This window comes from Leptosomus discolor, chromosome 5 (assembly GCF_034619465.1).
Source record: "Leptosomus discolor isolate bLepDis1 chromosome 5, bLepDis1.hap2, whole genome shotgun sequence".
NCBI classification, from domain to species: domain Eukaryota; kingdom Metazoa; phylum Chordata; class Aves; order Leptosomiformes; family Leptosomidae; genus Leptosomus; species Leptosomus discolor.
This window is the reverse complement of record NC_141395.1, coordinates 18298177-18359124: the sequence shown is the minus strand read 5'-3', so window position 1 is coordinate 18359124 and position 60948 is coordinate 18298177. Positions and strand designations below refer to the sequence as shown.

The 60948-nt window shown below is 66.1% G+C and overlaps 4 protein-coding genes across 7 annotated transcripts; 1 reads left to right on the top strand and 3 right to left on the bottom strand.

Moving 5' to 3' along the window:
- The first annotated feature begins 831 nt into the window (after window positions 1–831).
- LOC104343173 (rac GTPase-activating protein 1) lies at window positions 832–5565 on the top strand. 2 transcript variants are annotated; one of them, XM_086465762.1, is made up of 16 exons: window positions 832–916; window positions 1032–1234; window positions 1327–1463; window positions 1690–1768; window positions 1981–2034; window positions 2663–2740; window positions 3093–3213; window positions 3499–3659; window positions 3877–4038; window positions 4187–4282; window positions 4355–4556; window positions 4633–4738; window positions 4896–5028; window positions 5104–5206; window positions 5321–5438; window positions 5514–5565. In XM_086465762.1, exons 1-16 carry the CDS (start codon window positions 832–834, stop codon window positions 5563–5565), a joined length of 1890 nt encoding a protein of 629 aa, XP_086321888.1. The 2 variants fall into 2 exon arrangements, with proteins under 2 accessions (XP_086321888.1, XP_086321887.1); XM_086465761.1 differs by having other exon boundaries at window positions 3448–3659.
- A 933-nt stretch (window positions 5566–6498) lies between these two features.
- On the bottom strand, window positions 6499–11354 carry GMPPA (GDP-mannose pyrophosphorylase A). 2 transcript variants are annotated; one of them, XM_086465160.1, is made up of 13 exons: window positions 11297–11354; window positions 11076–11173; window positions 10892–10995; window positions 10323–10515; window positions 10096–10155; window positions 9823–9953; window positions 9672–9686; window positions 8923–9057; window positions 8647–8744; window positions 8476–8522; window positions 8286–8378; window positions 8026–8194; window positions 6499–7935 (listed from the first exon to the last, which is right to left on the bottom strand). In XM_086465160.1, exons 1-13 carry the CDS (start codon window positions 11337–11339, stop codon window positions 7835–7837), a joined length of 1287 nt encoding a protein of 428 aa, XP_086321286.1. In that variant the 5' UTR covers window positions 11340–11354; the 3' UTR covers window positions 6499–7834. The 2 variants fall into 2 exon arrangements, with proteins under 2 accessions (XP_086321286.1, XP_086321285.1); XM_086465159.1 differs by lacking the exon at window positions 9672–9686.
- Window positions 11355–13656: 2302 nt separating this feature from the next.
- On the bottom strand, window positions 13657–51848 carry SPEG (striated muscle enriched protein kinase). 2 transcript variants are annotated; one of them, XM_086466204.1, is made up of 43 exons: window positions 51440–51848; window positions 40314–40353; window positions 38968–39002; window positions 38443–38532; window positions 37795–38176; window positions 35150–36681; window positions 34000–34143; window positions 33095–33277; window positions 31144–31355; window positions 30781–30869; window positions 30399–30580; window positions 28061–28321; window positions 26602–26760; window positions 26264–26453; window positions 25904–26133; window positions 25606–25725; window positions 25262–25366; window positions 24933–25139; window positions 24682–24805; window positions 24106–24278; window positions 23174–23286; window positions 22793–22961; window positions 22616–22709; window positions 22125–22325; window positions 21905–21965; window positions 21627–21704; window positions 21326–21498; window positions 21194–21220; window positions 20808–20960; window positions 20551–20593; window positions 20387–20455; window positions 18073–20254; window positions 17809–17961; window positions 17620–17736; window positions 17370–17537; window positions 16969–17091; window positions 16622–16786; window positions 15752–16445; window positions 15419–15658; window positions 15123–15346; window positions 14569–14644; window positions 14165–14314; window positions 13657–13864 (listed from the first exon to the last, which is right to left on the bottom strand). In XM_086466204.1, exons 1-43 carry the CDS (start codon window positions 51846–51848, stop codon window positions 13657–13659), a joined length of 10548 nt encoding a protein of 3515 aa, XP_086322330.1. The 2 variants fall into 2 exon arrangements, with proteins under 2 accessions (XP_086322330.1, XP_086322331.1); XM_086466205.1 differs by lacking the exon at window positions 51440–51848 and adding an exon at window positions 43707–43739 and having other exon boundaries at window positions 38968–38997.
- Window positions 51849–55215: 3367 nt separating this feature from the next.
- On the bottom strand, window positions 55216–59931 carry DES (desmin). Its single transcript, XM_086466063.1, has 7 exons — window positions 59378–59931; window positions 57553–57613; window positions 57284–57379; window positions 55903–55979; window positions 55719–55768; window positions 55376–55458; window positions 55216–55257 (listed from the first exon to the last, which is right to left on the bottom strand). The coding sequence occupies exons 1-7, from the start codon at window positions 59929–59931 to the stop codon at window positions 55216–55218; spliced, it is 963 nt and encodes a 320-aa protein (XP_086322189.1).
- Between the last annotated feature and the right edge of the window lie 1017 nt (window positions 59932–60948).

The following is a 60948-nucleotide window of genomic DNA, read 5'->3' as shown; positions in this document are numbered from 1 at the left end:
GACCCCGGGGGTTACAGCACACCCCCCGCAGCGCCGGGCAGCGACTGGGCTTTGAGGCGGGGAGGTGGCTCCACCTGCAGGACACGGCCCCGGCCGGGAGCCCCGGTGCTGGGGTCCCCACCGCCCCAGGCAGCCGGCGGCTCCGCGCCGCCAGCCGCTTTGCGTGGGGTCACAGCGGCGGGGGACAGCGGATAAGGACACCGGCTCCTCCGGCTCCCGCCCACGCCGCTCCCGGGAAGCGGGGCTGGGGGAAGCGCTGCCGGGAGCCAACCCCCTCCCGCACCCCTGCACACACCCCCCAGGGCACCCCACGCTCGGTGCTCCCGCCCGACGCCCCAGCACCCCCACAGCACCCCGCACCCACTGGGCCTGCACCCCTCAAGTGCTCCCATCAGGTACCCCCGGTGCCTGGGCACCCCACTCCCAAAGGCGACCCCCACCCAGCACCTTCACCCTGCCTGCCCCGGGCTCTTGCCCTGCACCCTGCAGCCAGCGCTGCCGCCCCGCACCCCGGGGCACCCCACGCCCACGCCCTCCCGGGAGGGCTCCCCCGCGCCGGCAGCCGTCGGGGCGGCGGGTCGGGCCCCGGTGGCGGCGGGAGGCGGAGGCGGAGCCGGGACGGGCTCCACCCCGGCCCCCGGCCCACATAGGCCGGCCGGGAGGGCCCCTCGCCCCCGGAGTCTGCGCCGTCCCGGGGGCTGTACGGCGGACCCCGGGGGAGGGCGTGGGGCAGGAGCTGCGGGGGTGAGGGTCCCCGGGAGGGGTGGGAAAGGGGGTACGTGCTGCCTGGCTGCGGGAGGGGGGGTTCCCGCACCGTCCCACGGCGGCGGGATGCTGCGGCTTCGCTGCGGGCGGCTCCTGGCCCGGCTGGAGCGGGCGGCGCAGCTGCTGGAGCTGGGCGGCAGCGTGGAGGAAGGTGGGTGCGCGGAGCCCCTCGGCCCGGGGCACCCCGGGACCCCCCCGGCTTTGCGGGCTGGGGGCTGCGTCCCTCCCGTCCATCCCGGCTGGCCACCCGCTTGTGTTGCCCCCAGACTACATCCAGATCGCTCGGTGCTTCGAGGCGACGCGCCAGAGATGCTGCCGCCTGGAGCAGGACGGGCGACGGGCCCGTGAGCAGCTGGCACGCGTGGAGGCCGAGCGGGCGGCGCTGGAGGTGAAGCTCAAGCATGCCCGCAACCAGGTGGAGGTGGAGATGAAGAAGCGGCACCGGGCAGAAGCTGAGCTGGAAAAGCAGGTCTTGGGTTGGAGGCACTGACCGCAGGGGTACCCCGTGGGTCTGGCTGCGGGCATCCCAGCCCACTCGCCACCGCCTCGTTTCGCTTGCAGGAGCGCAAACTTCAGCTGGTCTTCGAGTCCCTGATGCGGGAGCCGTGGGGCAGCAAGGTGCTGAGTGGGGAGCAGTGCTCCGTCCTCAGTGCCCTGGCCGGCCGGCGCCTCGGGGCAGCCCTGGCGCCGGGCAGGAGGTGAGCAGGGCTGGTGGTCCTCACCCCAGCCCTTCAGGCAGCCCTGGGCTCGGCTGTGCCCATCTCCCTCCTCCCCTCTGCTGGGCTCGAGGGGTTGGCCCCAGAGTGTGCTGGGGCCCCAGAGGCATCAGCTGTGGGCTCCCAGGAGTGGCTGTATGAGCAGGTGCTGTTTGGGTGAGGGGGATCGGTTTGGCCTGGCCAGGCTGACCCCCAGCTCACTCCACAGGTCATCTGCAGTGGACGAGTCGTGCCAGTCCCTCCTGTCCCACTCAGACATCAGCTACGACCGCACCGAGGACGATGTGGTAAGGAGCAACCTGCTGCGAGTCCCAGGGTTCAGCTTCTCCCCAGCAGTGAGGGGGTGGTTTTGCCCCACTCCTGCAGCGCGGCATCCCCTTTGCATGGCTATGGTTAGGAGTGGGTGCCCTGGGCTACCATCGGAGCTGGGGACGGATGCTGGGGGTGCCCCTGGCCCCGTGCAGCCCTGCCAGCCCCCAGCCTCCCCACTGCCTTTCAGGATGTTGATACGACAGTGGTGCGGACCCTGAAGCGCAAAGCCCAGGAGAGGCAGGTATGAGGGAAATGCTGGGATGCGGCAGCCCACGGGGGCTGGTGCTGAGGTGGGTTCTGTGCCTCTGAGTGGGTAAGGATCCCCTGGGTCTGCCCTGCTCTCCTGCACCGTGCCCCTGGGACCCTCTGCCCACACAGGTCAGCAGCCCAGGCTGGGGTGTTGGTCCTGGGCCGTGTAGGGTTAGGGCACCCAGGTACTTCTCCATCCCAGCACAGGAGGCTGCAAGGAGCCTGGCAGGGGGTTTAATTTATTGATGCTGGGCTGGGAGCGTCGTCTCTCAGCAGGCCTCCCACGATCAATAGAAACTCCATTACCCTGCACCGTGGCCCAGATGGGCTCCTCAATAATTCATCCCCATGTGCAGGCATCCCGCATCCTGCTCCACTCACACCTCTGCATTGCAGGCCTGGCCTGGTCTCCCCCAGTCCCAGGGCTGGCTCCAAGTCAGGTGGGGGGCCTGGGTCCCCATGGGTCACTACGGTCCCTGGTGTGGGGCAGGCAAGGCTGGGGGCAGGGTGAGACTGGGACCTTTTGTGGGGCTGAGATCACCTGGTTCGGGTGCTCTGGAGTGGGGGGTAGAGACAGGGAGGGGGTCCCTGCTTACCCTTTAACCCATCTTTGTCCCCAGCGTGTGTCCCTAGCCCCTCAGATTGGCCCCGTGGTGGTGGCGAAGCGGCACCGTTCTTCTGTGGCACCCTACAATGCCGTGAGTAGGGGCCCCAGCATGCCCTGGTAGGGATGGGGTGTGTGGGCTGCCCTGGTGCCAGAAGGCAATGCTGCAGCCTTCAGTCCTGCAGGCCTGGGGGTGCTGTGGGGTCTGGGGGTGCTCGGTTGTCCCTTCTGGGTGCCTGTGCTACCCTGGTCCCAATGGGGACAGCATCTGTTGCTGTGCCGGACCAGTGGCCTGCAGCCTGTATCGCCCTGTACTCAGGGTGACAGTATCTCTGGCTGTGCAGGACCGCAGGGATGGGGAGCAGGCGGAGCAGAGCTCATTGGGAGATGTTGGAGCACCATGGGGCTGCAGCCAGGCACGTTCTCACTGCCCTCCATCTTGGCAGGCGAGTGTCTCCCCTGTGGCCCCTCCTGCCGAGGTCCCAGGCCCTGCTGGCAACCTCCTGCCCCCTGCTCTGGTGCCACGCCGCCGCTCTCGCCAGGGACATCGTGTCTCCACATGTGCAGGTCACGGGAAGGGCTGAGGAGGGGGCTCGGGAAGGGCTGAGGAGGGGGCTCATGGGTGGTGTGGGACCAGCCGCAGGGTACTGGTGTCACAGGGGAGGGAGCGGATCTGCTGGGGGATGCTTGTCTCCACCATGGGGGTCCTCTGAATGTACCAAATGCCACTGTCCGAGGGCAGCTGGGATGTTGCAAGGGCTCCCTGTGCGGTGGGAAGCCTCCTTCCATCCCAGCCGGGAGCTGGGACGGTTTGCCTTTTTGGGCCCCCTCCTCTACCTTCTCTCTCTGCAGAGCTGACCACGGTGTGTGGCACCAGTGAGGATGTGGGCTGCCCTGCCCCAGGGCAGGAGAGTCACACCGAGGGCGGCTCCGTGGGGCACCCAGCACCAGCCCCCTTCCCCTCGCCTCCACGGGGCCTTCCACCACTCCAGCACCAGTTCACCTCCAAAACGGTGTGTGTCCCAGCCTCTTTCCCTCCTCTTAGCTGCTATGGACAAGGGAGCCAGGCAGGGGCAGCAGATCTGGGAGGCTCTTCTCTCTTCCCCCCAACCCCAGCTCTGCCTGCACGGGGGATGGATGGAGGCAGTGGGGGCTGGTTTGGGGGAGGTGGAGTGGTACTGGGTATCCGCAAGAAGGCAGGGGGACCCTGACCCTGCTCCCCCTCTCCAGGTGATCCGCCCTGAGCCGTGTGGTGTCTGCAGCTCCCGCATCCGCTTCGGGAAGGCTGCCGTCAAGTGCCGCCAGTGCCAGCTGCTGCTGCACCCCAAGTGCCGGCAGCAGTGCCCCGGCTCCTGCGCGCCCCGGCCTCGCCACCATGCCTGGCCCCGTGAGGTGAGGGGGCCACGGCGGTGTTTGGGGGCAGCTCCGTGTCCCGGTGGGGCTGCTGGGCTATCAGCCCTGGGATGCTGGGGCTCTGCTCACCCTGGCCACAGGGTTGGGGGGTGGGCGCAGAGCAGTTTGGCGTTGTCCTCCTCCCCAGGGTGTGCTGGCTGACTTCGCCCCTGCCACGCCGCCCCTGGTGCCCGCGCTGGTGGTGCAGTGTGTGACTGAGGTGGAAAGACGAGGCTTGACAGAGGTAGGAGCCGCGGCGGTGGGGGTGGTGATGCCATGGACCCCACTGGGCTGAGCCCCTCTCCCTACACCCCAGACAGGGCTGTACCGGGTGCCAGGCACAGAGCAGCTGGTGCGGGAGTGGAAGCGGAGGCTGCTGCGGGCTGGGGGCACGCTGCCCGCCCTCGGTACCGTGGCTGACATCCATGTGGTGTGCGGGGTGCTCAAGGACTTCTTACGGGGGCTCAAGGAGCCGCTGGTCACCTTCAGCCTCCACCCTGCCTTCCTGCAGGCTGCTGGTGAGTAGGGGCCCTGAGCCAGAGGGGTGGGAAGGGGCTGCTCCTCCTCTAACACCCCTCCCCGGTGCTGCCGCAGACATCCCGGACGATGCTGCCTGTGGCACGGCCCTGCGCCACGTGGTGAGCAAGCTGCCCCCGGCCAACAGGGACACCCTGGCCTTCCTCATGCTGCACCTGCTCAGGTGAGGGGCTCATCCCAGCACAGGCTCCCGTGGGTCTGTCCCCATGTCCCGGCTCTCTGCCCCTCACTAAGGCTCCATGCCCCAGCGAGGGGAAGCCGGGCTGAGGATGAGGGTCCCCTTGGTGGGGGCAGCATGCTCACACCATCCCACCTCACAGGGTGTCGTGCAGCCCCGACTGCAAGATGGATGTCTTCAACCTGTCCCGTGTGTTTGGTCCCACGCTGGTGGGACACGGCTCGGCCAACCCCACGCCGCTCGCCATCATGGAGGACACACCACGGCAGTGCAAGGTGAGGGGGTCCCCGAGGCATGGGCCGTCCCTTGGGTGCTGCCAGCAGCCCCATCCTCCATCCCTCCCTGCCCAGGTGGTGGCTCGGCTCCTCTCACTGCCACCTGACTTCTGGAGAGGCTTCGTGGAGACAGAGCAGGAGAACCTGGTGCCGACACCAGCCCCGGGGGGCCAACATGGTGAGGCACAGGAGCCCCAGCCCCCTCCCTGCCCTTGCCCTGTGGCTGCTGAAGGGTCCTGGGTGCCCAGGGCTGGGCTGGGGTGCTGTAGCCATCCCCATGTCTGTCCTGCAGAGCCGTTCTTCCACCCCGTCGCCTCCCCGGAGCCCAAGGTGGGCCAGCTGAGCCCAGCCGGCGCCTGCTGCCTCCCCAGCACCCTGCGGAGCTGCGTGGGCATGGCTGCCCGGCCCCCGTGAGTGCTGCCAGGGGTGGGTGGGTGGCCCAGGGGAGCTCGCTTTGCACCCCTGACTCATCTCTCCCCACGCAGGCAGGGGCCAGCCCCGAAGAAGGTGGGCCGGTTCTTCCCTTCTCCGGTGTAGCCTGCAGCAGCAGCAGCTCCCTGGGAGCACGGAGCTGGCACCGGAGGAGGAGCGAAGCCTGCGGGACCAGGCAGCTGCCTGTGGGCTGGTGGTACCGAGCTCCAAGCCCTGCTCTGCTGCCCTGGGGCTGGGGGAGCAGGGCTGGCTCTGCCCAGCCGCGGTGGCGGGGACACTGCCCCAGCGCTATACTGAGGGACCTGGTTTGTATTAAATGTTTGCAGCAAAACAAACCTGGCTGTGGCTGCCGTCTGTCTCTCCCTGCTGATGCCAGGTGCCAAGTTTGGGGCTCACTGGCATGACGAAGCCTGGCTGGGCAGGAGACAAGAGCTGTGCTGACAGCAAGGGCTTTTGCTGGGCAGGGAGGGCAGGCACAGCCCCCTCCCGCTCCAGCTCAAGAAGCCCTCCTCTCCCAGCCCTGGAGCCCAGGATGCGGGAGGCCCCTCTTTCAGCCCAGATGTTGGCCTCAAGTAATCAGAGCTGTTGTTGCTCAGGGCAGGACAACCTTAAAGCGTTTCCAGACTTGCTGGCACCTCAGCAGAGGCCCCTTTAACTCCTTCCTCCCCTCCAGCCCCGGCGCTGGAGCTGCAAAGCTCAAGCAAGGCTGGGATGCACAGCTCTCCCCCTCCAAGAGGGGGAAAGCTGGATGAGGCTCTAATGGAGCAAGGGCTGAGTAAGGATTTGTCCCGCCAGATAACTCTGCACAAGGGACAGCCAGGACAAGGGGAGCGTAGGGAAAAGGGGCATTACACAACAGGGCTCAGAACCACCCTAGGGCCACATCCAGCAGCTGGGAAACCTTTGTCCCTACTAAAAGCCAGGTCAGATGTGGGACACAGGAGAAAATTCATGTACAGTCCTGAAGCAAGTATTTTGGCTCACTTTCCCCCAGTGCACGGGTGTTCACTAGCAGGCAAGGAAATTAGCACATCCAAGGCAGAGGCAAAACTGAAGGAGTTTAATGTGCTTAAAGCCAGGGAACAGCTAATCCCCTCCCAGGACCACAGGAGAACTGGCACAGGAAGGCACAGGGCTGGGAGCAAGGATTTACTGCAAATCCATCGAGCTGGGGTGGTACTGGATGGATGGAGAATCCTTAATGCGGTGCCTCGCTGAAGGTGAGAGGCGTGATGGGGCCCTCGCTGGAGTGCGGGGCTTTAGCAGAGTGCCAAAAACAGAGGCAAAGGCAGGGAGGTAAGTGGATAAAGGGCAGCGTTTGTCACCGTAGGCAGACTGTACCAGGGCAGACAATAAATAAGTTTTTTGCCTTCAATAAAAAGTTTGGGTTTTTTGAGACAGAGTGAGGCAGTGGATCTCTGACACCTGCATGCATGGAAATTTGACTGCATGTGGATGTGGCTGGTGCAAGGGCAGACATGCAGCGAGTTCCCCCAAGCGACACCCATGCTGGTGGGGAGGAGGCTGTCAGCCCACCAGGGTGGCAGGGGGCCTGCTGCCGTCACCCTGAGCCCTGCCTAGGCAGCCTGCGCAGGTCTCGGCCTGACGGGAGCAGGCTCGGCAGGGCTGGCAGCTCTCTTGGCTCATCCTGAGCCCTTGGGGGCGGAGGTGGTGCTGTGGAATGGGGTGCTTTTGCAGCTCCCTCCAGGGCCAGCAGTCTGCCTGTCCAACCCAGCCCTCATGTGCCAGGGCCCTTGGGACAGCCTGGTGCTGCTCCGTTTGCCCAGCGGTGGGCAGGAGCCCAGCTTGGGCTGTTGCAATCCTACTGCTGAAACAGGGGTCCTCACAAGGGGCTCCTGCAGCGTGAGCCGCCTATGCAGGGCAGGCAGATTCAAAGCTTCCCCAGGCTCTGAGATGGGCCACAAGACCTTCCAGGGAGTTGCAGACAGCAACTGATGGAGGGGAGCCTGGTGAGAGGGGGTGGAGGCGAGACAGTGCTGGTGGAGAAACACCCAAAGCTGGACCCAAGATGCTGCAGGCAGCAAGGGCTCCCTCAACAGCCTCAGCCCAAGGCTCCCTGCACAGGCATGCAACCTGGTGCCAGGACCACCTGCTGTCCCTGAAGCCTTCATGCTGCCCTACAGCTGGTCCCTGGGCTGCAAGAGAAGCAGCAGTATGCGAGGCTGATGCTCACCAGCTTTAATATCTGTCTGGAGTAGGAGTCAGGCACTTGTAGGGCTCCTGGCCTGCACCTACCCCTCTCGTGGTGCTGGGAACCTCCCAGGAGGTGAAGCTTCAGTACAGGCTCTTGCTGTGGGGCACAGCAGGGCGCGGGTGGCTGGTGCTGGCCCCCCCAACCCAGCGAGCCGCTGACTCACAGGATAATCTGGTTTTTGTAGCTGCGGCTCAGCTCCTTGTGAGGAAGGACGATGGAATTGAGAATAACGACCTCAGCAGGGATGGTGACACTGCAGCCTGCGGGGAGAGTGCGAGGGGCTTAGCAGGAGGGGAGAGACTCTGCCCCACTGCGTGGGGCCGGGACAGCTGGGTGTGGGTGGGACATACCCAGGATTGTGATGGACGGTGTGAGGCGCCCGTCCCGGAAAAGGGTCTCGCTGTCAATCTTGGCATAGGGGTCATTGGGGTTGGGGTCACTAGGTGTTCCTTCAACCCGGGCCCAGCGCCCGATGGTGCTGTCCCAGCCCACAATGGTATTGAGGACACAGGTGTGGTCCTGGGGCAAAAGAGAGGGGGATGAAGCGTACTGCTGTCTCCCTGCAAAGGGTGGGGGTGGACACCCACACCCTCAGTCAAACCCTACTTACGTGGAGCGAGGCACCGTGCAGGACAATGGACTCTCGCACGCGCACACCAGCTCCCACCGTCACCCCCTCCCCAATGGAGACATTAGGGCCCAGCTGTGAGGACAGAGGGAGGCGGTCAGGTCAAGGACTACGGCACCTCCAGCACCCCTGAGCATCGCCCTGCCGCAGGGCCCCCCAGGCCCGCACTCACCACTGCAGTGCTGTCAATGGAGGCCGTCGGGTGGATGTAAACACTCCCTGCAAGACAAGGCAGCTGCGTCAGGGGAGGCAGCGTGCAGGAGCGCCCGCCTCTCCGATCAGGGGAAGTCCTGCCCGTGGGTCCCACTGCCTCCCCAGGCAATGGGGGGTGTCGGAGTAGTACCTCGGATGATAGGGCCTCCAGGTTTGTTCTGGGCCAGCCTCTCTGGGTGGCTTTTGCTGTACTGGTTTAAGTAAAGGCGGCTGGCATAGATAGCAGAGCTGGGGGAGGAAAAGCAAAAGATTTTTATAAGCCTCTCCATCACTACCAGGGCAGAGAAGGGTCTGAATCCGGTACCCCCTACCCAGCCCCAGCGCGCAGCTTGAGCACCCTCCTCTCCCATCCCTGGTTCACAGCACTTGATGCTCCCCCTGCACCAGGTCCAGCCCCAGCCCTTACCCAGCTGACTTGATCTGGCTCCAGAAGCCATCAGTTTTGTAGACATAGAGTTTGCCGCTCCCAGCCAGCGCTGTGAAAACGTCCTGCTCTAGCCGGATCACTTCTGCACGCTGCCAGCCATTGGAGCTTTCCTCTCTGCAAGCGAGAGGCCCGTTAAGACACCCACCCCAGTCACGGCCTCTGCCAGGGACCTCAGCAGGTACCCTCCCCAAATCCGGGGGCTCTGGTGATCCTAAGCTCCTGCCTAGCCATGCACTTCTCCCCAAAGGTGGGGACAGTCCCTGATGCCAGACTAGGCCTGCCTAGCCCCACTGAGCCCCAGAGCAGCAGAGGGACAGGGCTCTGCCAGCTGAAATAAGCTCTGGACCAGAAGATGATGTTGCAAGAGCCCCACCCAGTCCAGGTGGGTGTATGAGTGACAGATCCTGCCCCTGCTCCAGAGCCCTGCACAGCTGGGTTTTTGCTTGGGTGCTGGCAGAGATGTCGGGTGATGGGCTGGCTGGTGCAAAGAGCTGGAGTGGGGAGCAGAGCATTCCCAGGTGAACAGCTTGCTCAGCCCCTTGTCCAGAGCTGAATGAGGATGGAGTAGGAGGAAAGGAAGGGAGAGGGGGAGTCTCAAGCTGGCCAGGAGGGGAGCAGAGGAAAGAGCAGCCTTGCAGAGCAGCTTGCAGCAGGAATGAAAGCATGTGTTACCGCTAGGGGTGATCCAGCCCGGAGAGCAGCCAGTGCAGACACAGAGGGAGACTTACCCAAGGTAAGGACAGCTGGTGCAGGACCAGGAAACAAGTGAGTGATGGCAGAGAAGGAGAGAAGATAGAGAAAGAATGGAGGATGAGTGTGCCGCTACAGCCCCGGGAAGCAGTGGGGTGGGAGGGACGTGGGACAGAGAGAGGCACTCACAGCACTAGCTCCTGCTGGTTCCTTTGGAAGACCTCACCGATGTGCTGGAAGATGGCAGGTGTGAACAAGTAGATGCCACAGTTAATGATCTCACTGACAAATGTGCTGGGCTTCTCCACATAGTGCTGGACCTGGAGGCGAGGGAAGAGTCCCGGGGCGCAGCCCCCGCGCCTGGCATCACGCCCTCTGTGGCACGCTGGGAACGTGCGCCCACGCGGACAGCGCAGCACCCGCTGTCCGGGCCATGCCCGGCTCCCCGAGGCCCTCCAGTACCTCCTGCGTGTCCGCGTTCGCCACAATGCAGCCGTAATTCAGCGCCTGCGTCCTGTTGGCCTGCGGAGCGAGGACACGTTAGCGATGGCGGAGCAGATGAGACCTGGAGGTCGCACCCAGGGACCCACCCCCCCTCCCCCCCCTTGCCCCTGCAGCAGCCGCTGGCTTCTCAACAAGCCCCATGGCAGAGCACCGCTGCTCCTCTGCTCCCCAGCACTGCCACTCACTGTGGTGCCCAGAATGACAAAGCTATGCACGTCCCCGTGGCGCTGCCAAAACTCCAGCATCTCCTGCAAGGGGAACTCTGAGCACACGTCCGCGTTGAGGACAAAGAAGGCCTCAGTACCACCTGACAGGATCTGGTCTCGGAAGTGGTAGATGCCACCACCCGTGCCCAGTGCCGCGTACTCCTGGAGATACCTGTGAGCCAAGCAGGGAAAAGCGAGGGCTTAGGGAAGTGGGTGTCGAGTGACACCAACGGGCAGCAGGGCAGGGAATGGCTGGCAGGGGCTGGAAGGACACAATCCTGCCACGCAGTGATGAAACTTATGTGGACGTGGGCTTGGAGCTGTGCTGGAGAGGCACCTTTGGAGCAGGAACCAGCCAGGGCAGGGCCCAGGGCGAGAGAAATTTGGCGGAACTAACAGGGAGGCCAGCTGTGCCCATCTGAGGTGGGGCAGGGCCCACCTGCCCAATGCCCAGGCACTGGCTGGGGGCTGCCAGTCTGGGGGTGGCGGGTGAGGGGTAGTGCCAGTGCCACCGTGGGTACTCCCCGGGTGGGAGGGCTCCTGCCCACCTGATGGGGATCTTGAACTCCTGCTGCGCCGACACCAGGAAGCGGCTGAGGGCCTCGTGGGGCTGGTAGAAGCCCATCAGCAGGATCTCCTTCATGCCGGGCACCTGGGGAGGGAGGGAGGGAGCAGAGTGTGGAGGGTGGCCCTGCCCCCAGCCCTAGCCCCCCCTCCCCCGGCCCCCCGTACCTTGGCGCAGGCCTCGATGTGGTGCTGCACCATGGGCACCCCGGCCACGGGAAAGAGCGGCTTGGGCACCTCGAAGGACAGCGGCCGGAACCGGGTCCCTGTGGAGCAAAGGCGGTGGGGGCCGGGGGAGTGGGTCGGCGGGGCCCGACGCCACGGGGGGGGGGGCGGGGTTCGGCGGGGCCCGGCGCCGGGGGGACGCCCCGCGGGGCCGGCGCACTTACCTTTCTGCGGGCCCCCGATGAGGATCACCGCCTTCAGCGGCATCGCGGCTCCGCTCCGCTCCGGCGGACTCTGCCCCGCCGCTGCCGCCGCTTCCGCACACGTGGCTGCGACACGTCAGCGCGCGGGGCTCTCGCCCCGTCATCGCGTCACCGCGCTGGGAAGGGGCGAAGGAAAGCGCCCGCCTACCGCCAGGGGGCGCCGCAGCCGGCAGAAGGCGGGGAATGCGCCTGCGCGTGCCCGCCCGCGCCTGCGAGTGGGCGGGGGGCTGGTGTCGAGCCTGGGGGCGTGCAAGGGGGCGCCGCGCGCGTGCGCGGGAGCGGCGGTGCGTGTGCGAGGGGCCGGCGCTGCGCGTGCCGGGGGGGGGGGGGGGGGCCGCTGCGCGCGCGCGGCGGGCGTGCAGAGGCGCCGCCGTGGGACGTGTGTGTGCGCGCGCTCGTGCAAGGGAGCGGCTCTCTGTGGGCACGCGTCAGCGTGAGCGTGCGAGGGAGCCGCCGCCGCCGCGCGCGCGCGCGCGTGTGTGTGTAGCCCCCGGGCGAGCGCGAGTGTGCGTCGGTGTGCAGGGCAGGGGCGCCACGGGCGGTCCTGCGGGCTCGGGCACACGGGCGTGTGACGTCAGGCTGCCCCGGCGTGCAACAACCGGCCGTGCCGGCGTGCAAGAGGCTGCCCCGCGCTGGGGGCCTGTGTGCGCCCCCGGGGGCCGGTGGGTGCAGCCGAGGGGGCTGCGGGGGGGCGGTAACCGGACCCCCGCCCCCCCCCCCCCCGGCCGGCGCGGCCTCCTGCGGGCAGCGGGTATTTATAGGTCCCTGCCGCGGGCACCCGTCACCCGCGCCCGCCGCCTCCCCAGCGGGGGCCGTGCTCCGGTTGCCCCGCTGCCCCGGGCCCTCCCGCTGCCCCCGGGCCCTCCCGCACCCGGTCTTCTCTCTCCATGACGCCAGCCCCCCCCCCCCCCGCCGTGAGCTAGCCCACCCTCCCCTCCCCGGGCGCTTCTTCGCAGCTTCCCTGTTTTCCTCCACAAGTTTCGGACACCCTTGCCAGCCCAGCCCCACCTGGAAGCCTTCCTGGCTTTGAGTCCCTGGATTTTGGGGACAGCACGCTGCTGAGACGCCCAGCCCTCGGTGACAGGTCTGCCCACCCAGCCACCCCCCGTCCCCTCCCGGCAAGGCGCAGAGGTGGGACCGGCTGCTCAGGGTCTTTATTGCTGCTCTGGCACGTCGCTTGCTCCAAACCGCGGGGACACTGGCAACTCCGGAGCCCGGCAGAGGGGATGGGGATGGGGATGGGGACAGGGATGGGCAGAGGCCCTCTCCCCAAAGTCAATAAATAAAGCCCTATCGCTACAGCAGCATCTGGAAGGCGGGTGCCCAACCGCTGCCCCCTGTCCCCTGCTTCAGGGCACCCCGGCCATGCTGGAGCATCCTACCGCCAGCCAGGGAGAGGGCGAGGAGGGGGCACAGGGCTCGGTAAAGCGCCTGCGGGGCTGTGCCCGGGCACCGGGGGGCTTGGGTGAGAGGTGGCGTGGGGTGGGCGCATGGGGGGTCTGGGGACAGGCGGGTGGGCCGGCGGCAGGGCGAGGGCTGGAGCAGGGCGGGCAGAGCACGAGCAGAGCAGTGTGGGCCTGAGCAGGCGCAGGAGGTGTGCGTGGCACGTGGGTGCCCCCCCCGTGAAGAGGGGGTGCTGGCCAGACCCCCACCCCGGCGCAGGGCGCAGCCAACAGCCCCAGGGAAGGCACCGGCATCGGTCCTGGGGCCGCAAACCCGCTCACCAGGACCGGGGCTGGGAGGAGCGGAAGGCAGGGGGCTGGCGGCCCCTGTTCCCAGCCGTAAGGACCGGGGCTGTGCCGGCTGGCGGGGGGCTGCGAGCGGGCCCCTCTGTGTGGGAACTACTGGAGCAGCCTCAGTCCTCGGGCGCTGGCATACAAACTGGGGGGAGCGCAGGGACCCCCGTGCTGCGGCCGGGGGCAGCTGCAGGCTGTGGCGTAAGGCACACGGCTGATGGGACCCGCGTGGCCAGGGCTGGCCGGCGTGCTGGTGGCTCTCCTACTCCCGCCTGGGGCTTTCCTTGTTCCCCCATTCCCATTCCATGCTTGTCCCGACCCTTTGCCCCATTCTCAGTTCCTCACAGCAAGGCTTCCCACTGCTCGCCCGCTGCCGGACCTCACTGCCAGGCCGGCTGGGGCAGCACCTCCCCTTTCTCTTGGCACCGCCAAAATGATGCCAGCCGCCAGCATCCCTGGCGGCAGCACGTGAGGTCCATGGGTTCATCCCGGTGTGTCCCGGCTCCTCCTCAACCACTCTGTCCCATGGCCCCTGGAATGTTCCTCTGGCTCCTCGGCCCCTCACGGCCATGGCCAAGGCACTGGCTACTGCGGCCCCGGCGGCTGGCCGCCCTGGTAGGAGCGGAGTAAGACCTTGTGCTTGGTGACGGCCTCGCCGCGGCGCCGCTGGTGCTCCACCAGGAACTCCTTGAGGCGGTTGGTGGTGAAGGTCAGGGTCTGGCGGCGCAGCTTCATCAGGTAGGCGTCCTGGAGCCAGGCGTTGGCAAAGCAGTCCTTCACCGTGGGGCGGCTCCTGGGGCAGGGGTGACTCCATGTCAGAGGCCACGGAGTGCCCACCATGGCCGCACCCCCCCAAACGCAGCCACCATCCCTGCCCTGTAAGAACAGGGGGTCCCAGCCCTCTCCAAGAGCAGGGATGGATCCCAGAGTCCTGGGCTCAGGAGATCCCAGTCCTCACCAGGAACAGGGATGGACCCTGGGATCCAACTGATGACGTCTGGAGGGGCCCCGTGGGGCAGGGAGCTGCCCGCCTGGCCCAGTTGGAGGTGCGGTCTGGGGCCACGTGTCCTCCCTGGCTGGGCCAGGCACTCACCAGGGGTGGACAGCGAGGACCTTGCGGATGAAGAGGGCGGCACTCTGCGAAACGTTGGGGTACAGCTTGAAGGCATCAAAGCGCCCTGCCAGGATGCGGTTCTCCGTCTCGATGGGGTCCAATTCGAAGAACGGCGACCGCCCGCTGAGCCTGCAAGTGTGGAGGGGGTGGCATGGGCTGGGGGGCAGTGGTGGGAGGGTAGCTGGCACCCTCTACCTGCCCATCCCTGTTTTAGGACAGCCACAGCTGCCCAGGGTGTCTCGATGCCCATGTCCAGCTGGGAAGGCTGTGCAGGGCTACAGCAGCCCCCAGCCCACCACCAGCCTGATGTTCCCCATGGCACCAAGCCCTGGGTGGGGCTGGCTGCACCTCAGGGTGCTTGTTCTCCCGGCCGCTTCTCTTACATGATGTAGGTGAGAACGCCAACGCCCCAGACATCTGCTGCAGAGCCCACCGGGTCCCCCTTCACCACCTCTGGTGCTGCAGGCAGGGGAGCAGGTCTGTCATATGCACTGGGGGACCCAGCCCCAGCACCCCCAGCATCTCCAGCACCCTCAGCACTCCCAGCACCTCCAGAACCCACAGTATCCCCAGCACCCACAGCATGCAGAGCATCCCCAGAACCCGCAGCAGCCACATCACCCCACCATTGCACCCTCCAGCACCCGTCCCTGTCACCCCAATACCATGATAGAGCCCAGCACCTCCAAGGATACCCCAATTGCCCCGCAGCACCCAAACTCTCCTACTGAGCCCGGCAACACTACAGAAACCATCAGCAGACACCCCAAGCACACCAAAGGTCCCCCAGCTTCCCCAAGGACACCTCAACTCCTCCCCATTCCCAAGCCCCCCAGTACATGGGCACACATGCACATCTCGAGCAGAAGCATGCCCCAGATCTGTCCCTGTCCCTGTCCCTGTGTCCATGCCACTGCACCCCTGGTGCCCCACTCACACATGTACTCCAGGGTGCCAACGCGCCGCCCCAGCTGCCGCAGCACAAGGGGGTTGTAGGTCTGGGCACTGCCGAAATCAATGATCTTGAGGGCGTTCATGCCTGAGATGATGACGTTGTCCGGCTTGATGTCGAGGTGCACGATGCGGCGGCTATGCAGGTACTCAAGGCCCTGCAGGAGCTGCAGCACGTAGCTCACCACGTCATCCTCTGAGTAGCGAAACCTGGGGGCAAGCGGCATCAGCAGGTGGCCCTGTGCTGGCAGCTGTCCCCCTCAGCCCTGCGCTCACCCGTACCTGTCCACGATGCTGTAGAGGATCTCCTTGCCAGTGCAGTTCTCGCAGATGAGCACCAGGTAGCGAGGGGTGATGTACGCCTCGTGCAGGGCCATGATGCGCTCGTGGTGCAGGGCCTTGAGGATCTCGTACTCCTGCAGCACGCTCTGCTTCCGCTCCGCCTCGTAGGGCACGATCTTGGCCATGAAGAGCTTCCCCGTGGCGTTCTCCTTGCACAGACGGATCACCCCAAAACGGCCCCTGCAGCACAGGGAGGTGCTCAGCATCCCCAGCATGGGCTGCTGGAGGGGGGAACACCACCCCGGCAGAGCATCCTGTCCCACCACTACTCACCTCGCCTTCTCGTCCAGGAAGGTGTAGGGCTTCTGGGGGACCCCTTGCCGCAGCGCCGTGCTGTCTTTTGCTCCTGGGACCCCGCTCTTGACTGGGGGCTCCTTGGAGGATGAGTCGGTGTCGAGGGGCTCCTGCGCAGAGGGCGATGTGGGGGGCAAGGAGACGAAGGAGGTGACCATGTAGGGGGGCATTTTTCGCGTGGGTGTGGCGTTGGGGGCAGGAGACAGCGTGGGGACTGAGCTGGGGGTGGTTGACACTGGGGTGGAGAACTTGGAAGAAGATGGAGCGCGGGGTGGGGGGGACGTGTCCGTGGGGGGTGTGGGAGAGCCCTGGGTGGGAGTGTCTGTGTGGGGTGAGGTGACAGTCCGAGGCGGGGTGAACATCAGCTCGGGGGGCACGCAGACGGTGATGTCAGGAGGGAGCTCAGGGGCTGGCCGCGGGAGCTCGGGGTCTGGCCGCGGCCTCTCCTCGTGGGGCGCAGGGGGCTGAAGGGTGCCTGGGGGGACATCTGCCTGCACTGCCCCATCTGCCTTCTGCATTGCTCCCTTGTGCTTGCGGGGTGGTGTGGTGGGGGGGGGCCCTGCGGCTGGCGGCTCCAGCTGCCCCACAGGCGTCTGGGTTGACCGGCTGGAAGCCACCTTCTCGGGGATGGGGATGGGGACAGTGATGTCCTTGGCTGGGGCAGCTCGGGCACCTGTGGGGAGCAAAGGGAGGGGTAAGCCAGGAGCAGGATGCAAGCGGTGCCCTGTTCCCCAAAGCCTTGGGGGGAAGATCCCCCAGGACTCAAGAACCTCCAGAGCACCCCAGAGGCTGCAGGTCCACAGGTGGCCCCACGGCTGCCCCACGCCCCGCGGGACAGGGCTCGCTCACCCGTCGCCTCGAGGTGCACCTTCCCTGACGGGGTGCTGTAGGGCCCCTGCCCGGCCTTGTTGACACAGGCCACCCGAAACTTGGCGATGCTCCCGGGGGGCAGCTCCGTCACATTGAAGTAGCAGTCGGTGATGCCGGTGGTGACGATCTTCCACTCGTGCTCCCCTGACAGCGCGGGGGCAAGGTGAGGTGAGGGCAGACCAGGGGCAGCCCCCTGCCCCTCACCCCTGACCCTACCAAGCCCCAGGGAACAGCAAGGATATTGGGCACTTTTTTCGTGGCTTGGTGTCCCTGGTGAGCCCATCTTTCTGGCTGAGGGTCCCGGGGAACAGGAGGCACCCACTTACCGTCCAGCCTGCGCTCCAGTGTGTAGGTGCAGGGGGCTTTGCTCTCTGCGGGCTTCCACAGCACCAGCACCGTGTTCTTGTACTTCTGGGGGATCTCCGGGGTGCCCGGCCGTCCAGGGAGCCCTGTGAAGGGACACACAGCGTGGGCTGGGTGCCTGGCCAACGGCAGAGCAGAGCTTCTGGAGCTCAAGGGCAGCACAGTATGGGCTCAGAGGTGCTGGAAGTGCCTGTGCAAAACCAGCCTGTCCCCCCTCACAAGTCTCAGCCTCTTGCAGATGTGGAAAGCAGAGCGCAGGTGACCTACTCTGACCTGCCCTGAGCCCCGGGGTGTATGTCTGGCACGTCCTCTTTCCCCATGGGGCAGTACCTCTGTCCCCTGAGGTCCCCCACTGCCTCCTTACGTGCCACAGCCAGCGTGCAGGAGCTGATGGCCGTGCCCAGGGTGTTGGCAGCTGCACACTCATACAGCCCTGCATCCTTCCTGGAGACCTTGGTGATGGTGAGCATCTGCCGGCCATCCTTGCAGGAGACTACATTCAGTGCATTGTCTGGCTGCAGGGACCTCTTGTCTGTGGGGGAGAGCAGAGGAGATGGATGCTACAGTGCCCTCCCCGGCACCCACCCACCGAGGCAGTGCAGGCAGCCCCCCACCTTTCATCCAGAGGATCCTGGGGGTCGGGCTGCCAGCAGGCAGGCAGCAGAGGGTCAGCGCCTCGCCCTCCAGCAGCACCTGGTCCTTCAGCTTAATGTGGAAAATGGGGGGAAAATCTGGAAAGCAGAGAGGGGGTCAGGCTGGGGCAGCAATGGGCACCCACCATCCCATCCTGGGGCTGCACCTACCTGACTCACTGGGAACGTGCGGCCGGCCGGCAGAGGGTCCCTCCTCCCGCAGCAGGCTGGAGGGGATGCTGGGCTGCGAGGCCATCTTCTCCTTCTTGCCCCGTGAGAGCCCCCAGCGCTCCCAGCGGGACCGCTTCTGAGACTCACCCCCACCTGTGGGCACCCAGCGCGGCTGAGAGTGGGGCCAAGCCGGGGCGGCCATGCCCACCGCACCCAGGGCAGCTGGGCCACGGGGTGCCAGCGGGCCCCTGCCTCGTCACTCACCTTTGGCAGAGGCAGAGGAGCGGGTGCTGCCCTCTGAGCGCAGGGACTCAGAGGAGGGCGCGGGTGCCGGGGGGGGCCCTGACCGCAGGCTCTCCCCCTCGGAGCTGGCACGGCGCAGCTCCCCTCGCCCCTCATCCTCTGGCCGCTCGTCCGACAGGCTGCGCAGCCGTGCAGAGACCCGCTCCATCGTGGCGCTGATCTTCCTCCGCACAGCCACCGCCGGCGACTCGCTCTCCCCTACGCCCCCCGGCTCCGACTTGAGGCTCTCCGAGTCCCTCCGCTCCTTGGAGCTGCCCAAGGCCAGGCTCCAGGAGGAGCGGCGTCCACCGGATGGGGTCTCGCTGCCTCCATCCTCCCCCCTGCTCTTCTTCCTCTCAGCAGGCGGGGTCCGCTTGAGGAGCACAGACATCCTCCGGAGGAAGCCCCTGTCTTTCTCTACCTCGTGCAGGTCCTGCACTGACTTGGACTTGGCCGCCAGCCCGGTGGGACGGTCCCTGCGCAGCTCCAGGGGCACGCCGGCCGGTGTGGGACGGTAGATGCCCTCGTCAGGGGCCGGGGGGCCGGCCAGGTGCCGGTCCTCAGAGCGGGAGCGGGTGAGGAGCTTCAGCCCCCGGCTGAGCGATGACTCCCGGCTCCGCTTGAACTTGGCCTCGAAGACCTCCTCCGAGTCAATGTCCTGGATGAGCAGGGAACTGGAGGAGCCAGCGGGCTTCACCTCCCTCCTCAATGCTGCTGCTGGTGCTGGCGGAGGGGGCTCAGTGGGGGTTGCTAGTGCAGGCCGGGGGGGTTCCTCAGTGGCTGGCTCCCCACCTTGCACAGCTCCCATGGCTTGCATGACCTTGGCATAAGAAGAAATTTTGGGGGCTTGGGTGCCAGGGGCCGGGGGCTGTGGTGGGGTGGGTGCTCCTGTCCTGGTAGCCCCTTCCCCGCTGGCTCCAGCAGCCTTGGTGGGCATCTTCTCCTCCTGCCCCCTGGCCATGGGCTTCTTTCCCACGGTGGTCGTGGCGGCTGTGCTGGCCCCGGGCTGGCCACGCTCCTCAGGCATGCGCCTCCTCCCCAAGGCAGCCTTGGCAGCAGGGGCCCGGGGGACAGTGATCTCCAGCGCAGGGGGTGTCAGCAGGCCAGGGGTGTCCGGCAGTGCCGGGGGCCGGGCATCGGAGAGGGCCGAGAGTGAGGGGGACTCCTTGAGCCGCTGAGCCTCCAGGTGGGCCACTGGGATCTCCAGGGGCGCACCGGAGCGGCGGTGCCGGACGACAGGCTCAGCGTCTCCATGGCTGAAGGAGCTGCTCTTCTGCAGCTGGCGCTCGGCGGGGAGGAGGCGCGGGGAGGTGGCCTCGCTGGAGGCCGCCCGCACCAGCCGCGGCACCGCTGGCGGCTCCAACCGCGTCGGTCGCGGGACCTTCTTGTCGGGGCTGACCCCCAGGGTCTCCAGGAGGGGACCCCGCAGGCCACTGACCTTGCCATCTCCAGGGCCGCCCCGCAGCAGCCGCTGGCGCATCAGCTCCAGGCGCTGGGCGTGATCGTCCTCCCCCCAGGCCCCTTTACGCCGTGGCAGCTCCATGGAGGCCGCCTTGGCCAGGACCCGGCGGGGGTCCCGGCTCACCTCGGCCCCCTCCTCAGTCCCTGGGGGCTGGTGGACCAGCAGGGCACTGTCGGCCGATCCACCCCTCTTCAGCTCTCCCCGCCGGCTGCTCCCTGGGGACTCCAGGCTGGAGCCCTTCCTCATGGCTTTGCGGGGGTACTCCGGCCGCTTCTGGGCTTCAGGGGCTTCTTCATCGGAGGAGCCAGGTGCCTCTGCCTCTGCACACGGCCGCCGCGGCCCAGAGGCCCTTGGCCGCTTCCCCAGGGCCACTCCAGGCTTCCCCATGCCCTGGCTCTGCCACTCCATGGCAGAGACATCCCCTGGCGCGACCCCCTCCAGCCGTGGCCCCTCGGATGGCCCAAGGGCCTCATCGTCCGTGGGAATCTCGTTGAGCGACATGCGGGAGCCAGAGAACTCCACCTGGTGTGGCATAGGGATGAAGGGCAGCTCGTCCAAGTCGTCCGAGTCCGAGGAGGATGACAGCGCTGGTGACTCCTTGAGGTGCCGGGGCACGGCGATGGAGAGGTGGTTGGACGTGTCCTCCAGCAGCTCCGGGATTGGGCGCAGCACCATGTTGCACTTGTAGCTGATCTGCGAGCGCTGCAGCCGGCGGAGAGGGCTGGATCAGGCCCGGGTGGGTGGCATGGCGTCATCCTGCCCAGTGCGCATCACCCCATCCTGCCCAGCACACAGCCCTGCCTTCCCTGCTCCCTCCCCAGCTCCTGCCTTCACCTGCCATTTCCGACGGGAGAGGAAGAGCTTTAGGTGGTCGGTGCTGATGACCTTCCCCTTGGCCAGTGTCTGTGGGGCGAGGGGACAGCAGTGTCCCACGGAGCCTGTAGCAGGCTCAGGGGAACCCTGCTGCTGCCGGGTGCCGGGTCCTTGCCCAGGCTCACCTTGAACCAGGGATGCTCCAGGGTCTGCTCCGCATTGGGTCTCCTGTGAACCAACACGGCCGGCTGAGAAGTGCCCGAGCTGGGGGGATTTGGCCAGCCAGGGGAAGGGCAGAAGGGTCTGGCTGCCCATGTTGCACCCCAGCAGGGCTGTGCAGCCAGCCTCCCCTTGGGCACCCCAATGCATTGGGGTCCCCACCCTCCCTGGAGCACAAGGCTTATGCTGGAGGGGTGGGGGCCGGAGACCCTGCAGCACTCACAGCCTGTCGTTCACCAGCACTTTGATGACGAAGCCCTTGGCTTCCCGGGTGAGCCCCTGGAACATCCTCTCCTCAAAGGCCACGTTGTAGTTGCGGATGTTCATCAGCGTCGTCTTGTCATTCTCCCCCACGAAGGGGGAGATCCCTGTCAGGCTGCCGAGGAGGGGACACTGTCATCGGTCCGTGGGGACATGGGGAACAGCATGGCAAGTATGGGGAACCAAGGATGGGACTCCAGACCCCAGCCCCAATGCCATGGGGAGGACAGAGGCGGGAGCAACTGGGGAGGAGGCTGAGCCTGCAAGGAGCGATGTGCATGGCCGCAGCCCCAGCATTGCAACTGGCACAGGGGTGTCCCTCCAGTGGGGGCCCACTGGGGCACTTACCAGAGGTAGGCGATGACCCCCACGGGCCTGTGGAGAGGACAGCGTGGTTACTGCACAGCACAAGCCCTCCAGGGCGCCTGGTCCCTCCTGGCATAGTGGGGAGCCCAGCTTCCACCCCAGGGCCACCCTTACCAGATGTCGGTGACGCTGGAGACGGGGCTCTGGTTGACGATCTCAGGGCCCACGAACTCGGGGGTGCCATACTTGCAGTACTGCGGCTCCCCGGGCATCAGCTCCTGTGCGTTGCCGAAGTCGCAGATCCGGACCTGCTCGCTGCTCGAATCCGCCATCAGGAGGTTTTCTGGCTACAAGACAGTGCGGAGCAGAGGGCAGCTTGGCAGGAGGCACAGAGGCTCCTTTCAGGGAAGGGATGTCCCCTGTCCCTGCAGGCACGGGGTGGGAGTGGGCCGGAGATGTCTGGAGATGCGCTCACTTTGATGTCCAGGTGCAGGATGCTGTGCTGGTGCAGGTAGCAGATGCCCTCCAGGACCTGCCGCATGTAGGACCGGACCTGCAAGAGATGGGGTGTGAAAGGTGGGCACCCTGAGCGTGGGCTGGCCCCACGCTGGCCCTGTGCAGAGGGTGGTGCAGGCTGTAGCCCCTTTTGTAGCCTGAGACAGTGAGCATTGCACGTCCCTGGGCCGGGACAGACCCCGGTGTCCCCAGGCCCCCTCCCTCCCCCATCACTTTGCCACCCCAGAGTTCACCTACCTCAGACTCACACACTGAGGGCTTCCTCGCCATCCTGTCCAGCAGCTCTTCCTCAGCACAGCTGGTCCCCAGTCAAAGAACACAGATGCTCTATGCCCCACCGTGCTTTGCAACCCCTGGGCACCCAGCTCCTCCACACCTGCTCTGCCCACCCATCCCCCTCAAAATCTTCCCTTCATCCCCCATGCTGTGCACTCCCAGAGCAGAACCCAGAGGATACAGCTCCATGACCATGATGACGGCGTTCTTCTTCTCGAAGGCATCGTGGAAGAAGACGATGCGCTCGTGGTCCAGCTGCGAGAGGATGTTCAGCTCCCGCCGCGCTGACTGCTTGGCCTTGGTCCTCCCAGGGATGAACTTGGCGGCAAAGTCCAGCCGGCTGCTCTTCTCCGTCACCCTCCGCAGGTAGGAGAAAGCCCCCCTGCAATGCAGCGATGGGAGCAAGGGCGGATAAGAGGGTGGGTGAGCAGGAGACCTCTTCTTCCCTGAGCAGCCCTCCAGGACCATTCACAGAGAGACCCCAGGCTTGGCTTTGCTCCAGACACCCTGGATCCCCACCGTGAGCTGGCACCAGAGCACCCAGCAGCTTACCATGGAGCTCAGTCCCCCGGATCAGAGCCCCACAATGCAGCCTGGCTCCAGCACCCCTGTCCCTGAGGTGCCCGGGGTGCCCGGGGTCCCCCACTGCCCACCATGCTGGTGGCTCCATACCTCCCGATCTCCTCGTGCACATCATAGTAGTCGGTCAGGCGTCGTGCCTTGTGCAGTGCCTCCTCCTCCATGGCGGCATCAGCAGAGGGCTGGGCTGGGGGAAGGAAAGGCGCTGGCGGGGGGCAAGCTGGGCACCCAGGCTCTGCCCCTCGGGCCTGGGGGGCCATCCGGCCGTACCTGCCCGCACCACCAGCTCTGCCTTGCAGGAGACCTCCCCGGCCAGGTTCTTGGCTGTGCAGGTGTAGACGCCACTGTCAGGCTCGGCAGCCCCCAGCACCACCAGCGAGCACTCGTTGTCCTCATACACGAAGCTCAGGTGGCTGCTCTCCTCCAGCAACTCCCCATCCTGGGGGTGGCAGGGGAGTCAGGGGGGTACCATCCCATCCCTGACCAGCTCCCACCACCCTTTCCCCGTGGATGGGACATGAGGTGCATCATGCATCACTGGGGGTGAACACAACCCCAAAGCCCCAATGCAGCGACCCAGGTGAGGCAGTGGAGGGTGTGGGTCTGGGGGGGCCTGTGGGTCAGGAAGAGGGTGTGGGGGTCCCAGCCCACCTTGTACCACATGATGTCCGGCAGCGGTTTCCCCTCTACCACCACGACGAAGCGTGGTGTCTCCCCTTCCTGGGCATCAATGTCCTCCATGATGGACTCAAAGCGCGGTGCCTCTGCCGAGAGACGGGGCATGGGGGACCATGGGGCAGTGCCACCCCCCTGCCACTGGCACAGGGTGTATATGGCTGCAGGGCACTGCAAGGAAGTGCCAGCCCATGGTATAGGGGCACTGAGCACCATGGGGCAGTGCCACCCCAAGGTAATGGGACACTACAGGGCAGGCCACCAGTGGCATGTGCCTGCAGCACCATGGGGCAGTCACTCATTGGTGTGGGGCACCATGGGGCAGTGCCACTCATGGCACATGGCCATGGGGCATTGTGGGGTTGCACCTCCCCATTATATATGGGTGTGGGGTACCGTAGGGCAGTGCCACCCATGACACCTCTGTGGGGCATTGTGGTGAAGTCCTCCATGGCTCTTGGCCACAGGGCACTGTGGGGCAGTGCCACCCCGTTATACATGTGTGAGTTACCCTGCAGCAGTGCCACCCACGGCACATGGCTGGGGGACACCATGCAGCAGTGCCACCCCATGCACGTGGTCGTGAGGCACATGGGACACTTCTACCCAAGTCAGATAAGAGTAGAGGACACCAGGCAGCAGTATCCACACGTGGTTCACGGGTTTTCAGCCCCATGGGGCATTGCCATCCTATAGAGTAATGTCCCCATGACATACGAGTATGGAACACTGAGGAGCAGTGCCACGCTATGGGGCAGTGCCCCTGTGGCACATGGGCATGGGGCCCTGTGGAGCAGTGCCACCCTGCAGGACGATGCCCCCACCATGGCACAGGGGCTTGGAGCACGGTGGGGCTTTGCCACCCCCCCGGCAGAGGGGCACGGCTCTCCCGGCACAGGGGCACCTACCTGCGAGGCAGAGGCGGAGGGTGCAGTGAGCGGTGCCGTGACGGTTGCTCACCTCGCAGGCCAGCGGCCCCGCGGCCCCCCGGCCCACACAGAGCAGCCGCAGGCAGTGCTGGTCGTCGTCCAGCATCGTCACCTCGCACGTGCCCTCCTGCTCGCCCAGCACCTGCCCGCCCCTGCGGACACACCAGCTGCCACATCACAGCCCCACAGACAGCCCCAGACCCCACTGCCCCATCGATAGCTCCCACCCCACAGCCCCATGGCCACCTCCTGACCCACAGACAGCCCCAGCTCCCACCCTGCAGCCCCCACAAACAGCTCATACCCCATTGGCTAGCTCTGCCTCCCAAATGGCTCTCAACCCTCAGCACCCCATAGACAACACCCCCGAACCCACCCTTCACCCATGCAGCTCTGCACAGTCCTGCGCATCACACTTGGGTGCACGCCCAACCCAGCCGCAGGGAAGGACCCCCCACCCAGCACAGGCTGCACGGGGAGCTGGTGCAGGAGCCCCTCTTTGTGCACCCTGATGCTGGGCATGAGGCCGGCAACGGGCACAGCACCATGTCCTACCTCTTCCAGGTGACGGTGGCCTCCACATGGTTGATGGTGATGGTGATGGAGGCTGGCTGACCCTCCACCACGTACACCACGTCTGGCTTGTCCAGGATAACCGGGGCCTCTTCCAGGTAGGGACCTGCCACACGCATCGTCACCACCACCTCCTGACCCCGTGTTGCCCAGCCCTGGGCAGCTCACCACCCCACTGGGGACAGAGACCCCTCCACTCCAGCCGCCCCTCCCCTCCCCGCTGCCTCGCTCACCCCGATCCAGGAGCTGCACGGGCCCCACAGGTGGGGAGGGCTTGCTGTTGGTCTTGGGGGTGGCGGTGATGACACGGAAGAGGTACTGGGCACCCTTGGTCAGCCCGTGCACCGTGTAAGTGGTGTCCTGCACACCAGCCACCAGCACCAGCCACTGCGTCGTGCCCAGCACTTGCATTTGCACCACGTAGGTCACCGAGTTGGGGTCTGCAGAGGAAGAGGGTCAGTGCAGAGCCCCTGGCATCGGGCTGGCCTACGCGCCCCGTTGTGGCGTTGCCCACCCCCTGCCCGCTTTCTGCCCAGCCCCTGCCTGTCCCCAGCCCCCTCACCTATGGCAGTGTCCAGCCACTTGGGCTTATTCCAGGTCAGCGTGATGGCTCTGCCAGTCACCAAGGCCACGGTGGGGGGTCCGTCTGGTGGAGTCGGCACCACGTCTGTGTGGGGAGACAGGCAGGGGTTGAGCATGGCCTCTGCTGCAGCTCCTCAGGGTACAGCTGACCCCGCTTTTAGGTTGGATTAGAGACCTCTCGAGGTCCCCTCCAACCTGAACTGCCATGTGATCCTGTCGCCCTGGGACCTCACTACAGGGTCACCAACCCCCAGCCCCAAGGCACTGCCTGTCGGGGTGGCAGGGGGCAGCTGCACATCCCCAGTGCTGCCTGCTGCTGCTCACCGGTGACGTAGAGGTGTGCGTAGCATGTGGCCTTCCCCACTTTGTTGGCGATGACGCTTTTATAGACACCAGCATGCGCGTGGCTGACAGCCGTGAACACCAGGCGATGGACATCCTTATCTGGGGGGAACAGGCGGGCACGGGTAAGACCCCACCAGCTAAGTGGTGCAGAGCTCCCCTCCCTGCCCCACGGGCCGTGAAGGTCTGGGAGGGTGATGCCTGCTCCCAGGGTGTCCCCACTTCCTCTGCCCTGGGTGGAGGGACCCAAGGGGGTGGGGAGGGCAGCAGGGAGCCCTACACTGCATCATCTTGCGGTCGTCGGTGCTGTCGATGCGGAGGCCATTGTGGAACCAGGTGATGGAGGGGTAGGGCAGCCCGGCCACCTGGCACTCCAGCACAGCCTCCTTTGACTCCACCACGTCGAGGTTGTGTAGCGGCTTCAGGAAATCAGGCATGGTGAAGCACTCTGCCTCCGTCTCTGCCTGCTCCGGCTCCTCCGGGATGGATGGCATCTTCTCCAGCTTGGAGCTGCAAAAGCCCGCACGGCCTTGAGCCCCTAGCCCAGCCCCAACCCTGGGCTTTGCGCAAGACCATTGTCCCCCAAATCCCAGCGGGGAGCAAGCAAGGGGGATGCAGGTCCCAGAGAACACTGACTTACATCTGTGAGGCAGCAGATGGCCGTGGTTCCTCCACGTAGAGCTCGGCAGAGCACTCCACGTGGCCGTGGGCATTCCTGGCAGTTACCGCATACTGCCCTTCATCCTCACTGCCCACGTGCACGATGACCAGCGAATGCAGCCCCCCATCCCGCTGAATCCGCACATTTTCCCCCTCCTGCACTGGCTGGCCTGCAAGGAGACACACACCAGCGTCAGCATCAGCATCAGCACCCCTTCCAGCCCCGGCTGGGCACAAGCCCTTGGGTACAACCTCCAAGGGGATGGGAAGAGGCCTCCCTGCAGGGCCCTGGGCGAGCTCTCTAGGGTTGGGGGTTACCAAAATGGGTCCAGGTGACTGCCGGCGGGGGAGTCCCACTGATCATGCAGTCAAAATGCGCTGTCCGCCCTTCCACCACGTCCACGTCCTCCAGCTTGCGGGTGAAGAGCGGCTGCACGGAGGGCTGCACCGTCAGCCGGGCGCTGCAGGTCAGCTCGTCTGCAAGGAGAGCGGGCAGGGGTGAGCCCCACGCAGCATGCATGTGTGCAGGGCAGGAGGCAGCCTGCGACCCCCCCAAACTGCAGCCCCAGCAGCCAACGTGGTTGTAGCTGAGCGTACCCCATGCCCGGTGGGGGGCTGAGCCCAGACATGCTAAGTGCCAGGCTCTGTCCCTGCACAGGGCAGGGGGCTACAAGTGTGTGCAAGGTCCCCGTGCCCAGGGCTGTGGCTCTGCTGGCAGCAGGGTGCCTCTTTACTCCCCTTACAGCAGTACAGATGCCAGCAGCAGGGTGGGACAGGAGGATGCCCTGTCCTCCCCATAGGGCTGGGGGTCACAGCTGGCCTAGCCCCTTGGGGACATGGTGGTGACGCCCAATCAGGCAGTGCCAGCACGTGCAGCACCCAGGGTCAGCACAGGAATGGGCACAGGCTGGATGCTCCAGCGGTTTTGCAGCAGGGACCACTGTGTGATGATGGTGTAATCACCCACCTCGGGCAGGGATTGACACCATGCTCAGGCACATGCTCACCTCCCTGCACTCAAAACTGCTGCTGCCCTCAAATCCCTGCAGGCATGCCGCCTCCATCCATCCCATGGTGCACAGGCACCAGCCGCAGGGTGCTGGGGTTGCCACTGCCCCCTGCACCCACCGCAGCCTGGGTTACTGCTGAGGGGCTGCTCAGGCAGGCTGGGGAATGGGGAAGGGACCCTTGTCCCTGCCCTGGTGCAGGGGACAGAGGCTTCGGGCAGCATGCACAGGCACAGGGGGATGTTGGAACCATGGGACAGAGGCCAGGTCCTGCTGCTCTTCCTCAGCTGCCACCAGTGATGGCTTGGTGGGACAGGGTGGGCAGCCCTGGCCCTCTGCCTATTGCCCCTGCCACCTCCCAGGCCAGCAGAGACAAGTCGGTCCTGGAACTGGGTGCCCAAAAGATCTGGAGCCAGGGGACTTGGACAGCTGGCCTCGAGGACTGCATCCAGAAGGTGCAGCCACAGTGAAAATGCATCTGCCCATGCTTCTGGGAGCTGCACGCATGCCAGCGGAGGAGCTGAGTGGAGTGGGACAGAGCTGCAGGGCTCAGGGTGCTGGAGCCCAAGGACTGATGCACACCAGGTTTCCCAACGGAGGAAAGATCCCCAGCTCCTGGGGCAGCAACCACTCCCTGGCCCCCTGGCCCCCGCCTCCATCACTCCCAGGGGTACCAGAGCCCTGAACACAGGGGCAGGGGTAGGCTGCCCACCCCCAGCACCCCCCTAGGGCCAAGACACCCCCCGGGGAGCTGCGTGACCGCCGCTTACCTTTGGCGGTGCTGAGCTTGCAGGTGTAGATCCCGCTGTCGTCCTCATGCACGGAGGTGAGCAGCAGCTTGCACTTGCGCCCATCAAAATGCATCTTGCATTTGAGCAGGGCGGGCTGGAGCAGCCGGCCCCGGCACAGCCAGTCCACGTCCATGTCTGGCGGGCCAGCCACCAGGCACTCAAAGAGTGCCAGCTCCCCCGCCCCGACCACCACGTCCTTCAGGGGAACCACGATGGCCAGGGACTGGCACTCGGGGCGAGCTGCCCGGGAAGGGGGAAGAGAGAGAAAGAAAGAGAGACGCGTCTCAGCAACTGAAAAGCAACCATGAGAGGTGGCGGGGATGGAGCGGGGGGGAAACGTGCGGGGCAGGTGGGGACATGCGGGAGAGGGCTTGGTGCAGCGGGCAGGGAGTGCAGCGGGAAAGGGTGGGAGGGGAGGGCGAGATGTGGAAAGCAGAGCTGAGCCGGGGAGGGGGCCGGGGGTGAGGGGAGGTGTCCGTGCCAGGAACACACCACACAGCGCTTTACAAACAGATTTTATTAGAACTACAAAAAAAAGGGTCACGGCCTCGCAGCCCACCCCCCCCCGCCAAGGCCCCTCCCCGGAGAGAAGAGACCCAGAACCAGGGGGTGCTCCGGGCAGACCCCGAGCCCTGGGGCTGCGAGGGACATCTCACAGTGGCCACGCCGGCACCTGGGTGGCTGCCACGAAGCCAAAGGGGCCGATGCTCTCCCTCCCCGCTGCGGCTAGGGCCAGGTGCTCCCCCGCGGGGATCCCCGGGGTCTCCTGTCCCCCACGCTCCGAGGTGACCTTTGCAGAGCTGCCACCGCACCGCAGCCCTTTCCCTACAGCCCTGGCCAGCACGGTGGCGACCGTGGGCTCGGCTCCCTGCTCCCCTTCCCTGGGCGGCAAGAAGAGGAGCAGCAGGACACGCAGACAGGGACAAACGGACGGAGCAAGAGACAAGACAGCATCATACGGCCGCCCTGGCCCGGCTGAGGGGGTGCCTGGCACTCCCCCATCGCTCCCCCCACCCCGCCTCGGTTACGCCTCCCCCGGCCATCCAGCGAGCCCCTGCCCGCAGTCGAGGCCCCGCGCGTCCCCGCGGTGCGTCCAGGACGAGGCGGCGGATGGAGCAGAAGGTAATAACACAAGGTGAGGTCCACTGCCTAAGAGGTGTCCAACTAAGAGCCCCGCGGCCACGGCTCTGAGAGATGCACCCCCTTATCGTACTCCCCCTGCGTACAGACAAAAACCGCAGTCAGCAAGCGGAAGGGTTAGTGCAGCAGCGACGGGGCCGGCACGCACGCACGCACACGCCAGCGCCAGCACGAGGGGTGCGAGCAAAGGTGGGGAGCCACCCACCGAGCCCCCCGAGAGGGGCCTGGGCTTGTGCCGTCGCCCAGCTCCTGCCGGCCATGGGGCATGGGGCTGGCTCCTGCTCCCACCCCCGTGCTGCCGCGAGGCTGGGAGCGGGGTCCTGGCAGGGTACAAGCAGTGCAGCCAAGGCCGGGAGTGGGATGGGCGCAGCCCGGGGGGCTCAGGCAGCCATCAGCAGGGAGGGCTGGGGGGAGCAGGGCACGCACAGCAAAGGGCAAGAGGAGGGAGGCAGCATCACTTGTCCCCGCAGGCTCCTTCCCTGTCCCCCCAGGCTCCTTCCCGAGCCCCCGCCCCCCCATTTGCACACATATATTGGGGTCCTAGGAGGACCACAGCAGGGCTGGGGAGGGACAGCAAGAGAAGGAGGCTGGACAGCCCAGTCCCATGCATACAGGCTATTGCTGGAAACAGACAGGGGATGATCTCCCCAAGCTGCCCTGTGCCTGACACGCAGCTTGCAGGCTGCCTGGAGCAAGGAAGGAGGGAGCTGTTGGCATGGCAGGGCAGGGGGACATGTCCCCTGCAGGGCCACCAAGGGCAAAAGTCCTCCCTGCGCAGCCAGGGGCAGCACCCAGCCCCAGCAGTGGGTATGTGGGCAGACAGGTGGATGTGGGGTGAAGCTGGGCTGCAGGGAGCAGCGGGCTCTGCGTCAGGCCAGCGGAAGCCCTGGCACAGCTGGGTAGTGGGACCGCAGGCTGCGGGGCTGCACATCTGGACGGGGCAGCAGGGCAGCCTGCCTTCTGCTGCAGGGCCAGCCTCTATGGGCAGCCCCAGACACGCAGCTCCACTTTCCTCCTCCTGGCTTGCGCCCACCTGGGCTACAGCAGGGAAGGATGGGCTGGCTCATCCCCTCCTCCTGCAGCACAGGGCGGGGTGTGCAGTGGCCCCTTGCCCAGACAGCTCATGCAGGGCAGCTGCCCCCTCAGGGCTCGGGGGGACGCACTCGGAGAGCTTTACCTCTGACCTCCAGCTTGGCCTCGCACTGCTTGGTGCCGTACTCGTTGACGGCCTTGCAGGTGTAGAAGCCGGTGTCGGTGCGCTCTGCCGCCAGGATGTGCAGCGTGAAGAGTCCCCGCGCCCCCTCTGCCTCCTCTGCATGGTGCCGGCGGCCGTACTTCACCGGCTGCCGGTTCCTCAGCCTGTTTGGGACATGGGCAGAGTGGCATGGTCATGCCTGGTCCTGGAAACCCAACCTGGCTGTCCCCAAAAGACCCCTCTTTTCAACCCACAACCCTGCTCAGGACCAGAGCTCCAAACTGGCCATCCCCAAATGCAGAGGTCACCATGCCTGTCCCCTTGTTCCCTGCCCAGCCGTGACCCAGCAAGCACCAGGACTCACCAGTAAATGATGGGCTTGGGCTCCCCACGAACACGGACGCTCATGCTGACATCTTGCCCCTCCAGCACTGACTGGTCTGACAGGGACACCTGGGGAAGCAGGGGTCAGAAAGCAGTGAGGACCCACCTGCACCCAGGTCCATGCATCCCCACCACTGCACCCATCGCTATGTGTCCCCCATCACAACAGCAGCCATGGAGTACCAGGGGAGATGGTGGGATGGAGGCTGCCTAGGGACTGGGAGCACCCCAGATCAGGGAGTAGGAAGGCTTGACCTGGCACCTCCTGGCACCAGGGACCGCAGGGCTGCGGTCACAGGGCATTGCTCCCCCTCTGTGTGGTCCTGGGGAGTTATCAGCTCACCTCAAAGGTGGGTGCAGCCTTGTAGGTGGTCTCTGGGGAGCCGTGGGCAGCCCCATGCTCGGCTCTAGGCTGCAGTTTCATGGTTGGTCGGTGCTGGGGGGTGCTGGATTCGGGGAACTCTTCCAGTGGGCTCAGGTACTCCTCATCCGAGGTGATGGGGCTGGCCTGGCCGAGGGGTGGTGCCAAGTTCCCATGCCGCTCCACGGCGGGGGCTAGCACAGGAGAGGCTGGATAAGGAGCTAGCAGCAGCCAGAGCCGGCAGGCGGATCAGAACACTCCTCCCCATCACCCTGCACCCCAGGGGTGCCCTGGGACACCCATCCCACGGCACGTCGCAGCTCGGCAGCAGCCAGCAGCGAAGGGGTGCGGGGCCGCGCAGGGGGAGGGGGTGAGAAACACTCCAGGGGACGATAAGGGGACGCGATATCCTGCAAGGCGACAGCAGGGCTCAAGTGGCTCTTACGCAGCAGCCCGCGCTCCCATCCTTAAGCCGCCCGGATTCCCGGGATGGCTGTCCCTGCCCCGAGCCGGCGAGGGCTGAAGGTGACATTGGCAGCTGCGCTCCCCCAGCAGCCCGCCCGGCCGCCTGCCCGCTCCCCGGGGGGACCGGACCCGCCTCCGTGGGGAGCCCACCCGGGGCCGGAATGGGGAGGGGGACACCCGCGGGGTACGGGGTGCGTGCGGGGGGGCCGGGAGTGAGCGGTGCGCGGTGGGGAGCAGCGAGCGGCGCCGGGTGCTGGCAGAGCCCGGCCGCCGCGATGGGGGTGCTGGCCCCCCTCCAGCCCGGCTGCCGGAGCGCCCTCACCCCCCCCGCCTCCCCTCCTCTCCTTACCGGGGGGAGGCGGGCGGGCTGCCCGGTGCAGGGCGAGGGCCGTGCCCCCCCGCGGGCAGCCCCAGGGCGGAGAGCTCGGGGGGGGTGCTCGACCCCCCGCTCCCTCCCTTCCCGCATCCCCCCACCGCCCCTAGCACTCACCGGGGGGGGCGCGGCACCGGCAGCACCCGCCCCGAGCCGAGCCGAGCCGCGCCGGGCCGCACCGCCGAGCCGCCGCTGCCGCTGCCGCTGCCGGGGCCGGGGCCGGGGCCGGTGCGGCGGTGCCGGGCTCGCCTCCAGCCCGCAGCGCCGCCGGCCCGCTGAGCCCTCCCCGCCCCGGCGCTGCCCGGCCCCCGGGGCTGGGCCAGCAGCTCAGGGGAGGGCCCGCCGGGGGGCTGCCGCTGTGCCCCCCGCCGCCGCGCCCCCCCCCCCCCCCCCGCCCCCGCGGCTGGCCGGTGCTGCCCCTGCGTGTACAGCCCTGCTGCACCACGGAGCGGTTGGGGTTTTGGGGTGATTCCAGCCCCCCAGGGCAGGTCTGAGCCCCTGCACGGACCCCAGCGTCGCTCTGGGGATGGGGAGCGCCCTGGGGCTGTGGTGGGCTGGGGTATCCCCACGGGCAGCGGGGTGAGGAGGGCAGCCGGGGTGCCCTCCAGCTAGCAGCTTGGTGGGCAGGCTGGGTATCCCCACAGCTAATAGGCTCGGGGGGCAGTGGTATCCCCACGGCTAGCAGGTTGGAGGGCAGGGGTATCCCCGCAATTTGCAGGTTGGAGGGCAGGCAGGGGTACTGGTTTGCAGGCTGGAGGCAAGGGGTAGCCCCACGGTTTGCGGGTTGGAGGACAGGTTGGGGTAGCCCCATGGCTAGCGGGGCGCAGGGCAGGTGTGAGGGAGGCTGGACCCTGGGCTGCTCGCTGGGCGCCGGGGGATGCTCACAGCCTGACCCCGCTCCCCCCCTGTAGCAGGATCCCTCCGTGCTTGCTGTGAGCACGTCAGCTGCTTTGGTTCAGACAGAGCCTTGTAGGGTAAGGAAGCCGGTTTCTCCCCAGTGACAGCAGCGGCCGAGCTGGCAGCCAGCCCGCCGCGACGCTCGCCCTCCCGCCGCCGGCCGCCCTCCCGTCCCGCCGCCCGGCCCCTGGCACTCACCGGGCCGCACGCTGAGGATGGCGCTGCAGCAGGTCGCCCCCACCTCGTTGGCCGCGGTGACAGTGTAGAGGCCAGCGTCGGCTACCCGGGCGCTCCTGACCAGCAGGGTATGACGCTCGCCCTCCGCCTTGATGGGCCGCGTCGTGCTGCTCCGCAGCGGGACCCCGTCCTTCCTCCAGGACACTGCCGGTAGAGGCGAGGGTCACCGTGGGCAGGAGAGCACGAGTTCCCCGAAGGTCTGTGCGGGGTCCTGGTGAGGCCAGGATGTCCCCTGCCTGGCCTGGGGACCCCTTCGCCATGGGGAGCATCCCTGGGTTCCCACGGCCCCTCTCTGATTCCCGGCATCCTCCTGCCCTCCAGCGGAGGCTGGAGGAGGGAATCAAAGCCGCTTCGCCGCTGGCCGGCTCTGTCGGCTGGTACCAGCTCCGGCTGCCCAGCTGCCCCTGCCCACATCCTGGCTACAGCACGGCCGGAGCCCACCAGCCGTCAGCCGGGCACCGGGGCTCTGCCCCCAGGAAACCCCCTGATCTGTCCCCACTGCAGCCCGGAGCGTCTCCCGCCCCTGCCCGCGCAGTGCTCAGCAGCCCTTCTCCCGCTCTCCCAACGGCCCGGCCCAGCATGGAGGAACGGCAGACACCCTGCCTGCACCCTGCCCTCCGCCCCCTGGCCTGCCAGGCGGTGCCCAAGCGTTTCACTCCTGCTTGGGGGGAAGGCAGGGCGAAAGGCGTGCTCCCAGGGCGGGCACATCACCTCCCCGAGACACTCAGCTCAGGGCTGTGCGTCCCACTCCGCACAGCTCAGGTGGCCCCAAGGGATGGCTCAGCGGGTGCGACGTGGACGTGCAGAGAGCTCCTCTGCTCACACCCCCGACCCCCCCCCCCCCCAGCCCGCCAGCGGTCACTCACCTTCTGGCTGGGGGTTGGCTGTGACAATGCACTTGAGCAGCACCTCTGCCCCCACGGCCACCGCCATGTCCTGGATAGGGATCTCAAAGATGGGGGCTTCCAGGGGGTCTTCACCCGCTGAGACGTAGGAGTCATCGGAGGACTCTGGACAGGGAGAGACAGGACCCGTGGCTCTCAGCGGAGTGGAGCGAGCAGGTCCTGTGCCACATGGGGATGCGTGCAGGCGGAGCAGCACCCTCACAACCCTCTGCCCATCCCTGCCACCACGTGCCTCACACCCTCAGTGGGGCATTAGCAGGTCCCCGGGCTGTGCAGTGGAGGAAAAGGCCACATCAGGGGCCGCCACAGCACAGTGCCTGCATTGGGATGAGGCGGGGGACGACGGGGCAGGGAGCTTACAGCCTGCTGTACATCCTCATACAGCTCAAAGGATGAGGCAACAGCAGGGTGTGGAAGGAGGAGGGTTGTACAGCCCACTGCAGCCCCTGCTCCAAGCTCCCTCCAGCCCCCCAAGGGGTGCTGGCTGCTCTGCCCCACCACATCAGCCTCCCAGCTCCCTCCCCTCCCATGGCCCCAGCACACAGGCAAAGGTCCTGGGGCTGTGCCAGGAGCCTTGGGCACATGGGCCTGGCAGTGTTTTGGCCAGACAAGAGCCTGGAAGGAGCTCCCAGCCCAGGAGCACTCTGGTCTCACCCCTGCATGCTGGGATGGGCAGGGCACCTTTCCTCCAGCCAAGCCACTGCAACATCCCCTGGGGATACTTGGCTTCCACGCCCTGCCTGGAGCACTGAGCTGCAACAGGCACCCTGTGCCCTGGGGGTCCGGACCAGCCCAGGGCTGGGTGCAAGAGGTCAGCACCCTGCATCCTTCCGCTGCCAGGCAGGAGGGATGGAAACATCAGCAAGCATGATGACCTCAAGGCCCAGCAAACTGGTACCCAGGCTGGTCTGCCTTAGGCACTGGTCAGTGCCAACATCCCCAACCTCCAGAGCTGTGTCCCGCCCGCCCCACCCCTGTGCTTTCTGGCACCGTCTGGGCTGGTGCTTTCTGGCACATGCCTCCCAGGGGCAGGCTGGGGGTCCCCCACCCCACTCAGAGGCTGGCCGGGCCAGCTTTTTGCCAGCAGGAGGGGAGAAAGCCATGCCCCTACCTAGCTCCGGAGAGGTGGGCCTGGCTCGGCGTCCCTTCCCCTTGCTCCGTGTGCTCCTGCCTTCTTGAGCCGTCCGGCCACTCTCTTTCTTCTCTGACACTTTCATCTGCCTTCTCTCCACCTCCCTGCCCGTGCCATGCTGCCCTGCCCAGCTCCTCTCCAGGCGAGCCTCCTGCTCCATCCCTGGCTTTGCCCAGGGCAGGAACCGCACCTCCACGGGCGCCTCCGGCCGCCGGTACAGCCCGTGGGGCACGGCCAGCCGGGCGGCCAGGGCTTCGCTCACCACCCCAGGGGCACGGGCTCCACTGGCAGGGCCCCCGTCCGGGCACGGGCTGCCTTCGGCGGGACCCGCCTGCAAAAGGGCCACCCGTCCCTGCGGGGTGGCTTGTGCTAACGGCCACTGCTCCTTCTTCTTCACTTCTCCGGTGCCTTCTTGCTGTGGACCCTTCCTGGTGCCCACATCCTCTGCCTCGGGGGGCTGACCGGCCACCACACCGCCCCGCGCCGGGGCTTTCCTCCCACGCTGCCCCCCGGGCTCCAGCTCCCCATCGGGTCCCACCAGTGCCACGCTGGAAAGTGCCAGGTGCTGGATAACGTGCGTGCTCTCTGCTGGTGGGAAGGTCTTTGATGGCAGCACCTTGCGCCCACCGGCGCCCTGTGAGGAGGGGGTGCGGGGGGCGCGGGGGGCAGTGGGCTCGCCAGCTGCTGGGGGCGAGGGTGCTGGTGGCAGCCCGGCTTTGCACAGCTCCTGGGAGCGCCGCAGCTGCTGCTTGGAGACCGTCCGCTTGATGCGGGTCAGCTCCTCTGCAAACTTGTGCTCGATGGCATAGACACGGCTGGCGAACTTGCCTCGCTCATCGAAGGAGGCGGCTTTCTGCCGGAAGGCCAAACGCCGGCACGCCGCCGTGCCGCCCGGCTCCCAGCGGCCACCGTCCCGCACGTCCTCCCGTGAGCCGCCCAGCGTGCTGGCACGGCGCGAGCCGGAGCCGGGCTGGTCGAAGGAGCGGGTCTTGCGCAGGGGCAGGCAGGGGTGTGTGGGGAAGGGGCTGTCTGCCTGCTCCAGGCTCCTCCGCCGCTCCTCGAAGTACTGCAGCCTCTCGAAGATCTTGGAGCCAGCACGCACCAGCTTGGGGGATGCCCGGACAGAGATGCGGCCGGAGGCGTCACTCATGGGTGTCTGGGGACGGGACTCTTGCGTGCTGCCCTGTGAGTACCCTGAGGACTTGGGCTTCTTGATCTTCTCCTCGTACTCCTCGGGGACGGTGTCCTGGTACTCAGCTGGCACCGAGGACTTCTTGCGGGGGGTCACGGGTGTGAAGGAGGGGACGCCAGGGCCACGGGCGGCAGGCTGGGACGTGGCACCGGAGGACACCGGCAGGCATGGGCCAGCACGGGGAGATGGTGAGCGGATGATTGGCGGCTTGGTGGTCAGCGGCAGGGCAGCAGGGGACCTTGGAGGCTCAGCACCAGGCTTTGGAGAGACGGGGCCACTGTGGGGGTCATCTCTGCGGTAGCCCCCCTGGGGGATGCTGCTGCAAGGTGAAAGACAGAGGAGCGTCATTCAGAGCCCACCCTCACCTCCTGGCTGCACCCCTGCTCCCAGCCCACACCCTGGTGCCCGATGGGGCACGGCAAGGGAGGCAGGTGGCCAGGGCAGTCCCAGGACTGGGAGCCTCGAGGGGCCCCGGCGGGTGAATCTGGCCACGCGGAGACCCCCAGGAGCTGGCTGGGTTGGGAGAGAGTGCTGGGCTGCTGTGATATAGCCATGGCCCCTTGCCCAGGGGTACCTGTGTGGGACAGCAAGGTGATGCTGGGATACCCAGTGAGTCCCCTCCCCAGGACCACCATGCAGACAGGGCCGGGGGCTGGTGGGTGCCCCAGTTTGTCGAGGTGTTCTGGCATGCCAGGGCAGTGTGGCACAGGCCAGCTCTTCTGCAAGGCAGAGGGGGTTCCTGAGGCTACAAGCCCTCCCCTGAGCACCTGCTGCTGTGCACCCACCCCGTTGCCCCCAGGGGGGCTCAATGATTGCGGTGCAGAAATCATAAGGTAGAGATGAAGTTCTGGTGGAAGAAGCAGCCTTGAACAAAAAAAGGGGCGGGATGGAGGTCGAAGGAGCAGGCCTGCGGGGATGGGGACTGAAGGCAGCGGGGAGGGACAGGGGCTCTGAGCATGTCAGCAGGTCCTGGGGAAGCAGCACGTTCCTGGACCCTGCCACCACCCCTGTGTGGTGGAGACTGTGTGTGGCAGAGCCTTGCCAGAGGGTGTCCCAGGCTGCTGCATGCCCCCAGGTCCCCACACCCTGGGCTGTGCAGGGTCCCCACGGCTCGGCAGGATGGGGGGACATCCACGGCACAGCCTGTGGGTGGGATGCTGTGGCTTATGCAGTGGCACAGGGGTTATACCCAGCCCCAACTTGGCCACAGCAGAAAGGGACCCCCCCCATCACACAAGGGCCTGTCCCCCCCCAGTCCAGGTTGCTCCCACCTCACTGGGAGCAGGCTGCCTACTGCTCAGAGCCCCCATTCCTCATCCAGGCATGGCGAAGGCAAAGAAAGCCCAGGCGGACGGGAGGAGATGGCTGCGGCGGTTGGAAAGAGATGGCCCCAGCATGATGTCCCCTCCACGCGCTTCCCCTGGCTACTTACACGTGGAGCGAGAGCGCCCGTCCTCGGTACAGGCTGAAGGCGCTGCCGTAGGGGTCGCTGGCCACCGAAAGGCTATCCTCCGACCCCCAGCTTGTGCCCACCAGATTAGCCCGTGATGCCCGCACCAGCGGCTCCACGCCCAGGTGCCGGACCTCGGCGCCGCGTGGGGCCGGTGTGTTTGCTTGCCTTGGGGTTCCCTGCGGCTGCTGCCAGGCAGCAGGGCGGAGGTAGGGTCCCCGTGCAGGGAGGCTGGCATCCGTCTCCTTCTCCACCACGGTCTGCTGGCTACCCGACCAGCTGGAACGTTCCTCTGCCTGCGACAGGGCCAGCACTGAGGTTGGCGTCGTGTTCATGGAGGCGTCCACGAGGGTGTCAGACCCACCTGGAAGGAGAGGGGTGAGCCAACACCGGGTGCCCGCATGGACGAGCCCAGCAGCCTGCTTGGAGAGGGCTGAGCCACCATGGGATGTTCCAGAGTGTCCTGAGCAGCACCCTACTGCCCCAAGCCCTCTCCCCTTTGCAGGGGTGGATCATAGCTCCCACCCCCCATGGAGACGCCCAAAGCTGGGCCAGCAGAGCCCTTGCCGGGGGGAGCACGCCCAGCAGCCAGTGCCAGGGCTCAGTGCCACCTGGGTGCCCCCTGCTCACCTGTGGGGGTGCTGAAGGCCGTCTCATCCTGGAGCTCACTGCGCTGTGTCACCTGGGGGTCGCTGGGCTCATCCTCGCCCGTCTCCGAGTCTGGGGAGTGGGTGGGAGAGCAGAGGGTGAGGGGACAGGGTGACAGCAGGCCAGGCTGACCCTGCCCCTTGCAGACCCACCGGCTCCAGGGGCAGGAGAGCAGTGCCCGGGCAGCTCCGGGAGGAGCAGCGCTAGGGCCAGGAGGGCATGACTGTGACCTGCAGGGACAGGCTGCCGGCAGGGAAAGGCAGGATCAGGGGTGGGTAAGTCCAGCAGGGCAAGGGCAGGGAGGGGAGGGCAGGCAAAGCGGGCAGGAGCAGCCTTAGATGATGGGAGGAAGGGAGATGGTGCTGGCAGTGGGAATGCAGCTGGCAGACGAGGCATGGGGATGGGGAGGCAGGGCAGGAGGATGGTGGCAGCAATGGGGAGGATGGCGGGCTGGGGCACAGGGCCCGCGCTGGGGACAGGGCTGGCACTGGGCAGGCGTCTTCCTACCGTAGCTTTGTTTCCTGCAGGAGCGGAAAACTTCGCTTCCATAGGGGCAGCAAGAGAGAGAGAGACATCAACACCCGGTTATCGGCCCGGCCTGCGGAGACGCGGGGGGCAGTGGGCAGGGACCTTGTCCCCAGCATCTCCCCGCTCTGCCATGGGGCAGGGACCTGCCGGGGCAGCGCCTGGGTGGGCCATGCTGGCTGAGAGAGCCTGGAACAGGGTGCCTAGCTTCAGGTCCAGGCATGGGGCCAGGACATGGGGTCTCAGGACCCCACAAGGAGCACCCGGTGCCCTGCCCAGCCCCATGGCAGGGGCCAGGTGCCCACAGGGTGTGGAAACAGGTCTGGCACCCCCAGACATCCCCACCGTGTCTCCACTCTGCACTCATGTTCAATGCACGGCGCTCCAGTGGTGCACATAGACACTCTTCACACACACACCATCCCACGTGCACAGCACCATCCCTTCTCTGTGTCACATCCTACCAGGCAGGACAGCCACCTCCTGTCCCCAGGGCAGCTGGAGGTGCCCCATGGGCTGGCCTTGCCACTGCAGCACCCACACATCCGCGTGCTCCGCAGTGCACTGCAGCTTGGGGCTGGATCCCCAGCCCATGCCCCAGCTGGGCACTTCTGGGGGTGCTAGGGCACAAGGACATGTGTATCCATGTGCAAGCACCCGCCCTCTGGCATGTACATGTGCATCCCTTACCCCACCGGTGGCAAGTGCTGCTTGATATGTCCGTGCCCCATAGCACAGCCCCAGTTGACAAAGCAGGGAAGCTCAGGGCAGGGCACCAGTGAAAGCCTCGCCATGGGCAGCATGTGGCCAAGCCAGATCAGCACCACTCTGATGGCCTGTCCCAGGAAAGCTGACGCTGTGTAGCCAGGGAGGGCCAGATTTTCCTCCCTACCACTGCCTGAGCCCTCGCAAGCTGCTGCAACAGACTCCTGAGGCAAGGGATGTGTCCCCTGCCCCAACACTGCTCCCCTCCACTTCACTGCCATGGCCTGGTGGGGGGCTGCGCTGCTCCCCTCACCTCAAGCTGCCCCTCCGCAGCCCAGCACACCACCAGCTGCCCCACGCACTGCCACCACACCAGGCTCCCCAGCCTGGCCATGACAACCTGGCAGTTCCTGAGGAACCGGAGCTGCAGAGCCAGGAGCAGCCCAGCCTTGTGGGGGACACCAGGAGCCCCCGCTGACCAGGACCGTGTCTTGGGGCTGGCTAGATGCAGCCCAGCCCTGCCCAGCCTCTGTTCGCTGCTGCCCCACAGCACAGCCGTGGGGCTGGACCCCATCCCGGCACATTCGGGGTGGGGGGAGCCGGGTCCTGGTAACTCAACGCACCATGCGTGAAGCGCCCGAAGCGCCGCGAATGGCCGGTCTTCTGCAAAGGAAAAGAGAAGAGAGTGTTACCCGTGGCACCGAGCCACACACCTGCTCACGCACACACGCACACTGCTGGCACGGCACACGCGCACGCACACACCCCATCATGGCACATGCGGCGCTGCTCACACCCACAATTGCTCACACACACACACACACATCCCCTGGCTGCACACCCACGCGGTACCCACAGGCACACACCCACAGGGTACCCACAGGCACACACCCACAGGCACACACCCCCATGCACGCAGACACGGATGGGTGTAGGTGGACACGTGTAGCGCATGCCCAGTCAGGCACACACACACTCACACACCTGTGCATGCACGCACACACGCACACGCACTCTCCCCTTGGTGATGGCACTGTGCACCCCAGCCCTGTGCTGCTGCCTGTGCCAGGGGGTGACACTGTGCACCCCAGCCCTGCACCACTGCTCATGCCGGAGGGTGACACTGTGCACCCCAGCCCTGCGCCACAGCCCATGCCCAGGGAGCAACAGCTCTGGGCAGCCCAGCTGCCCCAGCACTGCTGCCTGCAGCCAGCACTGCCTGCGCCGAGGTTTTTGCCCAGGAGGGTGCCCAAATTCTCCGCAGCCCCTTCGAAGCCACTGCTCGCGCCAGCATGGGGACTGGGCCAGCAAAGCGTCTTCCAGGCACTGGCCCAGACACAGCCATGGACACTGGCCCAGTGCAGGGACAGCATCCCCCACCCCCGGCAGAGGCTGTGCCAGCTGCAAGAGACACGGCCTGGCACAAGTGGCAAGGGACCGGCTCAACTGTGGGGGGCTGGAGGCATGGGGGCTGCGCTTGCCCATGCTGTATGGGCAGGCAGGCAGGACCCAAGCATGGGGCGGACACGCCAGGAGCTCCCTGCCAGCTTGGCTGCTCTCTGTGCCACAGCCCAGGGCCAGGCACCCCCTTGCCAAGGGAGGGACCGGCTGAGGGCGACCTGGCTGCCAGGCCCAGCGTGCACCGACACCATCTCCCAGGAAAGCAGAGGGGTGGGGTGATCTCCAAGGCAGGCAGGAGCAGGGATGCAGTGTGCAGACAGGCAGGGTTGGGCTGCCAGGACTGAGCAGCCTTCTCAGCCAGTCTGGGTGATGGGGTCTCCCCAGGACACTGACACCCCATGCCCTGTCTCCCCAGCATAGAGCCCAGGGCTGGACACCCAGCTTTCTTGAAGCCCTTTGCTCTGCCAGCCTCTCCTGCCTCCCCACAACTCCCAAGCAGGGTCACAGCCAGCCAGCCCCGAGGGACAGCCAGCACCCAGGGACAGCCAGCCATGCACGGCCAGCAGTCAGTTGCCCTTGGAAGGGCAGCAGGCTCATTTTGTGTGCCCCGAAGCTGCTTCCACTGCAGTGGCAGCCCCTGATAGTGGGCAGCACTTGGGGGCTCCCACCAGCCCCCTGCCTGCATGCGGCTCTGGCCAGAGGGCAGTGGCTGCACGAGACACATTTGTATTCAGGCTGAGCCAGGCTTCACGTCTCCCCCTCGGCTGACTGTGCTGGTTCTGGCTGGCAGCCCGTCTTCCAGGCCAGGGAAAGATAGATGAGTGATTAACTGCACCATCGGCGGATAATTCCCCCATTAAAAAATGAAAATGCAATTGAGTGCCATTATCGGGTGCTCTTGTGGCTTCCCCAGGGACTGGCGCCATCAGCTCCCCATCAAATATGGTGACTGCACCCCATGGGCCTGGCCCAGGCTCCATCACCCAGAGCTACGGTGTGGCTGACCCCCCTCCACCCCGCAACAGGTCCCTGTGGGATTGGGGCACCTCGTGGCCTGGACCCCCCTCGGGCGCAGCACCCACCCGCAGCTCATCAGGGAGAGAGCGCTGGGTGATGCAGGGTCATCCCCGAGCCAGGAGGTGGAAAGGGGGCAGGGGCAACTCAGGGCTCTCTGCAGGGCTGGGGTCTGGGTGAAGGGGCCAGCCGGAGAGTGGGGGATGTGCTCCCTGCCTGGGATTTCATTTGCACGTTGGGAATTAATTTGCGCCTTGGGAAAAGGGGTGGGGGAGCCACAGGAGCCTGCTCTGTGCCCACCCAGCCTGGGGTGGGGAGAAGGTCTGGCTGGGATCAGCACCCAGCTTCAGCCCTGCCCAACGGGGCAGCCGGGTGAGACCTGGTGCTGCCTCCTTCCCCTGTGCCAGGCACAGATCCACCCTGCCCAGGCTGGGGTCCCGCCCTGGCCCTGGCATGGGGCATCCCTAACCATGGCCATGGGGCCAAGGGGAGTCAGGGGGGAGAAGGGGCTCCTGGGACCATGGAGCACAGCCCTTGAAGCCTGCCACCGCCTGGCATGTGGAGCCCAACACCAGACGGTACTGGTGCCACTGGTGTGAGACAGGCAGACAGGGAGTAGGGATGCAGTGAGGTAGGCAGGCAGTGTGTGGCTTGCCTGGTGCAGAGGGGCAGCCGCTGAGGGTGTCCTGACATCCCCCATGCCCCGACAGCAGTGCAGGACCCTGCCCCACCGCGCAGGCAAGCCCCTGGGCTTGCTGCCCCCCAAGGGCAGCCGGGCAGAGCGATCCGCCCTGCCCCGGAGGGAGCCCCCACCCCACGCCTGGCTCTCAGCATCCCTGCGGACCTGTGTCCCCCGGTGCATCCCGCACCCCTGGGAAGGGGCTGTGGGTGACAGCCCCTCCCCAGCCCCTGCCGGGCAACCGGGCAGGGTGACAGCTGGGCGAAGCAGCGGGGTGGGCTTGTGCGCGCCGTGGGGGAGCCGGGGGTGGGGGGGCTTCCTGGAAGGATGCTCCCCATCCTCCATCCTCCACCGAGGCCAAGTGACGTCCTTGTTCCTCGCTCGGCGGCGGGGCCGGCGGAGGAGCCTCGCCTGTGCCAGGCATGCTCCTGACGCGGAGGGGATGACGCAGGCAAAGCCTCCTCTCCAGCTCCGTGACCACCGGCAGCGGGGCTGGGGGGAGCCATGAAGGAGCCTCCATTTGCCTCCCGGGCTCCGGAAGGCAGAGAGGGGAGTGGGTGGCGGGGGGCAGGTGGGGGGGGGGGTGGCGGGGTGGGGGAAGCCCCCGGCGGGGGTCCCAAACCGGGCTGCTGGCACAGGCGGTGCTGGGAACCTGCCCTCTGCCCCTCCTGCCCGCGCTGGCGAGGACAGACAGGCAGGCAGCTGGTGGCTCTGCAAGCGGGGCTGGAGCCGGTGATGGGCAAAGCCCTGGGGAGCACCTGGCGGCAGCGGCAGGGCTGGAGGGACACCCCCATCCCTATCTCCATCCTCATCCCCATCCCCATCCCCATCCCCATCGCCATGCCCATCCCGATGCGCTCCCGCTCCCGGCGCTGCCCCCTCCTCCCGGCAACCCGCCGGCGCGGCAGCCCGGAGCCCTTACCTGGAAACGTTTCTTCACCCAGATCTTCTTCATGCTTCTGCAGAGCCCCGCTGGCCCGGTCACACCGGCTCAGGCCCGGCAGGACGCCAGCCCGCTCCCGGCGGGGTCCCCGCTGTCAGCACGCCGCGGGGGCAAGCGATGCTCCGAGCATCCTCCAGCAGCCGAGGACGGCGGAGGGAGAGGAAGGGGCTCGCCAGGTTGGGCTCTCGGGAGGGCTGGAGCTGTGAGCATGAAGCATCACTGGAGTGCTCCTCCCTCCATCCTTCCCCCGCCTGCCTCCGCCTCCGCCTCCCCGCCAGCCCTGGCACTCAGTGACAGCGGCGGGGGACAGGCAGGGCACAGGTGGCGGGGGGGCGAGGGCTGCTGCGGGGCGGGGGGGGGGGGGGGGGGGCGGGGGGCGGCTGGGGCGGGCACACGTCCTCTCCCCTGCTGGTTTTGGCTCCATGGCGCCCAGGAGTTCGAGCCCCCCGCCCAGCAATGCGGCTGTACCACTGTCCCCTGCCATCCGTCCATCCTGCCCCACCGCCCAGGGCAGGGGCTGCTCTTCTCTCCCGTGCTCAGCACCGTGGGGCGCAGCCCACCGCCGCAGCTCCCACACGCACCCCGGCGGGGACCAGAATAACACGCCACACCACGCTAGCGCTGCGCCCATCTGCCCCCCACGCGCTGCCCCCGACGTGCCCCCAAACAGGCCAGCTCCGCTGCCACAGCTGCCACAGCCCTGCACACGGCAGCACAGCCGCAGTGTGCCATGACGCTGCCCAGCCAAGGCCCAGGCTCACCAGCACTGCCAGATGCCACTCGGTCCTCCACATCCTCTGGCCATCAGCGATGCAGAAATGTCCCCTTACCAAGACAAGGGTGTGGGTCCCAGCACTGCTGACCTGCCTGCACACGAATGACAGCTAATACGGGCACAGTCCTTCACAGCAACCCCCCTGGCCCAGCACTGCCCCCCCATTGCAAACCTCACAGCTTCCAGCCCCAGGCACCCAGTGCCCTAAGGCAGACCCTGCCCCCTGGGTGCCTCAGGACCCAGGTGTGATGGCAGACCTGGACTGCTCAGCCCTGGGTGACCGTCACTGCTTTGTGGCTGATGGGGACACAAGCTTGACCTGAGGAGGTAGGCCATTGTCTGTGTCCCTGTTGCATGACACACATGAGACCTCCCCTCACGCTGAGGCGAGGACCCATGGCACAGCTCAGGGCAGGACTGGGTGCTTGGGACTGAGCTGCAACGGGGGTCCTGGGGCATGGGCAGAAGCTGTGGGTGGAGATCGCCGGTGCCATTAAGACCTGTTAGTGCTCCCAGGGTGCTGGTACAACCCCAGCACGCCTTCCCCAGCCCTGCCAGCCTGTCCCTGTTCTCTGGGTGACACTTCAAATAAGCCGGAGGAGCAATCCCAGCCCCATAGTCTCAACAGGGCCTTTTCTGCCTGACGTGCCCCCCACAGCTCTCGGTGCCCTACGTCACCAGCTCACCAAGCCACTGAGCCCTGCAGCATGCCTCAGCCCCCTTTCCAGGCTTCTGGAGAGGCTGCCAAGGTCCCAGCCCCACTGGCTGTCTGCGCTACCCCCTCCCGCTTCAGAGCATCCGTGGGGATGCTGCTGGAGGCCTCCCCACCCAGCACTTCTCCCCATGCTGCTCACCTGTCCCCTGGGGAGCCAGCCACCCTACGTGGGGCTGTGCACAGGCATCATGCTCCCCACAGTGCTTGGCAGCTCCGGCAGCTTTTCTCAGCTTCCCCTCCCAGCCCATGACTCCCAACGTGAGGCTTTTCATGGCTCCATAATAACTTGCAAATTACCCAGTACAAAAGGAGCTGTTTATACAACATTTCTGACAATCCCACAATTCGAGTGATGCTGCGGAGTTTCCGTGGAGACCCTGCACGTCAGGCAAGTCCCACAAATGCCAAAGCTGGCATTAAGGGAATCTCCTGTCAGAGCCAGAGGACTGCTCTGGCCTCCCCAGCCCTGCTTAGGGACAGAGCTGGGTACCCCTGAGCCAGGGCTGGGTAACAGGGTGGGCTGTGGGGTTCATGTCTGCCAGGGTCCCTGCACCCAGAGCCTCCCTGCCAGGTGCTCTCACCCAGGCCATGCATGCCTGTGGTCCTGCCGCAGACCTTGCACAGCCTGTGCCTTTTTATCACACTCAAGTGAGATAAAAGCCTGGTCAGGGATTCTGGTAAGAAGCACCAAGGCTTGAGCTTGGCACACAGTGGTGCCAGGGCAAGGGTGCTGCCACCACAGCACCTGCAGGGACAGCCCCAGGGAGGGACCACATGTGCCTAGCCAAAATGCAGTCATTCAGGTACCCTCCGACTGCCACTTCTACTTCACCATCGGCCACAGCGCCTGGCTGGCCAGTCCCACAGGCCTTTCCTGTGCCTGTGGCTCTGCCACTCAGACATCCCTCAGCAAAAGCCCCAGGAGTGGCTCTGGGCTGACCCAGAGATGTCGCACCCCTGGGAGCAGCTGGGTCACCCCTGAGGGGCTGCGCCTTCTGCGGGGCCCAAAAGTCCTTTCCAGAGGCAGCAGCACCTGCAAATCCCCCCAAGAGGGCAAAGACAAGGTCCCTGCGGGTGCCCAGTGAGAGGTGACGGCAGCCTGCACCCAGGGTGGCCCCTCTGTCCTGCCTGGCTCTGCTCCTTTTCCATGCCATGGCTGCACTAGCCCCCATCCCCTGCCCCGTGTCCCTGTCCTGCAGAGAGCAGGTGGCCCCATTGCCACTGAGCTCCAGCTTCGCCTGCTGGACACACCAGCCCCGAGCAAAGCAGATAGCAAATACTTGCTCAAAATGCAGCATTAATTACACTGGGCCTCCCCAGCAGCTCTGCATGGATCCTGCTCCTGCACCGCAGCACTGTCCGGGCACTGGCTGCCCGGCACCTGCCCTCAGCCCCCTTGCCTTGGTGCTTGAATAATTGATGTTGGCGGGTGCATGCAGCCATCTCAGGTATGAGGAGCTCTGGGCATGAATCTTTCATGGGTTTGTGCCTCCCAGAGCTGTTGGGGACGGTCTGCAGGAGGTGGGGATGTGCTGGTAGCCTGGGGAGGCGGGGATCATCCCCAGCCCTGTCCCCAGAGGGAAGTAAATGCAGTGGAATGGCCCTCATCATGGGGCAGGGTGCTTTCTGGCCCTGCAGAAGAGCAATACTCTTCTGTGACCCCTCTCTCGGGGGCTAGGGACAACCCAGGTGCCCTCCCCAGCATCACCTCCCCTTGCTGCTGCTAGAAGGATGCCCAAGCACACAGTGCCCACTGCAGGCAGAGGACACGGGGACACAGGACAGGAATGTGACCTTGGCTCCAGGTGCCTGGGCCCAGAGCGGGATGGCAGAAGGCATTTTTTCCCTGCCCAGCCAGCCCCGCTCCCGGCGTGCCCCCTTCCTGGGGCTGAGGGGCTGCATGCAGAGGGCATGGGGGGAAGCAGGCAAGAGTGCAGGCAGCAAGGTAGAAGGAACTAGACCCTTCCCAGTGCCACTGTAATAGAGCACAAGCCAGCAGTTTTGTGTTGGGAGGCAGGAGGGGCAGATGGAGTGCTGGGCAGCCCCAGGAGGAGGAAGAGGCCATCGCCCCATCACACAGCCCCGAGCGGCAGTGCTATATTTACCCACCTGCAGGGCCCGGGTCTCGGCCTCTCTCCTGTAACACAAGCCCTGCAGCCCGACAGAATCCTAGGGGACGGCACATTCCTCAGCAAAAATAACCCCCAGCGGCGGGCGAGAGGGCAGGGGTGGAGGTGACTGACTGGACAGCTGCACCCACCACTCTGCTCGCCGGCGAGCAGCCCTCCTGGTCCACAGCGCCCCAGGATGGGGACCCGGCACAAGTGGCCACCCCGCCAGCCCCCTGCCCAGGTGGGGAAAGAGCGGGGAGCCCGGGTCTCCGGCAGCTGCCTGTGGTGCCATCCCCTGGGCCAGGGAAGGGGCACAGCCCCAGGGCTGTGGGCATCCTGAGGGCCAGGTCCAGCCCCATCCCCCCTGCACTGCCCAGCCCCAGGGATTTGTCCCTGTGCCAGCTGAGACCAGCACCCAGCGTGGCACCAGCCAAGCAGCTCTGCAGAGGTAGAGCCGGGCATGGTGCCCACCCCACGGTGGGGCATGGCAGCCTGGGCTGGAGCCTTACTGCATCCCAGGCTCCTCAAAAATGCTGCTGTCCCCTGGGGCTGGGAGGCAGACAGAAACTGAAGCAGCACTAGAAAGTCCTACAGGAGGGAGGTGATGGCAAAGGGAGGCTTTAGGTCCTGTTTGGTCTCCAAGCAGGGCTGGTAGGGGCTCCAGAGGGAAGGGGCAGTTGGCATTAAACACACTCAAGGCGCTGCAAAGTAAGGGACTAAAATTAGGCACTGAGATAAATGACCAGAGGTGCTGCTGAGCCACTAGGGACACTGTCAGCACAGCCGTCCCCACTGGGGTGCCATCGCCATCGCCACACACCACCAGCCACAAAAACATGCTCACACTGCCCCAGTGTCACTCTGGGCTGGATGGGAAGGGGCCGTGCAGGGCCGCCGTGCACAGGCAGCTCCCGCCCCCTTCCCTGTCCCCAAATCGAGGAGGGTGCAGGCTGTACCCTGGGCGGAGGAAAGGTTCCAAAGCGATTTGATTGCTGAGTGCAGGTGGAGGCGAGTGGAGCAAGACCCTGCTCTGGGAGCCTAAGACGGACACATCCAGCCTTGAAACAAGAGGCAGCTCCGTCGGGGAGGATCAGGCAGTGCTGGCACGGTGAGGGAGGCTGGGCTCTAAAAGGAGATTAGCTCGGGTTCTCAAGAGGTGATTTAATCTGGTTTACGTGGAAAAAATTCAGGAGATGCAGCTGAGAGGTGATACAGGCTTTAGTGAGCCTGGGGGCGATGGAGCCACAGTGGGGACGAGGGTTGGTTGGCTGGAAGCGTTTGGAGGGTAACCCTGTATGGACCTGGGAAGCCCCTGGACCAGCCTGGTGCTGGTGTGAGAAGGGCCAGTGCACCCCACCTGTGCCCATGGAGCCAGGGCATGAGGGAGAAGCTGCAGCAGGAGAGGGGCAGAGCGGTGGGACACAGGGGGGACAATGTGATACGGCGGGGATGGTACAACCCCAGGAGCCCCTGTGCCCAGCTGGTCGGCCAGCCCCACACGTGCGCTCCCCACGCTGGGCACTGACGCACTCGGGGCACCTGGGAGAAGAGCAGGAGAAAATCATTAGTGGGGTGGAGCGACAGATTCAGGGCAAGGGATTAGAGGAGCTAAATCAGGCTCATGCGAGCAAGGGGGAATGCTGAGCTGGTGCAGGAGGAGCTGCTGGGGCTGAGCACGGAGCTGGGCAGTGCGGACATCCCCCAGCCCACCAGCAGTGACCTGAGCCACCTTGGGGAGAGCCAATGCCAGCCTCACAGGGAGCTGCAGCCTGGCCCACACGCCGGGGAAAGAAGAGAACCAAGCCCTATTTCCACCAGAGACCACGACTTGGCAGAGACAAATGGAGCAAGGGCACCCCATTACCTCCAGACTCGGGGGTTCAGGACCCCAAGCCCAGAGAAAGACCTCATCCTGCCCAGGGACCTTGCACACATCCCCCTTGCCCCATAACTGGCTGACAACCCGGCTCACAGAGTCCCTCAAGGAACAAGGACAGGGAGTCCCTGCGCGGCACGCAGACAGCACAGGCACCAGTGGAACTTCCACAGTCCCTGGAGAGCTGGGTCTCAGCAGGGAATGTGGAGAGCCCCTGAGCAGCCAGGCCTCCATGCCAGAGGCTGGTGAGCCACAGCACACCTCCTGGCAGGGTGTCAGGGCAGGCGGCTGCAGAGCGGTGGCACGGCTCCTCCATTTCACATGATGACCCTCTCACCGTTCGGCTGCCGGCATGGAGAAAATGGCCTCGGGGAAACAACGTGCTGAGTCCCAGCACTCTGCAATGGGGCCAGGCAATAGGGCTGGACCCCCCCACACATCCCATCACCTCCACACCAGCACCCCTCTCCAGCACCCGGCAGGACATGTTGCTCCCTGGGCACTGCTGTGGCACATCACAGAGACTGTTCTGCCTCGGAGCACAGGCAAATCTCCTTGCCCAGCCCGGTGCCCTGGAGCCTGCATGGCTCCAGAAGCATTTTTGCCCCAGGGCTGGCTTTTTGGGTGACTGTTTGCTCAATGTCAGTGAACCCACAGCCAAGCACCCGCCTGGAGGAGCACACAGGGCAGGGTGACATTCACCCAGCACATTAGGCAATCCTGGCTGCTCCGTCCCTCTCTCAGCTGCTCCAGAAAGGCAGCAGTGAGGGCCAGCGGCTGGGAATCCGGAGCAGGGATGAGTGCGTCAGCACAACGGGAACGGGTACCTGGGGAAATCAGGCAGTGCCGTGCCACTGGGCAGAGGCAGGGGGGCCTGGGCCAGCAGCGCCATGGAGGGGTGCAGCTGCACACCAGAGCAGGAGAACAGGGTGACCCCACACACACCTTGGCCCCACTGGGACAGGCTGCTCCCGCCCCATGGGGCAGCACATGTCTCCCACCCTCTCTGTGTACACAGCACCATGCATCCGACTGCACAGCGCCGTAGTCCCCGAAGGTGCGATGCACAGTGACCCCGTGCAGAACCACTGAAGGGCAGGACCCATGCTGCGCACTCCTCTGCTCCCCCTGTCTCCCTGCCAGGCCCATGAGCAGCACATACACCTTCCTCCATCCTCCAAACACCACTCCTCCAACCTCCTGTCTCACAAAGAGCGACTCCTCCTCTTCCTCCGTTGCTCCCCTTCAGCGTGAAGGCTCCTTCTGCCCCCTCCCCCCCACCTCGTCCCCCTCTCAAGATGCAGCACCTCCAGCGCACCACCCTGGGTGCAGCTCCTTTCCTGGAGCCTCGGGGCTCAGCACCAGCTCCCTTGCTCCCTGCCCTCGCTGTCCCCATGCAGACAGGGCAGCTCGTGTCTCAGAGCAGTGCCATCGGCCAGCACCACGCCAGGCACTGCTGACACCCAGGTCTGCAGTGCCCCAGGGAAGTGGCATCCAACCTCGGGCAGAGGGGCCTGGAGCCCCAGACCTGCCTGGCCTCTCTGCAGGATGAGGCCCACCCATGCAAGGGCCCACAGCAGCCCTCATGCACTCCCTGCACACCAGAGGGATGATGAGCAGAGGGGCTGCCATAAGGCTCTAGGGGGCCAGCAAAATCTGGCTCCTCCCCTGCTAATTAACAACTAGGCCCCACCCACTGCAGGGAACAGGCTCCACCTACTTGACAGCCCCACCTCCTCATATTAGGCTCCTCCCCCAGCCCCACCACCGGAGGGTTCCAGTTCTCCCAGTGCAGCTGTGATGGTGATGCCATGGGCAGCTCTGCCCATGGGGGCGGCTAGTGCAGGGGCACTGGGGGGTACCAGGGACTGTGTTGGTGGCTGTGGAGGGTGGCACCACCGGTGCCATGCACCCAAGCCGCGTCTCTCTCTCTCTTCCTGCCCAGAGCAGGCTTGGCATCACATGCTCCCGACACCTCCGTGCCCAGCGCTGGCACCCTGCCTGGCCTGGCCGCGGGTACGGCAGCCACATGCTCGCTCCAGGCCAGAGAGCTGCCCCGGTGCTGCCGGCACTGGGCACCCCAGCCTGCAGCAGGGCAGGCACAGCAAAGCCCAGCCCTGGCTGGCCCCGGGCGTGCACTGCAGCGGGAGCCTGCAAAGCACCGCGGCCACCCTCGGCAAACCTATGCCCGCGGCTGTGCCGGCACAGCCACACCGGCAGCCACACCGCCCTTACCTTCCATGTCAATGATGGCCAGCACGGCGCTGGTCATGGCCTCTCCCCGTTCATTCTCGGCGATGCAGGTGTACACGCCGGCATCCTCCTTCTTGCTGTCCCGGATCCAGAGCGTGCCGTACTCCTCCCCACCTGGGGCCAGCAGCTCCTCATTTCGGTACCAGCGGAGACTGGGCCGGGGGTTGCCCACTGCCACCACTCGCAGCCGGATGTCGCAGCCGGTGCCGATTGCCGCATTCTTCAGCTTTCGTGCAAAAAATGGTGCTGCCGGGCGAGCTGGGCCCTCCTCCGGTGCCCCGGGCTCCGCCGTGACCTTGGCGCGCTTCGGGGGGATGCCGGGGCTCGGCGGGGCCGCCCGGGGCTCCCCACCGGCCCTACTCGTGCCACCATGTCCCTGCACTCGGTGCATGGTCTGCAGCTCCCCTGCCCGCACCCGCGACCCCCGCCGCCCCGAGCCAGCAGCACCGTGCCCCTCTTCTCCCCCTGCCTGCAGCCTGGGGGTGCTGGGTGCCTGCCAGGGGTGCTGGGGCAGAGGCGGGCCCCCGGTCCAGGTGCTGTCCGGTTCGGTGCCTCCCCCCCTCCGGCTGCAGCCCCGAAGGTCGCAGCGCCGTGGGCAAGCAAGGGGCTATTTTTAGGTGGGGGCTCGAATTGCCACTCGCCAAGCCACCGCTCACCGAGCACCCGCTGCAGTGCAGCACCCACACCCCATGCTCCGCTGCGACCCCGAGCCCACCCGGCGCCTCGGCACCTGCTCCTCCACCAGCCTGGGTGCAAGTCCCACGGGTGCCGGCCGCTCGCTGAGCCTTCCCAGTGCTGGGGCCGTGGCGTCCCCCCCCTCACCCGTCCCGTCCCGCTCGGCCCCCGGCGAGCTGCACTCCCTCTGCCCCCTCTCTCGAAGTGGCAGCTGCCTCTGATATGTCACATTCCTTGGCTGGGCTCCCCCTCTCCGCGCCCGCCGCCCCGGCCCTGCAGCCCAGCTCCGCTTGCAAAGATAGAAAGGGGCCAGCACCTTTCCATATTAGCAGCGAGGCTCGGGGGGGACCCAGCCTTCCTCCTCCCCTTCCCCTTCTCCAGCAGTGTCACCGGATCAGGACAGAGAGACCCTGGTGGCATGTGGAGGGAAAGGACACCGTCATGCTTCCTGCAATGTGAGACCCCGGGCAGGAGCCAGTCCCGCGGGGCCCCTTTGCCCCATCCCCAGCAGGCAACGGAGTGCGGTGCTCCCTGCATCCCTGCTCACCCCACATCCACCCCATCCGGGGGCTGCAAACACAGTGAAACCCCGTTTCTCTCACCGAGCCCTGGGCAGTGTGGGTTCCAGCCAGCCCCCCGTTCAAGCCCTGCTCAGAGCAGGAGCACCCCGCTGTTTGGGTTTGGGGTGCCCCATGAGGGCTCCCGCAGTCTACACTCCAGGCAGTCAGCAACTGGGGACTGCCTGTGCCACGCACCGCCTCGCCACCCCCAGGCGAGGCAGGGATTCCCCAACTCCCGGCGCGATGGCACACGTCTCGGCACCTGGCTGCGGCCGCCCTCGCCAGGGGCTGTAAATCTGGGTGAGCAGGATGCGAGCAACACAGCACGCTGCTTCCCAGCTGCAGACCAGCCCGGACAGCTTTGGCACAGTCCTTTGCCACCAACTCAAGGGCATGGGCACCCCTCAAGCATCACTGGCGAGGAGAAGATCCCAGGATCCCCCCCGCTTTCGGTGGCTGGGGCACACTGGAGCGAGGTGCCCTGCTAGACCCACAGCTCGGTTCTAGAGTGGCTGAGCAAGCCCCAGGATCTCTGGTGGCTGGAGGAGAAGCCCATGAGAGGTTTGGGGGGCTCTTCCTTTCCTGAACTGCCCTGTGGGCAAAGGGCTGCTCTGTCCCTTGCCTGTCCCCGCCTGCCCCTGGGGCAGACCGCTGGCCTAACCAGCCTGGGCCCGGCAGGGAGGGAGGTGTCCCTCCCCAGGACAGCCCTGGGGACCATCCTCGATGTCACAGGGCCACCTGCTGGAGACAACCGTTGAGATCTGACACACACATCCCCCCGCAGCCAAAACTGGGGTTCACCATGCTGGCCTCTCCATCAGGGACCCCCCAGCCCCGTCCCCACTGCTGCCAGCAGCACCAGCCTTGTCCCTAAAATGCCAACCCCTGCCAAGCTCACTGCCCGCCCAGGGCTCTGCTGCCTGGCAGGCGGGCTCAGACCCTCCAACGCCTCCCGGGGCAGAGCAACCCTGGATCTCTGTCCCCAGGGGGATGCTCGGCCCTGGGTTCACCTGCTGCATCCCCCATCGCTGGGGTGAAGGAGCCAAAGCCAAGACCCCCACACACCGACCATGGGGAGGGGGGCACGTGTGTTGGTGGAGGGAGGTTGTAGGGGGCAGGTCAAGGCTGGAGGTAGAGCCTGGGCTAGAGGCAGGCGTGGGTTGGTGGGGCTGATACCCACAGGGTGCTGGGGAGGAGGTAGGTTTGGGATGAAGTGGGCTCTGCTTGCAGGTCGCTGGCAACAGCAGGGTCTTGGAGAGGTCCCAGGAAGGTGTGGGTCTGGGGCAGGGCTGGCCCAGGTGAGGGCAGAAAGGGAGGTGGCTGTGGGGCTGAGAGCCACCAGGCCGTGGTGTGAGTCCCCGGGTGTATGGAGGGGCAGGGGACGGTCACCCAGAGCCCCTCCAAACCTGCTAAAGGCTTGGCTGCCACTGCCTCCCATCCCAGCAGGACTCCCGCACCCAGTGCAACTGGGAAACCCAGCGCCACAGGCAGAAAAATGCTCTGGGGCACCTTCAGTGTGAGGGACACACAAGTTTTGGGGGGACCGGAAGCTTGGGGAAGAGATGGCTCAGGGGCATGCTGGTCCCCATCCACCCCAGCCCAACCCCAGAGATGCACTGGGAGGAAAGGGTGATGCTCCGCTGTTTATTTCAGCCGCCTGAAGAGTCATGTAGACGCAGTGGGGTGGGGGTGCAGTGGGGCGAGGGGTGGGGGCACCTGCCCTGGCCCCCGGGCCTCTCTCCGGCTCCTCTCCTTCTCTCCCCCCTCTCTCCCACTCACTCACTCCTCCTCTCTCCTGTGTCCACCTACGGGTACCCTCTCGGCTCACAAGCCTGGCCCCGCGCAGCCTCCTGCTGCTGGGGGTCCCCGCACTGGTGGGGGTGGGCACTGCCCTCCTCTGCCCCATGGGGCTGCCTCTCAGGCCAGGGGGAGCGCAGGGCCCTAGCCCCCCTGGGCCAGGGGGGGATGCAGGTTGGGAGCACACTGGCTCCAAGCCGGACATAGAACGGGGGGCTTGTCCTGGACCCCACTTCTCCCCACCCCTGGCATCGCCGCTATGCACCCGGAGAAGTACCAGCTCTGGGGAGGCCGGTGGTGCCAGCGTGCGGGGGACGGGTGCCCGCTCCTGCAGGAAGAGACCCAAGCCCGTGCCCGGCGCGGGGAGGGGCCTGCTGGGGGATCCAGAACCCACTGCTGGGACCATCCAGCTCCCTGGGGAGATGGCCCAGGCCACCACCTGCTCCCCTCAGCCCCTCTTGCCTGTCCCCTCCCTCGCTCCTGCTGCCCCCCTGGCCCGGGCCTGATCCTGACGCTAGCATTGCCGCTGCGAAGCTGCAAAAGCAGAGCGAGACTTTCGAAGCCGAAGGAGAGAGCCCGGGGGGTGCAGGGGGCCTGGAGGCAGCTGCACAGGGGGGACCCCTCGGGCAGTGCCGGAGGAGCGCCGGGGTGGGGGCAAGAGGGTGATTTGGCGGCGGGACGGAGGCAGGGACGGAAGGTGACAGTGGGCTGCTGGAGCAGCCTCCTCTACAGCACTTCATGCTGCTGCTGGGTCGCCTCGCTCACCACCTGCCAGGAGAGAGTCACCGTGAGACACCATGCCGTGCCACCACCGCCACGCAAGCACAGACGCCGTGCTCAGCCTCTGCCGCCTCCCCACCACCCCCCAGGGCCAGCCTGCGCTCACCTCCCCATCACGAGTTTCGATGGTTTTGATCATCACGGTCTTTTTGGTGTGCACCTCGGAGCCGCGCTGCTCTGGGCTGGTCTCTGCAGGCAAGAGGACACAGGGGTTGGGACCGGGGGGACATGTGGCGTGGGGGACACAGGGCTTCAGGAGCCCTGGCTTAATCCCCCCTCAGCTCATGGCAGCACCCAACCGAGTGCCCCCACACCATGGGCTCAGTGTGGCACCCATGGGTTCCCAACCTGTCAGCCTGGCTGCAGCCCCCCAGGAGTGAGATTTTCCCCCACACTGGGGACCCCCAGGCACTCATCCCAGGTCCCCCTCCTCATGGGGCAATGCTCACCTCGGAAATTGAGTGCGGAGGCGAAGGTCTGGTGCATGGGGATGCTGATCCTGCGGGGACACAGAGGAGAGACCTCAGTGCCAGCCAGCCCCAGCCCTCAGGTGGCTGCTCACAGGGTGGGACCCCCAAAAAAGAGTAGATCCTGCTGTTCCCCCCAGCTTGTCCTGCCCCCCCTGCCGCTCACCGGTTCTCCTCGCCCTCCAACAGCTTGCGGTAGGTGGCGATTTCCACATCCAGGGCCATCTTGACGTTGAGCAGGTCCTGGTACTCCCGCAAGTGCCGGGCCATCTCATCTTTCAGGTGCCGGATCTCCTCCTCCAGCCGGGCAATGTTGTCCTGGTACCCACTGGCCTCCCCTGCGAAGCGCTCCTCCATCTCCCGCATCTGGCGCATCAGCGAGTCGTTCTGGGGGGACAGGGGGATTCAGTGACGGGGTGGGGGGGACCCGGAGGGGTCAGTGGTCATCTGGGGTGCGAGCTGGGCATGCTGAGGGGGTCCTAGGGGAGAGCCAGGGACCAGGGGAGAGTTGTGGTCAGCCCTGGGCTGGATCCAGCTGATGGGGAGCCGTGACGAGTGGCTGCCACCCTCTGTTTGCCCAGCACAGGGTCTGGTGGGGGCAAGCTGGGCAGGTGCTGGGCAACCCCAGCACCCTCTGCCCAGGTGTCCAGGCCCCCCGGCAAAGGCATCCTACCCCAGCGAGAGGGTATGGGGTGGTGCAGGAGCACTGGATGGCTGCCTGGGGGTGGCACTGCCACACTGGTGGCTGCTGGCTGGCTCCTGTGACCATGACGGTGCAACCACCTTTCCAGTCTGCAACCAGACACCCCGGGCCCTGCGCCCGCCTGCCTGGAGCCTCCCAGTCTGGGGCACCTCTTGCAATCTGTGCCTTGACCCCGGGGCTCTGCCAAAACGCCTCGCAGAGGCCAAGATGGCCACTGAGGAAGACGCAGCCCAAATTTGGAGGACAATTTCCCCCATGGCAGCCACTCAGAAAGCTGGGAAGAGCCCCCCACCCCCGGAGATGTCCCAGAGGTCCCCAAGCAGCCCTGGAGCAGCAGGACCCTGCAGGGAAGCTGGGGGTTTCCCCAATGCTGCCCACAGCTCACCGTGCCCTTGAGGGCATCGATCTCGCAGGTGTAGGACTGGATTTGGTGCCGGTACTCCAGCATCTCCTGTTTTGCCTGCCGCAGAGCGTCGTTGTTCTTGTTGGCCGCCTGTGTCAGGTCAGACACCTAGGGAGAGACCAGGGTCAGTGGGCATGGCCATCAGAACAAGCAGGACCTGCCACACTGGGGCCAGCCCGGACCCCGCCACCTCCTGCACCTTGGACTTGTACCACTCCTCAGCCTCGGCGATGTTCTTTGCAGCAATGTTCTCGTACTGAGCGCGGATATCCCGCAGCGCAGCTGTCAGGTCGGGCTTGGAGATGTCCATCTCCACTTGGATGTGCTGCTCCTGCAACTGAGCCTGCAGCTCCCGGATTTCCTGGGGGGACAAGGTGACACCTCAGGGCACCTGCTCCATCCCATGGGTGCCCGTGGGAAAGGGGAGCAACCCCGACCTACCTCTTCGTGCACCTTCTTGAGGAAGGCAATCTCCTCCTGCAGGGACTCGATGCGTCTTTCCAGGTCGATGCGTGCCAGCGTGGCTGCGTCCACGTCCTGAGGGGAGACACGGAGTGAGGGGTAACAAGGGGGGTGCAGGGACAGCACCAGGGCTAGAAGGTACAAAGCTGTGCCCAGGGTCATGCTCTGGTGCTGGGGCTGGGCTGCTGCGGGAAAATGGGGGTGGGAGGCGGGGGTCCCACACCACACAGCATGGGATGGGTACTCACAGCTCTGAAAGCAGCCAGGTTGTTCTCAGCCTCCTCCTTCAGCTGGATCTCCTCTTGCAGCCTGCAGGCAGAGAGGGGAGGTTATCGGGGTCCAGAGGAAGCTCCATCCCCCAGCAACACTGTCCCCCCGAGCTGTCCCTGAGCTCAGCGTGGCCGGTGGGAAGACAACGGGTTGTCCTGCGCTCCCAGCAGGCGGCAGGAGGGCTGGCGGGGGGCCAGGGGCTCTTCCTCCCATTCCCTATTATAGTCAATGCCGGAGAGAGCACAAAGGCATGAGGTCAGCTCGGTGCCACACACACTGCCCCGGCCCTTATAGGGGAGAGTGGCCGGCAGCCGCGGGGATGGCATGCAGGGCCCGGCACAGGCAGCCCAAGGGATGGCCACCAGCTGAGCCATCCTAGGAACAGCAGCAGGACCAGCAGGTCTCAGCGATGCTGTGGGATGGGGTTATGAAGGGGGGACCACTAGGGTGTGAGCTCAAGGTCAGGGCTGGGGAACCAGGCTGTGCCAGGGGAGGGGGCAGTGCCACAGGCAGCCGGTCGGGAGGAAGGTGGCGGGGAGGAGAAGGAGGTGCCTGGGTGGTGCTGGCACACGAGGTGACAAGAACCTGATGCCTGTTTGTTCTGGGCCCCGCTCCGCCCCTGACATTAAGGATCCTCCACGCTGCTACCCCCAGCCTCCCAGCAACAGGGGCTCTGCCCCACCAGGACCCCAGTGCTGGCCGTCTGGCACAGAGGCTGGGGTTGTGGGGGGAGGCAGCAGGCTGTGTCACGCCCAGGAGATGGGAACTCTGCATCCCTGGGTCACAGAGGCCAGGAGGGAAGGTGCAGACGAGCATCAGAAGAAGAAACTCCCCCTGAGCATCCACCCCTGCTGCCAGGTGCCCTCACGCTGGTCAGTCCCTGGAAGATCACTCGGCTTGGTCACCCTTGTGGCTATTCCCCCCTGACCCCAGCCCGCTCTCTGGCACCAGCCAGGCCCACAGCATCCTTGGGGGTCTCTGCTGCTCCCAGGGCACCATGAACACCCACAGCAGGCCTGGAGCATCCCTGGTCTGTGGAAGTGCAGCTGCTTCCTCCCCTCCCTGCTTTGTGTCCGGAACTGGTGGAGCATCCCCCCGCCGGGGACATCTTCCCCCTCACTTCCACCTACCTGGCTGGCTCTTCATCTGTCTGTCCCGCAGGGCTCAGCTCACCCATGGGCTCACCAGCCCTCCCTGACATAAGCTGGGATGGGAACCCTGGGTGGGGGTACTCTGATCCCCCAGCTCTGGGGGTCCCATAGCATCACAGCTCAGCCTCGACCCCACTGCAAGAGAGGGCATGGGGGACACCCTTGCTGCCGGAGCCATCCTGCCCGCTGGGTGCTTCCTGTGCACCTGGCAAGAGCTGGCAGCAGCTGTCTGGAGTGCCCTGCTGAGATGCCCAGGCTGTGGGCACCTCCCTAGCCCTGCCCCATGCCACTGGGCTGGCTCCCCTCTGCCTGCCCCACACCATGGGCCAGGGAGCACCCAGCACTGGTGTGGTGGGTCATGAGTGCCCCTCTCCCTCCCAAAACTTGCAGCCACCCTGCCAGGACCTGGCACCTCGCAAAGTGCGCTGCAGGTGGGTGCAGTCAGTGAGAGGCACAGCCGGGGTTCTCTCCCACCCTGGGGGATAGGGTGAGGGGGACAGAGGAGTGGGGCCATAATGGGCTCCGAGCACGGGGCACAAGCATGGCAGTGAGCACCCGAAGGGCTGCCAGGGCAAGCTCTACCACCGCCCAGCCCTAGGGATGAAGATGCGTGGGTGGATGCCCACAGAGACACACCGGGGCCCATCCTCACCTCTGCTTCAGCTTCTGCAGGTCGTCCAGCAGGTTGTCACGCTCGACCTCGACACGAGCTCGCTGGCTGGTGAGCAGGTCCACCTGGCGCCGGAGCTCCCGCAGCTCCTCCTCGTACATCTCAGCCACGCGGGTGGGCTCCTTGCCCCGCAGGCGGTTCACCTCGGCCACCATGAGGGCATTCTGCTGCTCCAAGAAGCGCACCTTCTCGATGTAGTTGGCAAAGCGGTCATTGAGCTCCTGCAGCTCTACCTTCTCGTTGGTGCGGGTCTGGAGGAACTCCTGGTTCATGGCATCAGCCAGGCTGAAGTCCAGCAGCTCGCCGGCACCTTGGTAGGCACTTTGGTAGGAGCGCAGGGGTGTCACACGGGTGGTGCGGATGCTGGACAGGCTGGGGACGGCTGAGGTGCGGGACACCTGGTAGACACGGGAGGTGACAGAGCTGCCGCTGCTGCCCTTGCCCCCGAAGGAGGCACGGGAGAAGACCGGGGAGCCGCCGCCGAAGGCACGGCGGTAGGAAGAGACCCGCTGGCTGGAGGAGTAGGACTGGCTCATGGTGGCGGCTGGGGCGGTGAGGCCGGAGCAGGGAGCAGGCGGTGGGGCTGTCAGGCGGCCGGCAGCTCGGCGAGGCGTCGGGAGGGGACCAGCGCTGCCGCTATTTGTATCCTGCTGACATCACTCGCCCCTCCTGCTGCCGGGCAGCTGGGGGATGCTGCTGCGGGGGGGGGGGGATGGCCGACGGCCCCCGCCCACTGCCCCTCACCTGCCCACACCGCTGGGCCACGGACACCCCGGGTGGACAACGACGATGCCCGTGGGCCTCTGGGCACCCCCAGACCCTGCCAGTGTATGAGCCTTCCCCCCCCAGCCGCCGGCGCCCTGCCCCATCCCTGGGGGGTGCGAGGGAAGGAAGTGGGGCAGGCTGGTGATGAGCCCCCCAGCACTGCCCATACCCCCATTGGGACCCAGTGCCACCCGCTGGGGGTCCAGACAGACAGACAGCATGGGCTGACACTGGAAGGTGGGGGAGAGAAGGGGACCTAGCCCTTCACACCATCACTTGAGCCCCTTGAGCCAGACCCCATGTGTGGTAGCCACAGTCTCCAAATTGGCCCTGAGCACCCCAAAACGCCACTGACGATGCCCTGACCTGCGCCATGGTGAGAGCACCGGGCTCTGCTCCCCATATGGGGCCAGACTCCAGCCTCCCCGTCCAGAGAGGCGGCAAGGGAGGGCCCTGAGGAGGGAGTAATATTGGGGGGACCCTGAATGTGCTTGTGCTGACCCACCACCCAGAACCCCCTTTCTGATACAGGCGGCTGAGTGGCAGCCCAGGGCTGGGAGCTTTCAGGGTGCCGCTGAGTGACCCCGAAGCAGGGGCTGGGTCCCAGTGGCCCAGGTCCTTGCTCCAGCACATTCCCGAAGCAGCAGGCACCCAACCAAAATAGCCTCCTGAGCTCACATGTGGAACATAGTGGTATTTATAGCCGGGGGAGGCACCCTGTTAACCCTTCTCATGCCAGGCATGTGGAGAGCACGGCTGGATGGTCACCCTGCCCAGAGCAGCCCCGG

Excerpts from the sequence above, each read along its gene's own strand:
- LOC104343173 (XM_086465761.1), top strand. The coding sequence starts at position 832 with ATGCTGCGGCTTCGCTGCGGGCGGCTCCTGGCCCGGCTGGAGCGGGCG. Across the intron at positions 1,769-1,980 it reads ACCGCACCGAGGACGATGTG|GATGTTGATACGACAGTGGT; the intron begins GTAAGGAGCAAC and ends ACTGCCTTTCAG. Across the intron at positions 4,557-4,632 it reads TGCCTTCCTGCAGGCTGCTG|ACATCCCGGACGATGCTGCC; the intron begins GTGAGTAGGGGC and ends GTGCTGCCGCAG.
- GMPPA (XM_086465160.1), bottom strand. The coding sequence starts at position 11,339 with ATGCCGCTGAAGGCGGTGATCCTCATCGGGGGCCCGCAGAAAG. Across the intron at positions 10,996-11,075 it reads ACATCGAGGCCTGCGCCAAG|GTGCCCGGCATGAAGGAGAT; the intron begins GTACGGGGGGCC and ends CTCCCTCCCCAG. Across the intron at positions 7,936-8,025 it reads ACCGTCCATCACAATCCTGG|GCTGCAGTGTCACCATCCCT; the intron begins GTATGTCCCACC and ends CTCTCCCCGCAG.
- SPEG (XM_086466204.1), bottom strand. The coding sequence starts at position 51,848 with ATGCACCGAGTGCAGGGACATGGTGGCACGAGTAGGGCCGGTGGGGAG. Across the intron at positions 25,140-25,261 it reads GTGGCTGGACACTGCCATAG|ACCCCAACTCGGTGACCTAC; the intron begins GTGAGGGGGCTG and ends CTTCCTCTGCAG. Across the intron at positions 24,806-24,932 it reads CGTGCAGCTCCTGGATCGGG|GTCCCTACCTGGAAGAGGCC; the intron begins GTGAGCGAGGCA and ends TGCGTGTGGCAG.
- DES (XM_086466063.1), bottom strand. The coding sequence starts at position 59,931 with ATGAGCCAGTCCTACTCCTCCAGCCAGCGGGTCTCTTCCTACCGCCGT. Across the intron at positions 57,614-59,377 it reads CTGCAGAAGCTGAAGCAGAG|GCTGCAAGAGGAGATCCAGC; the intron begins GTGAGGATGGGC and ends CTCTGCCTGCAG. Across the intron at positions 57,380-57,552 it reads ACCTGGCTGCTTTCAGAGCT|GACGTGGACGCAGCCACGCT; the intron begins GTGAGTACCCAT and ends GTCTCCCCTCAG.